Source organism: Trichomycterus rosablanca, chromosome 27, assembly GCF_030014385.1.
Source record: "Trichomycterus rosablanca isolate fTriRos1 chromosome 27, fTriRos1.hap1, whole genome shotgun sequence".
NCBI lineage: Eukaryota > Metazoa > Chordata > Actinopteri > Siluriformes > Trichomycteridae > Trichomycterus > Trichomycterus rosablanca.
In genome coordinates, this window is record NC_086014.1 from 3818987 (window position 1) to 3891075 (window position 72089).

The 72089-nt window shown below is 43.1% G+C and overlaps 1 protein-coding gene across 1 annotated transcript; it reads right to left on the reverse strand.

The window, feature by feature from the left end:
- Nucleotides 1-271: 271 nt before the first annotated feature.
- On the reverse strand, nucleotides 272-59735 carry lgr4 (leucine-rich repeat containing G protein-coupled receptor 4). The gene is made up of 18 exons (XM_062989953.1): nucleotides 59100-59735; nucleotides 28895-28966; nucleotides 23697-23768; nucleotides 22610-22681; nucleotides 15104-15319; nucleotides 13739-13810; nucleotides 11392-11460; nucleotides 10377-10448; nucleotides 10088-10159; nucleotides 9291-9359; nucleotides 8926-8997; nucleotides 7567-7632; nucleotides 7367-7438; nucleotides 5881-5952; nucleotides 5594-5719; nucleotides 5333-5430; nucleotides 5092-5148; nucleotides 272-3390 (listed from the first exon to the last, which is right to left on the reverse strand). Exons 1-18 carry the CDS (start codon nucleotides 59306-59308, stop codon nucleotides 2072-2074), a joined length of 2877 nt encoding a protein of 958 aa, XP_062846023.1. The 5' UTR covers nucleotides 59309-59735; the 3' UTR covers nucleotides 272-2071.
- Nucleotides 59736-72089: the final 12354 nt, after the last annotated feature.

Here is a 72089-nt window from a genome sequence, read left to right on the forward strand (position 1 = left end):
CTGCTACCAACCGCAAAGGTTACAACTGCACAAAGGCAGTGAAACCCCCGTCAACCGATCTCAAGCATAATCGAGTGTTTGGGCACCCAGCCAGGTTATTAGCACTGTCTGGGATTCAATCTCAAGAGCTCAAGATCTCACTGGTGGTGAACTTGTGCATTAAACCAATACATTACCTGAGCCCCTGAGCTTGGAATATAGTTTAAACACATTTCATAACAGAAATAAAATGTAGGTATGACATGAACAAGAAAAACAACTGGAATCAGGATCAGAAATGAGAAAATTCATTTATATAGTTTGCTTTACAAAAATTACTATATCTCATACACAATTTCCTCCCACAATATGTATAAACTAAAACGTGACTTTCATTAAGTGACACAAATCAAGCTAGATGTATTTACAGCATGAGCAATCATACAGACATGAAACATGAATAATTAACCACGACGCTTTCACACTGTGTTCACACTACTGGCAGCCACTACAGGTAAAGAGGTAGCTTCCACGTTTAATCGATGCATCCCATTTCTGATTAGATGTATCTTGTACAAATAATTTACAACATAAAGCAACACAAAAAATGTATCACGAGCACACACACACACACACTTGGAATTTGTTAGTTACATTAAATGCTACCTCGGAGACTTATTTATCCATCAGCTGTTGGAGGAGCTTATTTGACTAACATGAGGACATAAATATTCAGCTTGGCTGCAGCTACGCTTTAAAAAGCCTGAGGAAAGGCAGTCGTTCTGCATCAGAGCAGCGTGAAAAAGATTTAGAATGTTTTAATGAAATTCCTCAACATACACACAGATGCTGTGTGGGATTCGGAGGAGCACTGTGTGATATTTAATGCATCTGATAGCTTAATAGACTCTTAAAGATCAATACCTCATATAGATAACTGTGGATATACTGTACATGTTCCATCTTTGGGCCTGGTCATTCTTATCAAAAGAGGTTATTTATAAGAATAATTATAAAATTTCCGTAACTATAAAAATAATTGATATAAATTCTTTGGGAGATCTGTTGGAAGAAAAAGTCATTTCATTAACATCAGTCAAAACAATGTTGCTGAAACATTTTGTGTGTCGCGACCAGAGTATTTTCAAATCAGACTGAATAAAAGCTGGTGATTTTATTTTAAAAGCATTAGACGTTTTGCTTGATCGACTTCTTTCTAGCAATTCAGATTAAATCAAATGAATTCGGTAATAACAAGCAAAAACATCTCTGAGATCTGTGTAGTGTGGAGTCCAAAACTTTAAAATGACCCGACATTTAACTTTAAAGATGAATGGAAAGTTTGTATGAGGAGCTTTAATTCTTGAAAATGCTGAGTAAATAGAATTGCTCAGTAGAGTAGAATTTAACTTTACTAAACAGCAACAGCAACAATCTATAATGTGGACTTCACCCCAAGCTGTACATAGCTCTACATTCAGCCTCAGAAAAACGCAGCTCTGTTTGAATACGCTCGGAACATAAAACAGACTGAACAGTGTGAGAAAGCGGCCGCTGGGCAATGCTAAATATTAGCATAATTGCCAAGAAAGAAGGCAAACTTCAACAGATAAAGATCCAAAGGTTCTGACACAATTTGAGTTCAATATAAAAGGGAATGGCACAGTGAACGATCAACATTATAACAGAAACAGGCTATTTAGAGATAGCATCGTCACCTCGGCTTAATTAGAAATATCAGCAAATTAAGATCAGGTCTGATACAATTGAGCGGTGGGCAGCAGCTGGAGGAGAGCTGGGTTTTTTTAAGAATGAACTGGAACAGACATAAAAATCAAAGCAAAAACAGTCCTGCTAACATTATTTGGCTCAGTGAGTCTTTGTCAGTTTCCCTTTTTTGTTTGCTGATGAGGGGTCAGCACGGTCGCACATGCAGATTAGTGTTTGCTTGCAAAAAGTGCTTCCTGACTGGCAGTGTGTCCCAAATCACTCTGCACAGTGTGCTCCTGTGTGCCCTTGCTGAGCTCCACTATAAGCACAGTTTAGTGCACGAGCGGAGGGTGCGAGTGTGCTAGAGTACAGCGTGTCCAGGTCAGTCTTTGATACGCGGTGCATTGTAGGAGTAATGCACTAAGGGCAGGCCGCGACTCTGGCAGAAACACGCCCGCCCGCACGCCTGCGCCTGCTCCGAACTGTCCGACACGAACGAGTCGCCCTCGTCTGCGTACTCTGAGTGCACAGAAAGGGTGGCGCAGTCGGCCCAGTCCCCCTCTGATCGCTGGCATCCACCCTCGCCAGCTGTCAGTGCCGGGCAGCTGTGCCACTTCACTAAATGTCTGCAGGTGCAGGAAGAGGATGAGGAGGATACAGATGATGATGTTCTGGCTAGAAGTGCCGCCTCGCAGCGCTCACACAACCCACATTTGTAGCTTAGTTCACTCGAGACTCCGCCCTCTACGTTCCTAGCCACGCCCATCGCACCCGTACTCAAAGATTTCCCAGCTCGGATGCGGCTTTTAAGTCGGTGCCAGTCGTGCCTGAAGGCTGGGCTAAAGCACACATACAGCACCGGGTTCAAGCAAGCCGACAAAGGAAAGAAGATCAGCGTGACTGATTTTGCCATATCGGGACTGCCAGCTGTGCCCGTTCCCGCCAGGAGTGGGGCAAAGGAAAACGCTGCTACGGGGCAGAAGAAGATGCAGTTTGTAAAAATAAGCCATGCTACATGACGCACAGATCCTGCCTGCTCAGGGTCGGCCAACTGTGCCCGCCCCAGTCCGCAGTACAGCTGTGTATACACCACAGCACTCAGCAGGAAAGCCAGGGTGTTCAGGAGCACCAATGCCACCGTCATACCCAATCCAGGTGCCAACCCTCCTGAAAACGGCAGGCAGATTGGATTCCCCTCAGCTGCTTCTTGATACAAGCTGAGAAACGCCACCGCGGCCGCCAAGATCCCCAGCAAAGCTGCGGCTAGACCAAACCTCTTCCTCTGTTCCCGCCGGTCGCAGCTCCTTAGTGCGCCCGCCTTGCCCATCAGTGCCCGCACAGCCAGGCTGCGCTCCACAGAAGCCAGCGGCAGCAACAAGACAGCCCACTCGGTTGAAAACACGGCCAGCATGCCCAGTGTCTTGCACCAAGCGCCGGTCTCCCACCACACGCCGTAGGATGAGAACGAGCCCCAGGTAGCGGCATCCAGGACTACCAGTGCTGCCACGTAAAGCCCTGTGAGCAGGTTGGAGGATGCCAGGAGGGCCATGAGTAAAGAGGCGGGTGAGAGGGGGCAGCTGCGTGAAGAAAGAGTGCCCGCCAGGACGAGACTGTTAAACAGCAGGGCAACCAGGCAGATGAACCACACGGTCAGTCGGATCATCCAGCTGCCAAGCAGGTGGGCACATGGTTTAAACGCTCCTGTGAGAGAAAACAGTACAGATCCACATTAACAAACACAGTTGAACATTTTTTATACTAAATACACAGTAAACATGTATAGGTTTTGAGAGTGAGTGTGTGTGTGTGTGTTAGTGTGTTGTATTTGATGTATTGTAAGCGATACCAAATATAGAACATGTGATCAAAAGTATGAACACTAGTCATATCCATTTACTCGATTGTATTACGCTTTCTCTCTACTGATGCTGATCTCCACTTCTGATTGAGGAGAGCGAGACTAACACACGCCCCCTCCGACACGTGTGCAGTACCGAATGCATCTTTTCACCTGCATGAGTTCACCGGCGAGTTCATATGCGCATTAGCTTTGTGTATGAAGAGCCACACCCTGATCAACACATTATTCCTCGACTCTGTGCAGTCACCATCAATCAGCCAGCAGAGGTCGTAATTGCACCAGTTATGAGGTCCCTATCCAGCTCCCCACCCTGTATGGCCAAAACAGCCAGTTGTGGTTCATGTAGCCGCCCAGCCCACCCGGATGGCAGAGCCGAGTTTCGGACGAGTTCGAAATGTCAGCTCTGGTGTGCTAGCGTGATTTACTGCTGCGCCACCTGGGCGGTCCCCTTATTATTACTGAGTTGTGTATTTCAGCCACACACATAGGATACATGTGCTTAAAATTAAATATAGTAAATAAATCATAAGCTACAACTTTCCTTCCTTTCTTGCTCCATCATGCCCTTAGATTTGTGCACAAAGCAACATCTATAAAGACTTAGTTTGCTGTGGAGGAACTCTAGTCGTCTGCACACACCTTAACCCAACCCCAACACCTCTGAGTACGAATTCCCATAGACACATTCCAAAATCTTGTGTAAAGCTTTCTCAGCAGAGTGATGCCCATGAATTTATAATGTCCAACTAACTCATGAACATGTGTAAATATGAATTATTAACAAACCAAGTATTTAAATGTACAACATATCTGGTTCTATTATGTGTGTAGTGCCTGACAGCCTTTCATTCCCCTGCTTTACCGGTAGATGTTGCCAGACCACTGAAGTACCGTATAAACAGTGACATCTGGTGGTGAACTGGTAACACTGCATCACCATTTATGACCACGCATGACACTGCAACTAGTGAAGTTATTCTGGACAGATTAAAATGCTATAATAAACATAACGGAACACACATGACTCAACACCATATGCAGCAATGCTTAAAGTATTCATAAGATTTGGAATCTGAGCCAAAATCATTCCTAACGACTGTGCAGCATTTCAGTTTTGGGAGGAAAATGACTTTGCTGTAGTTCCAGCCCATTTAATGTCTGAAAAATGGCCTCATCAGTGTTGAGTTGTGGCCGTGGTTTAGAAGAGTTTATTACCATCATTACATGGTGGGACGTGGGACTAATGACTGTGAAAATTGTGGGTCAGCACTAGAACACTACTCATTTGCTATATTGATATAAATATGAAGCAGGCATCCTGCTCTACCACTAATTTGAAAATGCTACCATAACATCAGCCTTTCTGTACTATAGATAGTTGGCCACATTACACTAGTGGTATATAAATACAGAACATACTCCTGTACAGAACATAGTGGTGCCACTCACTTTTTTCTAGGTATCACTCATATCACTTGCAAATTCTTCTCCCCTCCATGTACCTTGTAAATAAAGCACTGGTGTTTAGGTGATTCACCTACCTGGAGAAGGAGAACAATGCATAACCAAGGGAAGCCTTTCCATCTCCTCATCTGTACCTATAAACATGAGCGCGCACACACACACACACACACACACACACACAGGGAGAGGAGGAGAGAGTTTATGAACTACCTACCATCATTCAATAGCACAAACCTGTCCACTGCACACAAACAATGTGATGTATTTACTCCCAGATAAAAGAGAAAGGGTTCAGATTTAATATGACGGGTCTCGTACCGATAGATTTTCTCCTGTCTTCTCTGTCTAGGGAACTCGTTGTGCCATCACAGGCTATAAAGGCACAGCACTGATAGGCATATGGCACTGATATAGACCTGAACACACACAAAAACAAAAAGAAAATAAGACCTGACCCGGGCAGAGTCGGGACTAAAATGGTATTTGGTGGCTCTATAAGCACTAGATCAGTGTAATAAAAGCTGAGGAGACGAGACGTGGATGAACTGTAATCAGTTGTGCCTGCCTGGCTCATCTCACCTGAGTTTGGGCAGACCTGCAGCACTCAGACTGCTCTTCAAGTTCGTATTGCCTGTCAGTTTGAGCTGGTTCAACGAGTTCAGTCCAGCTGTGGGAAGACTGGATAAAAGATTTCCACTCAGATCCCTGGGAAGAGGAAAAAATAATCGGTACTTTTTATGTGAAGTGTCAGAAGATTTAGATCAGCATGTATTGAGTGATCAGGTGGCCAGTGGTAAAACAAGCTCTCAATTCAACATACAGTCAGTACAAAGTGAGAGAAAGTTCAGATCTGATAAGAGACTCACAGATTTGTTAAGGTGCTGAGAGTCAGAAAGGCGTCTCGATGAATAAACGTCAGCTGATTTCTGCTCAGGTCCCTAAATTCAGTAAAAAACACAAAGAGTGAATGATTTAACACATAAACACAACCCTATACACATACTACACACACTGTCTATTTTATCGACTTCATTTATCCTATAGAAGCACTTTGTAGTTCTACAATTACTGACTGTAGTCCATCTGTTTCTCTACATACCTTTTTAGCCCGCTTTCACCCTGTTCTTCAATGGTCAGGACCCCCACAGGACCACTACAGAGCAGGTATTATTTAGGTGGTGGATCATTCTCAGTACTGCAGTGACACTGACATGGTGGTGGTGTGTTAGTGTGTGTTGTGCTGGTATGAGTGGATCAGACACAGCAGCGCTGATGGAGTTTTTAAACACCTCACTGTCACTGCTGGACTGAGAATAGTCCACCAACCAAAAATATCCAGCCAACAGCGCCCTGTGGGCAGCGTCCTGTGACCACTGATGAAGATCTCAAAGATGACCGACTCAAACAGCAGCAATAGATGAGCGATCGTCTCTGACTTTACATCTACAAGGTGGACCAACTAGGTAGGAGTGTCTAATAGAGTGGACAGTGAGTGGACACGGTATTTAAGAACTCCAGCAGCGCTGCTGTGTCTGATCCACTCATACCAGCACAACACACACTAACACACCAGCACCATGTCAGTGCAGTGCTGAGAATCATCCACCACCTAAATAATACCTGCTCTGTGGGGGTCCTGACCATTGAAGAACCGGGTGAAAGGGGGCTAACAAAGCATGCAGAGAAACAGATGGACTACAGTCAGTAATTGTAGAACTACAAAGTGCTTCTATATGGTAAGTGGAGCTGATAACATGGACAGTGAGTGTAGAAACAAGGAGGTGGTTTTAATATATAAACATCATTTGATTGGGTACAAATAAAAGATTTCGCTTTATTACATTTCGTATTTTGTTGAAGCACAGAATTTACAAAACCAGCAGACTGTCATTGTTTATCCCTGAAGTCATTTCACTGCTGCCATCTGTATTTAAATACTTAATAAGGTTAAAGAATGTGATTCCAGAGGCTGGCATACGTAGTTAACCCAAACCATTATACCCATCATGTTTCACTGAATGGAAAAGCAACTTACAGATTTACAAAACGCTCTAAAGGTTTTCACTATATTTGTGATGGCAAAGCATGAGCTTGTTTCCCCAGCCGGGCGGCCAGGGTCCTTTCTGTGTGGGATTTGCATGTTCTTCAATAACTTCCACCAACAAGTCCAAAGGTAAGCAGTCAGGCTAATTGAAGCTACTACAATTGCTCTAACTGTCTGTGTGTGTGTGTGTGTGTGTGTGTGTGTCTGCTCTGTGATGGACCGGTGAACTGTCCGAGGTGTTTCACTCTGAGAGACATTCATACTGAGACACACAGAGAGATATTCATTTAAAACGACTCTGCACTTACAGCACTCTGAGGTTGGTCAGGCCCTGGAAAGTATCTCGCTCAATCTGCTGGAGATGATTGTGCTGCAGGATTCTACAGAATGAAAAAGAGCAACAAATAAAGAACAAAAAGATTACGACCATGTTTTATCTGTAACCCCCCGACTGACAGAGAGGATAAAAATAAGGAGGTAGCCTACAGAGAGAATAAAAGATGCTTACATATCCTGGAGATTCACACAGCCCTGAAAGGAAGGCAGCTCTTCTATTTGATTGTAGGACAAATCTCTGTCGGGACAAACATCAGCTCAATATTATTCATCGCTTCAGATTTAGTACCTCACATTATACACAATTACACAAATTCAGTCTGGATTAGAATGAACGCTTATTTAAATTAAATATCCAGCATGCAGGATCCACACAGCTCTATAATACAATTATGTGTGAGTGTGTGTGTGTGTGTGTGGAGCTTTGTCTCTAGCTCCTCTGGGAGGTCATTAGTGTTTAACTCTTCTTGCCGGTCTCGTTGTGCTGAAGCCCTGCTGTAAAACACCATGCACGTTAGACGCCGCGCGAGTGATGTTCAATAACGCTGGATGTGTGTAGGCAGGTGTGTATGATATTTATGACTGAAATAAAATCAGAGGGTTTTAAGTACAACAAGCACAGATGGGTCGAACATTGCCAGTGCAAGTGCCACCGTGGGCACTAAAGCAAGGTTCTTACCTCCCACCAAGTGCTGGAATTAAATTCTTTCACAAATGAATGTCCAAACCGATGCATTACGTCCTGGTTACACTAGGTTTTTGAATGTGAGTGCTCTGATCTGTAATACACATTTAGAACTAATAGGAGGCTTAGCTATGTTAGCCTGTTTTGCTATGTTGACCATTAAAATATGGTATACTGTCTAAATTTAGTCCACTAATCCCCAACTAAATGCAGAAAATATATAATCAGTATACAATCAGTCAGTAGTATAAATTACATGGCGTAAATTTGAATACATTTGATGTATTTTCTGACTGTTTACATGATCTGTGGTAGAATAATGACCACACTTGTATAAAGGTTTGTGTACACACAGAGTTAATTGTGTCCACTATGTAATTTAAGGACCATTAATTCCTAAATTAATCCAAATGCTAAGTCAAACCCTATACCCCACATTTTACATGCAGCTTACATGCATTAATGGCTGAAACTATCCAGGTATTTTACCTCTTAGAAATGAGAGTACTTTTCCTGTTGCTAGGACCTCAGCGCAGAGGTGACCTCAACATATTGTTTGTACCAACTGAGACATAGACAGTGTCATGTGCCCTTACACGTGTAATACACATGTAATAAGCATTGGGTCTGTGTGCATTGTTACTGTCAAAGTGTGTGTGTGTGTGTGTGTGTGTGAGAGTGTGTGTGTTCACGTAAGTGTGCGCAATTCTGCTTGTTTAACATTAAAGTGTGTAGATTCTAAATAGAAGACGACTGTCAAGAGCTGAGGCCTATAAAATCTGAAACATTCACGAATAAACACACACATTAACACCTTCACACACTAAAGGGTCGGAGGTTACTTACAGTGTCCGGAGCAGGGCCAGGTCCTCACAGAGATCTGCAGGTACAGCTCTGATTTTAGTACCTGTCAACGTGCTGGATAACAAACACACACACACACACACACACACACACACACAAACACACACGATTAAATTTTTTTACATGATTGTAAAAATCTCAATTTCAAATTCAAATAAGTTGGGACAGTATCATATAACAACAGTACAAAGCAGAAACGTGTTTATTTTTTAATACACACTGTCACTTATTTCCTGAAACAATCTGTGAGATAAGTATCAGTTCATCAGAGACGCTGGCAGTGTTTCTGATTGTTGTTGACGCGCAGAAGCGTATCAGTGTTTAATGACGTGTGAATAGAAACTCACAGGCTCTCTAGATTTCCTGTTCCAGTCAGGCTGGGAAAATCCTGGACCATACTGGCTCCACGCAGCATCCTAACATTCACAAAAAGATCCACACAAAAGCATATGAAACACTATTATTACACTTTCCTTTACTTTTTCTACCTACATGGGTTTGTGATCAGATTTAAGCATTTAGGATAAAATGATCAGAGAATGTGCAGAAACATTATCTTAGATTTACATTGATGGACATACAGATGTACTTCTGTATGGGGTTTACATGTTCTCCCCGTGTCTGTGTGGGTTTCCTCCCACAGTCCAAATGTCAATGACTGTGTTTTTTAATATTAAACTTTTGAACTGATGCATCTTGTGTAAGCAGTAACTACCTGTTCTGTCAAGAATGTAACCAAAGTGTGTAAAACATGGTGTTAAAATCCTCCTAATAAATAAATAAATACTACCCTATATAGCACATCCATACAGGAGGTGCAACCTCAACAATAAATACAAATAAATACAAATATAAATCATTTATTTGAAACGCTCTAATTTAGTAATTACACTAAAATGGGCTATTTGCCAATTTTCCAAAAAAAAAACCTTGTTTGTTGTGCACAAAGCCACTCTGATTACTGAAATTCTATCCGACTGTACTGACGTGTACATCCTTTGTAGGTGGAAATTGGTCTCCAAGTTCAAAACTGAGACGAGAACAAAAGCGGCTGCTGGAAATCTCTAATAAGCCCTGAAGTTAAGCTTCAATCCTAAAAGCAGGCCGTCGTGAATAGAAAACCGTGATTAATAGGCAAACTCACAGAGAGTGAAGGTCTGATAGGTTCTGGAAGGCTGACCTTCCCACGAAGGAGAGAGGGTTGTCATAGAGATGGCTGCACACACACACACACACACACACACACATTGAAAAACAGTCAAAGGCTTGGACGTTATAGAGCATTCATGAATAACAAAGTCATCTGAATAAAATATATGTTTCCAGTGTGTGAGTGTGTGTGTGTGTGTGTGTGTGTGTGTGTGTGTGTGTGTGTGTGTGTGTGTGTGTGTGTGTGTGTACGCACTGTGGAAGCTGTGTGTGAATGTACTCACATTGTGCGCAATAATGGATTCTTATGAAAAGCTGCTTCAGGTATGACAGTTATATTGTTGCTGTGAAAGCCACTGTAAAGTAAAAAAGGTCATTTATTAAAGTAAATGTAGCTGAAGTTATATTTTCTTTACATTAGTGATGAGTCATCCAGTAATACCAGTAAGTACCACTAGATGGCAGCCTGACTCAACTGGTAAAGCTGGAGATTAATGGCGGGAACATGTTAGCATGCATAATGATGGAAGTCAAGTCAGTGTGTTTAAAACGTAATAAACCTACATTAACAAATATATTGCTATAGTGGTATTTTAATACTAAACTATGTATAATAAAAGTAAATTAAACAAGCTAGAATAGCTTAAACGGTGCCTATGGGTGATCTATAGTCCTCCAGATAAGATATAAGATAAGATATCCTTTATTTGTCATATGTACATATACAGGTGTACAGTACAATGAAATTCTTTCTTCACATATCCCAGCTTGTTTGGAAGCACATTATACTTCATACTTGTTCTCAGCAGGGCTGCAGTACGCACCCATGTTTTTATTAGTGTACTACTTCATGTTTTAAGCACCCTGTGAACCCTGATGTACTTTCTTATGCTTGTAGCTGCAGGGCAAAAAACTGATGAACTCGTACTCGTACATAAATAAAGCAAAATACAATAACGACATTCGTTTCCATACTCTGTAAATGTTATAAACCGGCGGTGCGAAACGCCTCATTTCCTGCTTCCTTTCTTTCCGCGTGATTGACAGCTTGTGAAAGAATGGGAGGTAGACCTGCACCTGGCCTGGGTAAAAAAATCACACCTGGTACACCCTTCGTTTTAGTTTCTTTTGTCTCTCATCAGGAGGAGTGGGAGAAAAAATCTACTTTCTTTTGATCTGTAATTTATGGATCCAGCCCCTCGCACCCATAACGTCCTTCAAAATCAAAATGACAGAGAGACAGAGAGCGGAAAAAACAAAGTTTTACATGGAGTAAAAAAAAGAACTGCAGTTACTTACAGCTCTTTCAGTTTGGGGAGAGCCTGGATGGCCTCGGGGAAGCTCTTCAGGTTGTTGTAGTTCAGATCTCTGAGAACAGAAGTATAAAACATTAGCAAAGCCAACAACTTCAGCCAATAATGTCCACTTTACAATGGTTTTATATCCAGTCAGAAAGCAGCATCATGTCCGCTTAGTGCTCTCTTGTTATATACTGCTCCTGAGACATGAAATCTGTAAACAACACTTTCAGGCTGACGAATGAGTTAATAAAACACTGTGATAAAGACATATTAGATGAATAGAAACTTCATTTTCTGTAAACCTTTATGAAAGGTAAAAAGCCTGCTCACTAAGCACACTGAAGAGTGCAAGCTTGGACTAAATTGGACTTCTGAATCCTACTGATCTTTCACAATGCTGTGCCTCGCGTTCTAACCAGGAAAATAAAGTTAGATTATTTTACCCCATTTATTTTAAACTGCCTCCTGATTTTCATTTTTATTATTTAAGCAGATGTGTTTATCCAAAAAGACTTAAAATTGGGATGAATACAACACTCAATTCTACAATCAAGCAGTTAAAGTTTAAGGACGAAGGTTAAGGGCCTTGCTCATGGGCCCAACAGTGGCAACTTGGCAGATGTCAGACTTAAACCAGAGACCTTCCGATTACTAGTCCAGTACCTTAACCACTGAGCTAGCACTGCCCTAATCCTGCTCTTGCAGATATCTTGCAGATGTGATGCATGTGAGTCAAAATCAATGTATAAGTAACTACTGATTATGAAATAATGGATTAATAAGAATAATAAATCATTTAATGAGTGATTACAGGTTAACATCCGGAGTACTGTGAGCTCTAGTTACACCTGAGAAGGATGACTTTCTTCTGCTGATGTACACCCAGGTTTAATACACCACACATTTCTGCCTGTTGATGTTCTACAGAAAGCAGGTGGACCCATTGCTTGCGCAATTTGCCGTGTCATTGTTTACCCTAGTTACCACACGATACTTTGGCATTTTGCCCCTTACTCTATTAATGCCCCCATTTTGTGTCTTGGTGCCCCCAAAGGGACGAAGGATGTTGGCGTGCCCTCTTCCTGTTCTGACTGCAGCCAGAGTAAATAAAGCCTAGTCAGCGATGGATATCTGCCTTCCCCTTCCCTTCTTCCTCCAGGGCAAGACAGGAAGGAGAGAGAAGGAGATGGGGAAGGAGGCCCAGCATAAACTTCCTGCACTCTTCGTTAGCATTCTTCACTTCTCCAGTTAATGAATAAAGGTTAAACTGGGCTTTCTCCTTATTGAACCTGAGCCAAGAACCTTGGTAAAGAGATAAAAGCCTTGCTATAGTTTCTACACTAAAAACACCACCACTAAGTAGCTCACAGCTGTACACTACACTACATTAGCGTAAGCACACTTTCCAAGTCCTGTACACAAAACAAGTAGCACGAGGAGGAACATATACAAACGACAGTCTGCTGGCTGGTCTCACGTAAACACAATGTCACCGCACAGCTTTTAAACATGATCATTCACAGTCCAGACCAATAAATGTCTGCTGGAGTGAAATAGTCCTCTTACAAAGCAGGGTTTCCCAAGTCACTCCTAAAATACCATCAGATGGTCCAAATTCCCCCCTTTCCTATTTCCAGCACACCTACATCAGCTATCCAGCTAACAATTAATGATTTAGAAATGATCCTAAACATCTAAACTGTACATGATACCACAGTGTACCATATTTGTATGTTTTCGACTTATAGAGACTTTCTAAAATGACTTATATTGATTAATATCTAGTATTGCAGCTTCTTTTCTCAGGATAATCTAATAATCTCTTATTAAACTGGGTTCCTCTCATAAATAAATAAATGAATGTGAAGATTTTTTGGATTCATTTTAATATTTGCAAAATGTCTAACAGCAACCCAGCAAACTTTTGTTTGTTACTAACATTGTACACATAACCTATGATTAAAGAACCTTACTAGGATGCTTATATAATAAAAAACAATCAATTCATTAAGCAATTAAATAAATAAATGCTTCCAACACTGAGGTAACAGTTTGTTGAAGGTTCTTCCCAGTACCAGCATAACTCTGCCCAGTTACACAAAGTTTGATAAGTCTGGTGTGGAGAAATTTAAATGGCCTGCACACAGAGCCCGAACCTCAATCCCACCAAACAACAAAATGGAACGTAAATGGCAAGCCAGGCCTTCTCATTCAGTGTCAGTGTCTGACCTTACGAATGCTTATTTGACTAAGCGGTCACAGACAAACTCGAAATCTTGTGGAAAGTTTGGTGTCAACATAATTTTGGCTATACAGTCTGTATGATTTATGATTTGTGAACTCACAGGGTCTCTAGATTGTCCAGGCCGCTGAAACAGTTTTTCCCGATCTCTTCAATCCTGTTGTTGTGCAGGTGTCTGAAACGAGATAAAAAAAATGATATAAGATTACTGACGTACAGTCATACAAACAACACTGTTAGCAATGCATTTAAGTCCCCATAAACAGGATGGGTTGATTATTTCAATGACTTCAAATTGACTTTAAGGGGGAATCTACTTTCTGCTTTGCCAAATATGCAGTTTCTATTATTTTGTCCGCCCCTGTAGATGTGCAGACTTGACAACAACCAAACAACAAACCTCTCCACAAAAATCTGATCTCATTTCTCCTATTTGACATAAATGAGTTATTTTGTCCTGCAATTATCCAGTCACGGTTTATCAGAACAATCCAAACACTGCTGCACTCGGACAGCATCTGAACGGAGAACTCATCAAACCTCAAGCACGTCTGCCTGTTTGTTCAACCTACTTAACGGATTAATTGGCCTCCACTCCTTAGACAAATATTTTCCAGCAGCAGGAATGTAATTGGTAAATCAGACCCACACAGAACCCTCCAGATAGGGAGACAGAGCTAGAGAGAGAAACAGATGCAAACAGATGTCTCTGCTGGCTTTCTGAAATTGCAGGACGCTCGGGTACATTCTGGATTCCATCTTTAGCCTCTCTTAAAGTCTCTGTCAACACAACATTTCCCAGTGTGTGGATGTACAGGTTCCTGAGGCTGTAAAATTCATTAAAAGCATACTTACTAGGTGAAGTATATGGTGGGAAATATGTGGACACCCTTCCTAATTCCAGAGTAAAGATATGTGTCTAACATACATAGGATTATTTATATTAATTTGTGCTAATAAAGACGTTTGATGAGTCTGATGTTTTGGAACTTATGCACTTATGATGGTATGTACAGAGCTCTACAACCAACCACACTGGGATGAATAGGAATGCTGATTGTATGTCAGGCTTCTCATCCTACATGAATTCTCACACAAGTCTTACACCTGGCTCGGTGGGTAGCACTGTCGCCTCACAGCAAGAAGGTCCTGGGTTCGATCCCCAGCCGGGGCGGTCCGGGTCCCTTCTGTGCTGTGTTTCCTCCCACAGTCCAAAAACATGCAGTCAGGTTAATTGAAGACACTGAATTGCTTTAAAGGTGAATGGGTGTGTGTATGTGGCGCCCCGTCCAGGGGGTTACTGTGTGCCTTGTGCCCATTGAAAAGCTGGGATAGGCTCCAGCGACCCTAATGTCGAGTGTATATATCAGTTATAAACTAAACTACCGCTTCTATTACATATTCATACCTACATCTAATCAGGGCTTTCATCATGGGTGTCAGGAAAGGCTTAGAGACTTGGACTTACAGCACTACGAGGCTGGACAGGTTGGCGAAGGCGTTGTCGGGGATGTGCCCGATGCGGTTGAGCGCCAGAGTGAGCGCCTGCAGGTTTCCCTGATGCTGCAGTGGCCCGACGGGCACGTCGGTCAGACTGTTATCGTCCAGCCAGAGGTGTCGGAGCTGCTGCAGGCCCTGGAAACTGTCCTCTGGTACCACTGTGATGTGATTGGCATCTAGGCGTCTGGAGAGGGAAAGAGAAGATGAGCATGAGGTCAGGAAAGAGATGGATTTTTGGCCGTATAGACATACACTAAATGGTCAGAAGTAATTGGACATCCCATTTAAAAGAGAAAACAAATGGTATGTATCTTTTCAGCACAAATTCTCACAGACATACCTCAAAGTCTTGTGAGAAGCCTTCTCAGAAAAGTGCCTGCTTCTCACAAGACTTTGAGGTATGTCTGTGGGAATTTGTGTCTATTCAGTCAAAATAGCATTTTTATGGCTATGGCCAAAATGGCCTTGGGAGATTTTGACTATGAAAGCAAAATCAGACCGACTTTAGTGTGAATGCAGGGCTGTTCTTCCACCCCAATAATATTTGCTCAGTAGGGGTCCTATGGGCTCCCCGTTTCACCGACGGTGGCAAAATATTCAGAGTAAATAGGCTAGTCAGTAACTGTATACACACAATGTGTGTCTGTGTGATGGTGTAGCTCATAAAATGTCCCATGAATGTTAAGTACCTAATAAAAAGGGTCGGTGTGTGTATATTTTCAGCCTTTAAATGGTGGTTTCATGCTGTTACGTATACATCGGGGTAGTAACAGGGTCTCTATAATGTAAAGAAATCATAGCATAGCACCTCTAGCTAATGGGTGGGTTTATTTTTTTATCTTTATTACCATACACGCCTTGTGCAAAGAACTATGGTGTAAAACGACAGTACAGTGGTACCTTGTAACTCAACGTCCCCTAAACTCAAAATTTTTAGAACGAGAAATTTGTATTCCTGAACTCAACGTGTCCATTTAAAAAAAATAGTTATGTATGTAATTTCAAATTAACAATGAACAGCTGCTTTGTTCAGCGTTCGGCTTGAGCGGTGCTGTAAAACGTCATCATCAAAGTGCGAACATGAGACGAATCTGCATTTGTGTGGAGCTCCACATGTATCTGTGTTTATCTGGATTTTCCTCACTGTTTCACTTTTAAACTTGTGTTACAGCTCGGGGCTCTGAGAAATTGTAAGAATCAGCTTTTTATTTCAGTGTTTTTGGATTATATTTGTGTTATTTTTAGAGTATAAATGTCAAAAACAATACCATTATTGTACAAGCCCTAAATATATACAGTTCCACGGGACCATGGAAGGCATTAACAGGTTTTCCATATATCCTTATGGGCAAAAATACCTTGAAACTCAGCGCCACTCCCAGAACCAATTGACGTTGAGTTTCAAGGTACCGCTGTGTAAGGGTCGATACGAAGAGCATGCAAACTGAATCAAAACATAAGGAAAAAAAATTCATCTTCAAAAAAAGGTGATTTTGATCAGTGTTTTGATCTGTGATGCTAAATTCCCCGTGTTGCACGCGAAAGATTATCAGTCTCAAATCCTTTTACATCTGATGAGTTAAATATCTGATGGATGTGTTAGCTGTGTGGGTAAGTGAGCTGCAGATGCTCAGACACGACATTAAGTTCATACAGCGCACACACACACACAAACGTCCCCCGGACCTCCTGTATAACACATCAGACATCGTTTAATAGCCGCTGTTGATGCCGTTAATAAAACTTACACCTTTCTTATGATCTCACAGCTCAGGTCAGGGGTCAGAGGCCACCTGCATACCCGACGAGGACCACACTATACAGGGCAGGGCGCAGGGCCAAAACCAACCAAGCCGTGCCAAATACTGCAAGCACTTAACAGAGCTGAGTCAGGGTTTGTGCATTTGCTGGCACATGAAGGTTTTGAGCTCAGGCATAAAGAATGTATTCAGAAGAAGGGAGTAAATATGAAACATCAGCTATAGGGGCAAACACGTCGTTTCTCTGTGCTGATTATACTGCATACAGAGAACTCTCACTAATGTACAGTGTAATAGAAGGTTCTGGACTTTTCAAATGCAAAAAAAAGGTTTAGCTGGAATAACCTGTAGCCAGTTGTAGCCTAGTGGTTAAAGTACTGGACTAGTAATCAAAAGGTTGCCATGTTGTCACTGTTGGGCCCTTGACCCTCAATCGCTTAGACAGTATACTGTCTGAAGTATACTATCCAAAGCAAGTTACAGTTATAACTGAAAACAATTTGAGCAATTGACAGTTAAGGGCCTCCCTAGGGGCCCAAAAGTCTATCAGTTCCATTTTACATTTCTGATTACATGGGTGAAGAAAAGCAGCAGTACTTTGTAAAGTAGAGACCCTATCTGGGTCTGTGTTTACATTATCTATACACCTATCAGCCATAACATTAAAACCACCTCAGCTCCACTTACCATATAGAAACACTTTGTAGTTCTACAATTACTGACTGTAGTCCATCTGTTTCTGCATGCTTTGTTAGCCCCCTTTCATGCTGTTCTTCAATGGTCAGGACCCCCACAGGACCACCACAGAGCAGCTATTATTTAGGTGGTGGATCATTCTCAGTACTGCAGTGACACTGACATGGTGGTGGTGTGTTAGTGTGTGTTGTGCTGGTATGAGTGGATCAGACACAGCAGCGCTGCTGGAGTTTTTAAACACCTCACTGTCACTGCTGGACTGAGAATAGTCTACCAACCAAAATATCCAGCCAACAGTGCCCGTGGGCAGCGTCCTGTGACCTCTGATGAAGGTCTAGAAGATGACCGACTCAAACAGCAGCAATACCTCTGTGGTGGTCCTGTGGTGGTCCTGACCATTGAAGAACAGGGTGAAAGCAGGTTAAAAAGGTATGTAGAGAAACAAATGGACTATAGTCAGTAATTGTAGAACTACAAAGTGCGTCTATATGGTAAGTGGAGCTGATAAAATGGACAGTGAGTGTAGAAACAAGGAGGCGGTTTTAATGTTATGGCTGATCGGTGTATGTAATGTGTATCCACTGTTAAGTGCTCAAGTCAGCACAGGCTCTGCTACTGGGTCCTACATGTCTCTATCCCACTGACCCCTAAAGACCATTAAAGATCATTTATATTACAGAACTTTTCAAAAATGCGATCGACTTGATCTGACGTGTTGAGTGTTGACCCATGTGTTTAGACAGAAAGGAAAGATGGGTAAGAATGGAGGGGTGGGGACTTCCTGTTTATGAATGGTATGCTGGGCTTGAGAAGCGGAAGGAGTAGCGTGGCAGGCATGAGCTCAGATCTCTGTTCAGACAAGATCTGGCTGTAATAGTGTCGGGGGCTAAACACGTACGTCATCGCCTGTGCACACAAAGCTATACATTCATGCTTTCAGTATATACACTCACTGTCCATTTGATCAGCTCCACTTACCATATAGAAGCACCTTGTAGTTCTACAATTACTGACTGTAGTCCATCTGTTTCTGCATGCTTTGTTAGCCCCCTTTCATGCTGTTCTTTAATGGTCAGGACCACCACAGAGCAGGTATCATTTAGGTGGTGGGTCATTCTCAGCACTGCAGTGACACTGACATGGTGGTGGTGTGTTAGTGTGTGTTGTGCTGGTATGAGTGGATAAACACAGCAGCGCTGCTGGAGTTTTTAAACACCTCACTGTCACTGCTGGACTGAGAATAGTCCACCAACCAAAAATATATCCATCCAACAGCGCCCCGTCGGCAGCGTCCTGTAACCACTGATGAAGGTCTAGAAGATGCCCAAATCAAACAGCAGCAATAGATGAGCGATCGTCTCTGACTTAACATCTACATGGTGAACTAACTAGGTAGGAGTGTCTAATAGAGTGGACAGTGAGTGGACACGGTATTTAAAATGTTATGGCTGATCAGTGCATATATATAATTATTGTGTTTATTTTTGACAGATTGATTGCAACATAATTTAAAGCTGATTGCAAAATTCTGATTGTGCAACCCCGTTACACACACACAACCCCACACAGGTTCACACACTTTGTGACTGATTAGTAAACCGTACAGTGTTAAACTCTCTCGACTTAAGCAAACACTAATGCAACTGCAGGTTCCTCACACATCCTTCTGTAGCACACTGCAGAGGTTAAACATTGCGTAATGGACAGACTAACAGCCTCTCCCACTCTACACTACCTCACTACTTTGGAAAAAGGGCTAAAAACAACACGCGCACAGAGGAAATATGCATGTGCAGGTGACTAGTGTGGGTGTTTGACAAATGTGTTTCTACAGTCCGGCTTTAAGATATTTATCTTACGTGATTGATCACCTTGGTGACACGTGAATTGGTCATGACCTGTGCTTCACTTGCTTTCTAAAGCCACACTTAAACACACTTCATTCTCTGTTCTAAAGGTATGCACACAGCTGGGGTCAAAAGTTTAAATACAGCTGTATGGAGCATGCATGTCATGGTAGTGTCCAGATCTCAGTGATTTCTGTAACTGAGGGTTAAGGGCCTTGCTCAGGCACCCAACAGTGACAACTTGGTGGGGTATGATTACTAGTCCTTAACCACCGAGCTACCCTAGATTCCCTAGATTCACATTTGTTGGTGTAGTGCTTTATAACGGTATTTAATTACATGGCAGGACCAACTATAAACATTACAAAGGTGAAGTCTAGCAAGCCCTGTAGAGATCGATCATAGGAACATGAGGAATATCACTTGGAGCCATTTCTTGGCAACTGTGGGCCACAAAATAATTTGTACAAACAGCTGTGTGTAAATACCAAGTACGTGGAACAGTGGTCACCCTATAATGAAAGGATATATACCTAAATGTAGGCTAAGCAATATGAGTTCAAGTGTTGATTTGGCCTCCAGATTTCTCTGATCTCAATCAAGTCGAGCATCTGCGGGATGTGCTACACAAACCATCCATGAAGACCCCACCTCACCCCAACTTACAGGACTTATTAAGCAGGGTTTCTCAAACTTATGGCACATCCAAATATTCTCCAGGCCACCCATGGAGGATGGAAAACCCTGTAGAGTCTGGTTCTAGTTAAGGGTTTTCCTTGCCACAGTCGCCACTGTAAAGCCCCCACAAGCGGGTGTTTGTGTACACGTTCATTTCATGTTTATGTGCTTGTTAAAATCCGTTCATTGAATTATTATTATTTTTCTCTGCGACCCATTTTTCATGACCCACCCAGGGGGCGCGACCCAGGTCATAAGGGACGGCTGCTAACGTCTTGGTGCCAGATACCACAGGACAACTTCAGATGTCTTGTAGAGTCGATGCCTTGACAGACGAGCAGGGCCGACATGATATTATGTGGTGGTTTTAATGTTATGGCTGATCAGTGTATGTATGTAATATACAGGTTATTGTTTGAGCACCCATGTGACAGTAACATAAAATAACAACAGGCACTTTCTGTTCCATCTGCACATACGCTTTACATTCTCATTCAGGACGTAACTTTTACACCTAACACCTTTATTACATTTCTTTATGAGCCACCAACAACAGAGGCGATTAACAGTAATGACACAGCACAACTGGTCTCTTAAGATTTTAAGGCTACAAATTGTTATTTCATGGTTTCGTGACACACAACGATTTCACACTACAGAGGGCTGGTTAATTAGGCCCGGGCTTTAACAGGGCTGTCATAGTCTGGAACGGCAGCCATCTTCAAACAGCCTGCAAATCGTTCCCCGCGGCCATGAGCAACCCCCCTCGGCCTGCTCGCGGTGGCCCGGGCGCGAGCTTTGAAGTGTGCTAGACTCTTGCGCGCTGATTCGAGCAGAAGAGATTGAATGAAAGAAGGACTGGCAGGAAGAGGTGAAGCGAGCTGGGGTTTCGGGGTGTGCTTCAATGCTGAGGGCCGCACCCCAGGCACTGTAATTAGGAAGCGGCCTGATTAGAGCAGCTAAACTGCAGGGCCAAAGGCATTCCTCACATTACCTCTCTCAATCTCTCGAATTCTACCTGCCTTTTAGAAGAAATCTGTCCGTCTATCAGTTTATTCATCGACCCGAGTAAAACACTGATTCATACATGCAGCTTCCTGTCTGTCTCTAAATCTTTTCTGTAGCACTTCGAAATATTCACAACCATACTTAGACTATAAGGCTAAAAAAATATGAACACCCCTACTAGTTATACTATAGGAAATGTACACCGATCAGGCATATCAGTTCCACTTACCATATGGAAGCACTTTGTAGTTCTACAATTACTGACTGTAGTCAATCTGTCATACTTTTTTAGCCTGCTTTCACCCTGTTCTTCAATGGTCAGGACCCCCCACAGAACCACCACAGAGCAGGTATTATTTACGTGGTGGATCATTCTCAGCACTGCAGTGACACTGACATGGTGGTGGTGTGTTAGTGTGTGTTGTGCTGGTATGAGTGGATCAGACACAGCAGCGCTGCTGGAGTTTCCACTCACTGTCCACTCTATTAGACACTCCTACCTAGTCGGTCCACCTTGTAGATGTAAAGTCAGAGACGATCGCCCATCTATTGCTGCTGTTTGAGTCGGTCATCTTTGAGACCTTCATCAGAGGTCACAGGACGCTGCCCACGGGGCGCTGTTGGCTGGATATTTTTGGTTGGTGGACTATTCTCAGTCCAGCAGTGACAGTGAGGTGTTTAAAAACTCCAGCAGCGCTGCTGTGTCTGATCCACTCATACCAGCACAACACACACTAACACACCACCACCATGTCAGTGTCACTGCAGTGCTGAGAATGATCCACCACCTAAATAATACCTGCTCTGTATGGGGTCCTGTGGGGGTCCTGACTATTGAAGAACAGGGTGAAAGCAGGCTAAAAAAGTATGTAAAGAAAGTGCTTCTATATGGTAAGTGGAGCTGATAAAATGGACAGTGAGTGTAGAAACAAGGAGGTGGTTTTAATGTTATGCCTGATCGGTGTATGTAGCATTTCTTAGAAATAAATCGGGACAGCGTGTACAATTATTGTGATATGTCTACATATCTGTCTGTCCGTCAAACTTTCTGTCTTCTGCCTGTCTTTCTTAGGGAGTGCTAGAGGGCAAAAGGTGTGTTGACGTAAAGCTTAGAAGAATCCTAAATGAAAAAAAACCAGACCGAGTGTTTGTGCCAGAACACATTACTTCAGGTCCTGAGCACGGTCCCCAGCCCTGCGGGGACACACAGCTGCCAAAAAAAAAACTAAAGGGGGGTGGGGATGGGATTTGGCAAAGTGATAACAACACTAAAATGTTTTTCTCCAAAATACACAGCTGGATCAGCTCTCACCGTCCCACACACAAACCCCCACCTGAATGACTTACCATGCTTACCTGCTGATAAAGAGATCTCGCATTCAAAAACACACAAATGTACTGATGAAAGCATGAGCACAGACACACACAGGTGTGTGTGTGTGTGTGTGTGTGTGTGTATACAAAGAGCATGTGTGCATTACATACAGAGACTGCAGAGCATGAAGGTTCTTCAGTGCAGCACTGGGAACAGTTTTCAGCTGGTTATTCTGTAGCATGCTAGAAAAAAGAACAACAAAAACAAACTTAGTCCAAAAAATGCCACTCGCTCAGCTCTGTTCTGTTAAAATATAGTAATGAGTGATAGAAGAACTTTGTAGTTCTACAATTACTGACTGTAGTCCGTCTGTTTATCTGCATGCTTTGTTAGCCCCCTTTCACCCTGTTCTTCAATGGTCAGGACCCCCACAGGACCCCCACAGAGCAGGTATTATTCAGGTGGTGGATCATTCTCAGTACTGCAGTGACACTGACATGGTGGTGGTGTGTTAGTGTGTGTTGTGCTGGTATGAGTGGATCAGACACAGCAGCGCTGAGCAGAGACAACTCCAGGAAATCGTTTAAAGTCTTTCAGTTAAGAGAGACTAATTAGTCAAAACCACTCTGTATTTAGAAGCCACAGTGGGACTCGTGTCGAGGTCACCTGACCCGAGTACATCTGAGGTGAGTACACAGATGTAAGCGAGAGCCGGGAGCATCGGCAGGTCAGCAGGTAAAGAGCAAGTGAGGAGAGGAAGGAGAAAAAGACAATTTTATGCAAAGCAGAGTCGGGGTGACGCAGAGCCACGATAAGCTCTAACCGAACTGGCTCACAGAACAGATGAAGGACAAATCGGTTACATCACTGCAGGCACATACCAGAGCAAAGAGCCGGGATAGGAAAGAAGAAGATAAAGATAGAAACAGATAGAGAGACGGAGCGTGTCCTGCAACCTAGCCTTAATCAGCACTTAGGCATGCTGGGAAACCCTTCATCATGGCAGTGACAGACCTGCAACCTGCAGATCTTATAGCTGTGAGATTCCTGTTAGTCACTCAGCCTTTACACAACTCTCCACTCTACCCACACCCTGTGATCGGCGTGTGATGATACAGAGCAGGGAAACACGGCTCAGACACTGTGGTTAGGTGTTCAGTCTCGTATAGTAATAGTACGTACCCAGTCCAGGCTCTGTGTGTGTGTGTGTGTGTGTGTGTGTGTGTGTGTGTGTGTGTGTGTTTAAAGAGTACTCACAGGACTTTGAGCTGGTGGAGGCCAGACAGAGCATCAGGGTGGATGAAAGTAAGGTCATTACCTGCCAATCGCCTAAAGAGAGAGATAAAGAAACAGACTATTACAATCTAACCTTAAATATATAATAATCGATAATTCTAAAAGCTTCATAATTGACTAATAAACCAATAATCGTTAATTTATTAACAGCTAACACTAGGTACAAGATATTTACAAGATATTCAATGATATTATAAACACACATCAAACAAACCAAAGCTAAACACTGTATCAAACGCCGGCCTGGCTACACACACCGAGTTAACCTGCAGTAACAATCTGTGCTGCGCCAAGCCCCCGTGGTGGTTATCAGTTCTCGACTGTCAGCGCCCGTGTGTGTGTGTGTGTGTGTGTCTGGAGCCCAGAATTGGACGCTAAGTTTTCACCCTCCTGCAGTCTGAATAACTCCTCTATTATCAGGCTGCGTCTGATTGGGCGATCACTTGGCGAGGTGGCAGAATGTTGCGGATCAGTTTAAGCAGACGAGTCTATGGCCAAAAAACTGCCAGCTAATCAAATCCTTCACACACACACACACACACACAGATACGTGTGCTCACATGCAGCCACCCTAACACCTGCTTTTCAAACACTAAGAGTGACAAGAGGAATTTGCTTGTCCATCACTACTTCTATACAAGCATTTTTAAATACACACCTGGTTCTATGATTTTATATAATTTATATTGATAAAATGTTGGTCAAATTTGCATCCATATTTTCAGTTATTTCAATTTATTACCAGACATTGTATGAAAATAAAACTTTAGTTTTTTATTTACTATTGGACATGATTTGCTCTTAATAGAACTAAGTTTTATTATAAAATTATTATTATTGTTACAGATTTTATAAAAAAAAAATACAAAATATATACATGGACACAGGTTATGTACACTTGGACCTGCTGCGACTGTTTAAACATTCCTTCTCTGCTTTATTAAACAGTTTCTGTAAAGACATTAAAGAAAAGTGTTGTAGTACTTTTAAATGGAGTAATGATGTTTTGCGAAGCTACATAATCTGACATTTATGTCGTATCATCATAAAGACTTTGGTTATAATATTTTGGCCACACTACACACCCTTAGTTTGTAACCCATACATGTTTGTGCTGTTACCAGGGTCAGGTAAATAATCCACACTCCAAAACCGACTGTTTATACACATAAATGTAGTTAATTGAGCAAAGTCCATATAAACACGTCCCTTTCACCCCCCTGCTCTACTCCCTCTCGTTCCCTTTCGTTCTGACTTGCTCTGTGTGATAGAAACAGGTCTTAGAGCTATAGACTGGAAGTCTCCATATTACAGCGACATGTTATGCTGTACATGCTTCCTGGCCTGAAGGTCTCAGAATACTTAGCAAGACAGTGGTAACAAACTGCTTCTGAATACTCACCGCTTTACAGTCCTAACGGCAGTGTAATAATCATGATTTGGTGTGTTAGTGTGTGTTGTGCTGGTATGAGCAGCGCTGCTGGAGTTTTTAAATACCGTGTCCACTCACCGTCCACTCTATTAGACACTCCTAACTAGTTGGTCCACCTTGTAGATGTAAAGTCAGAGACGATCGCTCATCTATTGCTGCTGTTTGAGTCGGTCATCTTCTAGACCTTCATCAGTGGTCACAAAACGCTGCCCACATAGCGCTGTTGGCTGGATATTTTTGGTTGGTGGACTATTCTCAGTCCAGCAGTGACAGTGAGGTGTTTAATATCCACCACCTAAATAATACCTGCTCTGTGGTGGTCCTGTGGGGGTCCTGACCATTGAAGAACAGCATGTAAGGGGGCTAACAAAGCATGCAGAGAAACAGATGGACTACAGTCAGTAATTGTAGAACTACAAAGTGCTTCTATATGGTAAGTGGAGCTGATAAAATGGACTGTGAGTAGAAACAAGTATTTCTCGTGCACTTAACAGACAGAACTGATGCAGATTCCCTTCTGGGCCTCATTTACAGCTAGAGAGACCGAGTATGAAGAGAAAAGGCTGAAATAAAAATATAACCACACCTCAGTCAAAGGGTGAAGAAATGACAGCAGCATCTCATCAGACCGGATGGATGAATGAAAATAGTTTCCTTGAGGGCATAATCCACAAAGCAAAACTACATTCAGTTTTCATAAGCAGCCCTGAAAGCATGAGCGCTTTTGTTTACGTGTGTGGGTGAGAATGTGAAGACAGCGCTAACACATCTGATCGTTCTGTATATCCTGTTCTAACACAGACTACACGACAGCTTATGGCTTTTCCCTCTTATTCTGGTTTGGCTGAGGCTCAAAGCCACCGCTATGTGTCGTGCAAACACACACACACACTCGCACACACGCCTCGGCGTACGGCGGTAAGACTCGCTGGGCTCTGGAGACGGCATCCCTGATCTTTATTTTCCCGGAGCAGAAGTAATCTGTGTTTTGTGGTTGCTGGGCTCAACCGGTGTGGGATTCTTCTAGAACAGCTGCACAGCAAGGGAGTGAGGAAACGGCCTGCTGTCCAGAAACTTCTGCACCGGATTACGAAGAGACAGATGTTCAAATACAGCAAGCTAGATTAACCAGTGCTTGTTTTCCACCTGTTGTACCCAATGAGTTAAATCTTATTCCTGAAGTTGCCAGCCAACTCCAAGCCTGCTGACTTATGCTACTTAGCCAACAGAACCTTGTCTTGTTATTCTACCATGTAGGCCTAATTTATGGGATACTGTACAGCTGGTTATACATCCAACCCGTGCTCTTGTCTCTGTACAAGACTTTTGTAGCCACTGGATTATTGGATTAACTCTCGTCCGGACGTCCAATTTGGCCAGAAAGAGTTCAAGGTTGTGCCAACATTCTTTCATTTTAAAATGATTGAACTGTGGTCCTGGGAACACGTAATTATTCTAAGTCTTAATTATTGTTTATTATCCAGGTCAGGTCTGAATACTTTGTAGTTCTACAATTACTGACTGTAGTCCATCTGTTTCTCTGCATGCTTGTTACCCGCCTTTCACGCTGTTCTTCAATGGTCAGGACTTTCCCAGGACCACCACAGAGCAGGTATTATTTAGGTGGTGGATGATTCTCAGCACTGCAGTGACACTGACATGGTGGTGGTGTGTTAGTGTGTGTTGTGCTGGTATGAGTGAATCAGACACAGCAGCGCTGCTGGAGTTTTTAAATACGGTGTCCACTCACTGTCCACTCTATTAGACACTCCTACCTAGTCGGTCCACCTTGTAGATGTAAAGTCGGAGACGATCGCTCATCTATTGCTGCTGTTTGAGTCGGTCATCTTCTAGACCTTCGTCAGTGGTCACAGGACGATGCCCACGGGGCGCTGTTGGCTGGATATTTTTGGTTGGTGGAATATTCTTAGTCCAGCAGTGACAGTGAGGTGTTTAAAAACTCCAGCAGCGCTGCTGTGTCTGATCCACTCATACCTGCACAACACACACTAACACACCACCACCATGTCAGTGTCAGTGCAGTACTGAGAATGATCCACCACCTAAATAATACCTGCTCTGTGGTGGTCCTGTGGGGGTCCTGACCATTGAAGAACAGCATGAAAGGGGGCTAACAAAGCATGCAGAGAAACAGACGGACTACAGTCAGTAATTGTAGAACTACAAAGTGCTTCTATATGGTAAGTGGAGCTGATAAAATGGACAGTGAGTGTAGAAACAGGGAGGTGGTTTTAATGTATGAAATTACATAACGGTATTGGGAAGAACTACAAGAATGTAAGTGTAGTGGAGTGGAGTATGCACGTGTGTGTGTGTGTGTGTGTTGCGTGACTGTACGTCTCTGTGCAGTGGGTTTTGTCCCTTGTACTTGCTAAGTCTATAACACACACTGCTGCCACACGCTGCCAATGACAAATAACTTGTTTCCTCTCTAAAAGCTCTTTTCTTTTTTTTAACACCGGATCAAAGGGCAGCATGTTAGAGTGGGTGCTGCATAACAACATGTTTTCAGGGACCTTGGTTTGATCCTAGCTTCTGCTCACTGTCTGCTGTAAATTTCCCTGAGATCATGGGGTGCCCTGTCCAGTATTGGTGCCCCATGTGTTCCTCTCCTGCGCCCCCTGTGATTCCTGGAGTCACCGGCTCAATGCGTCTGTAACTAAGAATAAATGCATAAAAGAATCCCTGATCACTGAGCCCTTAAAAACCAAGGACAAGCGAACACATACAGATAAGAATCACACGTGAAAATCAAATCAATGCAACCCATCCTCCTAACTCTCGTCGTCATGGGAACCATTGTTTTGCCCTCTTCCCTCCTGCCTCGCATTCCTAAGCACAAAGCGCTGAAAAGTAAATTGCCCTCTGACAAAGCCCTGCAAGGCCCCGTGTTTGGGAAAGAAGGCACGGAGATTGGGGCGGCTGAAAGACGTGAAGGGGGTAAGAAAACACGGCCTCGTCCTGAAAAGAAAGGGGAGGGAGGAGAATAATAGCGAGGGGCAACAATGGGCCGGCTTTAAGGAGCTGGTCATCAGAGCCGTCTGGAAAGTGGCGCTACCTGTTATCAGGTAGACAGATGCTATCTGCACTTCCCACATGGCCGGCGCAGACGGACAGACGCGGAGCGATTTAGAGAGTGAGGAAGAGCTGAAAGGTTACATCTCGCTCTGCACTGTGCACAGGATGTGATTGTAACAATAGTATTGCAGTCCTGCTGCACTTGTTCCTGTCACAAACCCGACTTTAGTATGCGCCACTCAGCAACCCGATATCACTAATTGCTGATTAATTATCGAGGTTCTGATGTTCAGCGATCAGTCATGTAGCATGTACAGCCCAGCATCTGGTTGTGAGATCATTTCAAATAGCTGATAAACACGGTTACTGGTTACGCAAGATTCAACAGTGACATCAACGCCCCCTCCGACACGTGTGCAGTACCGACTGCATCTTTTCACCTGCACGAGGCGAGTTCATCCGCAATCAATCAGCCAGCAGAGGTCGTAACTGCATCAGTTATTAGGAGCCGGGTCCGGCTCATCCCACACTGTGAACAACAGTTATCGCTGTCCAATACGATGTATTCAAAATCCCAGCTCTGGTGTGCTAGCGTGTTTTACTGCTGCGCCAATAGTGAGTGCCCACTATTACTAATTTTAATTGCTGAATGTGTATTTTTGTGCAAACAAATGAGTGCAGGACTTACAGTTCCTCCAGGTACGACAGGTTCTTGAATGCATTCGCAGGAAGCTCTGTGATGTTGTTCATGCTCAGGTCACTACAGAAAGAAAACAAAAACAAGGCGAGGAACGTTTATTTGTGTAGCAACTTTGATTTAGAGAAATGCAGAGTTCCTAAAATATATTAAAATAAAAGAAATAAATAAAAAAGTCATAAAACTTTGGATTAAATAAGGATAAAAGTATTTTTCCCACTTTAGTGCATCCAATTTCTGCCAGTCAATCATCCTCTCACTAATGTCGGTCCCTGCTCCTGATTGGGGAGGACGAGGCTGCTCCACGCCCCCTCCGACACATGCACAGAAATCGAACATCTTATCACCTACACTTGACGAGTGCAGTGCGGTACAGTACAGCGCTGTGTACGGAGAGCCACACCCTCTACCGCACTCCTCTCTCATCTCCGTGCGGGCGCCACCAACCAGCCAGCAGAGGTCGTAATCGCACTAGTCTGAGAGAGAGTCCCCATCCGGCTTAATCCCGCCCCTTATCTGAACAACAGGCCAATCGTTGTTCATGTGGCCGCTCGGCCTCAGCCGGCAAGGCAGAGCCGAGATTCGATACGATGTATTCGAGATCGCCGCTCTGGTGAACAGCGTGTGTTTTACCGCTGCGCCACCTGGCAGGGTGCCAGCTCATTGTAGGGCATCACATATTCAACAATCTGCACTAAATGTTTGTTTATTAGGATTTTCTACACTCCTCGGTTACATTCATGACAGGAACGGTAGTCAGTCGTTACACAAGATTCATCCGTTTACAAGTTTAACGTCAGTCATGGACGATCTCCAGTTCACCTCACTTGCACATCTTTGTACTATGGGAGGAAACCCACGCAGACACGGGGAGAACATGCAAACTCCACACAGAAAGGACCCGGACCGCCCCGCCTGGGGATCGAACCCCAGTCGACAGTGCTACCCACTTCGCCACCGTGCCGCCCATCCGCACTAAATCAGTCACACCGTGAGGTCATTCGTACCCAGTCCACCTACTGTGACGTTTTGGCGAGGCTGGAGGAAACTACAGGACCCAGAAAAGTGCACACATGGGGAAAACATTTAGACAAACTTAGGTAAGAAGGTGTGTGAATTTTTGGGGCTGTGCTTGATCAGGGCAGGCGTAGTGCCAGCAGCAAAGATAAATCAATCAGGGGAATTAGAAACATCTCAATAACAAATACCATTAAAAACTTCATGGAATTTAATTACCTGACTGGAATAAAATGAAGATCATCGTGTTCTGACTTGACAAGCTGTTTTACTACATATTTGATTCTGTGCTGATTGGCAGCCGTACTGTATTTTTATTTAGCATTTAGATCCATCTGAGCAACTGAATTCAAGCATGATTAAAGCAATACAGGTGTAAAAAGAAACAAAATTATGTAAAAATACGCCGCTCAGGTGGTGCAGCGGTAAAGTCACGCTAGCTCACCAGAGTTGGGGTTTTGAATACATCGTATCGAACCTCAGCTCTGCCTCTCCGACCGGGCTGGGCGGCTGTATGAACAACGATTGGCTGTTGTTCAGGGTTAGGGAGTAAAAAGTCGGATCATAGGTCCTCATAACTGGTGCGACCGCGGCCCCTGCTGGCCGACTGATGGCGCCTGCACAGGGCTGAGGAATAATGCTGATGGGGGTGTGGCCCACCGTACACAGTGCCCGTGTCAAGTGTATGAACTCGACTCGTGCAGGTGAAAAATGCAGTCTGTACTGACTGTACGTGCCGGAGGGGGCGTGTGTCAGTTGAGAGGCGTCCTCAGTCAGCGGTGAAGGGTCGAATCAGTATAGAGGACGCATTCAGGGTAATTGGACACGACTAGACTGGGGGATAAAAATTGGGGGGGAAAAAAGAGGGGAAAAATATATTAAAAAAAAAAAACAATCAGGGGAATTAGAAACATCTAAATTTAAAATAACAAATAACATTAAAAACTTCATGGAATTTAATTACCTGACTGGAATAAAATGAAGATCATCGTGTTCTGACTTAAGCTGTTTTACTACATATTTGATTCTGTGCTGATTGGCAGCCGTACTGTGTTTCTATTTAGCATTTACAGTAGATCCATTCAAGCATGATTAAAGCAATACAGGTGTAAAAAGAAAAAAAATTATGTAAAAAAAACAATAAAAAAGGAAAAACCACCTTGTTCTGTCATAACTGGATAACTGTAATGAGTAATAATTATAATACTGAGTCTAATATGACATAAACTTTTTTTTACACGACTTTGAACTAATCCTCATTAGCAGTGAGTCAGTAAATTACGGGTGTGACGCGTGCGAGCCATAAATCACTCTGTCTGCTTTCCACCACTCTTAATCACCACGCTAATCAATTAAAGCACTTAAACCATACACATGCACGAGCGACTGAGGTGTGTGTGTGTGTGTGTGCTGTAACCAATTCCATCTGATCTATCTGTATCAGATCCAGCCCAGCTCGCCTGCCGATGTCGAAGCGTTTTAAGTTCGAGAGCGCTACGCTCGGGAGCACAGATAGAGCCTCCCAGATCAGCCGTCCAGATGAAGAGCGCTGCTACAAGATCGGAGAGGAATCCGAAAGCAGTGATTATCAGGGTGGTGATGTGTGGATGAGATAACGCGCCACCATCACCGACTGCTCTTGTCATGCGAGTATGACATCAGGAGTGTTTATGCGGCGCAGATGCCGCTCGGTTCCCTCCGCTCATTACAAATACGGGTCACGTGTTCCAGGTCTCGACGATCCAAAAATACACCCCCGAACAAAGGCGTCGGGTGCGAACCCTCCCTCGGTCGATCTGTTTGAGGCTAGACACACCGCATGTGGAGGGTAGAGCATGTAGCGACACGCCAAAAATGTAGTCTAGTCCTCTTTTTATCTCTATTACTACTACAAAGTTCTCTTTCCTTCTATCTCTCTTATCTACGCTATAGTGCCAAAAGTATATGGACACGCTGCCTGAAAGCACTTCAAGTTCCAGCATGACTGGGACGGACCTTCTCGTTTAACATCAGTGCTTTCACCCATTATGACCACCTCGTTGTTTCTACACTTACTGTCCATTTTATCAGCTCCACCTACCATATAGGAGCACTTTGTACTTCTACAATTACTGACTGTAGTCCTTTTTAAACTGCTTTCACCCTGTTCTTCAATGGTCAGGACCCCCACAGGACCACTACAGAGTAGGTATTATTTGGGTGGTGGATCATTCTCAGCACTGCAGTGACACTGACATGGTGGTGGTGTGTTAGTGTGTGTTGTGCTGGTACGAGACACAGGATCAGACACAGCAGCGCTGCTGGAGTTTTTAAATACCGTGTCCACACACTGTCCACTCTATTAGACACTCCTACCTAATGGGCAATGGTCTGCTGGGAAACCTTGGGTCCTGCCATCCATGTGGATGTAACTTTGACACGTACCACCTACCTAAGCATTGTTACAGACCATGTTCACCCTTTCATGGAGACGGTATTCCCTGATGGCTGTGGTGCCCTGCCACAAAGCAAAGATGCTTCAGGAACCAGTTTGAGGTGTTGACTTGGCCTCCAAATTCCCCAGATCTCAATCCAATCGAGTGTCTGTGGGACTTGCTGGACAAACAAGTTCGATCCATGGAGGCCCCACCTCACAACTTACAGGAGTTAAATCTACAGGATCTGCTGGTAACATCTTGGTGCCAGAAACCACAGCACACGTTTAGGGGTCTAGTGTCTAGAGTCCATGCTTCGACGGGTCAGGGCTGTTTTGGCAGGAAAACGGGGACCAACACAATATTAGAAAGGTGGTCATAATGTTATGCCTATTATATTTTGTAGCAGCTCTCAAACAACACATGACATCACGCACCGACAGCGTCCTGCACCCGTCCTCACGATGTGGGCGCATTCAGGAGCAGCGGCGCTGTGCACTAGCGGGAACTAGATCTTGATTAGAAATCCATTCTGCCTCTTCAAAAGCAAGAGAACACAGCACGGCACGGCACGGCGGCGTGGGCCTGGAAACGGGGCACAACAGACCTGAACAAACATCCTACGATCGCTAATGAGCCGGATCCAGAGGGAAAGGGAGACGGAGGGAGCGGGACAAGTCGCCATGTTGGATCTCACTGACAGGCCTGTCTTCGGTCTTGAAAGTGTATATGTGTCTGAGGGCCTCTGGACCCCTCTAAGGATCGGATTACCCCCTACCCCCAACACACACACTAGACACGAAAAGTGGCTGCTGAAAAAGGGGCCTCTTCATCCCCCCTGGAGCTCTGAGCCATTCTGTCTCCCTGGCCTTTTTTCTTTCGTCCGCAGGTTCACAATCGCCCTCCAGGCTGCTCTCACAGTGAGCTGTGGTGCACCGGGCCCTTTCCTTCTGCTTAATCTTTTTCTTTTTTATCTTTGTCTCTTATGGTGCTGCTCCTGAGCCCCTATTCGTGCTGAGCTCCTGGTGGTCCACTGGATACATTATGTATTGAACACAGTCCTCACACGCCCGCAGACCCTGGCCTGGCTGCTATCTCTCCCACTTTGTTGGCTGAGACGCCCAGGGCTAGATGAGAAGACGTGTTGTGTTGTGGTATCTGTGTGTGTGTGTGTGTGTGTGTGTGTGTGTGTGTGTGTGTGTGTGTGTGTGTGTGTGCTGCTGCTGGGCAGTTTTCCTCATCAGGGGTTTTGCGCCACAGTCTTACACTGGAGGACAGATGTGGAGGCCACGCAACGGTCATTAATGGATTCAGCCGATTACTTCAACTGATTTTCTAACTGGAGCAAACAGCATTAGGGGCCTCGCTCAAGGGCCCAACAGTGCCTGCATGGCAGAGCTGGGATTCAAACTCTCACTCACTACCACCCTTACTCAGTCACTACATATCTCACCTATCCACTCACTTATTCCCTCACTTAGTCACTTGACCACCCACTCATTCCTTCACTCAGTCACTAGACCACCCCCTCATTCCCTCACTCAGTCACTAGACCACCCCCTCATTCCCTCACTCAGTCACTAGACCACCCACCCACTCACCCACTCATTCCTTCACTCAGTCACTACATATCTCACTCACTGACCCACTCATTCCCTCACTCAGTCACTAAACCACCCACTCACCCACTCATTCCTTCACTCAGTCACTACATATCTCACTCACTGACCCACTTATTCCCTCACTCAGTCACTAAACCACCCACTCACCCACTCATTCCCTCACTCAGTCACTAAACCACCCACTCACCCACTCATTCCTTCACTCAGTCACTACATATCTCACTCACTCACCCACTCATTCCCTCACTCAGTCACTAAACCACCCACTCACCCACTCATTCCTTCACTCAGTCACTACATATCTCACTCACTGACCCACTTATTCCCTCACTCAGTCACTAAACCACCCACTCACCCACTCATTCCCTCACTCAGTCACTAGATCACCCACTCATTCCCTCACTCAGTCACTAAACCACCCACTCACCCCCTCATTCCCTCACTCAGTCACTAAACCACCCACTCACCCACTCATTCCCTCACTCAGTCACTAGACCACCCACTCATTCCCTCACTCAGTCACTAAACCACCCACTCACCCCCTCATTCCCTCACTCAGTCACTAGACCACCCACTCACCCACTTATTCCCTCACTCAGTCACTAGTCCACCCACTCACCCCCTCATTCCCTCACTCAGTCACTAGTCCACCCACTCACCCCCTCATTCCCTCACTCAGTCACTAGACCACCCACCCTCTCACCCCCTCATTTCCTCACTTAGTCACTACACCACCCACTCACTCCCTCACTCAGTCACCCACTTAACCATTCATTCACTCAATCCTTTAATCTCTTACTCACTAACTCAGTCCCAAACTTCCACACCCCCTCCCTTGTTCCCTCACTCCCTCACTCACTGTAACTGAACAACAATACAATGTTGACCTTTAGCTGCACTCGAAACTCTTATGTTAACATTTTAACAACAGTTTAAACACACATGGTTGATCGGTACGATCTCGTTTATCCACTGTTTTACTCAGGGTTAGACACATGAAGTCAATTCTAACATTACGTAGATGGGATGAAGGGACAGTGCAACACCCCCCCCCCCCCCAAAAGGAAACGTCAGCAGCAAATTCCTTTGAGCTGAAATCTCCAGTGTTGGACAGTTATCAAATATTATCTAAAAAGAACTGTCACATTTTTAAACATTTATTGTACATTTGAATACGATGTTTGTAGTTTTGTCTTCTGTAATCGCCTATACTTTGCAGATGTGGTGAATAAAAATGTAGCTAAACATGTTTATTTCTGCGCCCCAGTGACGGTTCGCAGTATGAGGAGACGGTTAGGAGTTACACACGATCATGAAATTCTACTCCTGGGTAATGATCGTGGGCTTGGTCCAAATACATTCCAGATGAAGCTGCATGCACAAGTCATTTATCTGATGGAAAAGGTGAAAAATGACACGTCTGGAGAAATCGGATGAACCCAAAACAGTCCTGAAAAGCACTGATTACAGATGTAAACAGATGACTCCAGTGTTCATTTGTCAGTCTGGAAACAAACGCAATCAAGAAGTTAAGACCCCTGAACGAACCGAGATAATGAGAAAAGCGCTCCGAGCTGTCAGAGCTCATCAGACGGATGATCGTTCGAAAACTGCACCTCCTTATGAAAAGCACACGGAACGACGCACAAGAGAGGACACAGCTGTACGCTGGCAGCGTCCCTGACCTTTCTGGATCTCTAGTTTAAACTGGACACTGCTCCTGCCAACAGTCTTTCAATTCATAACAAATAACGTCCGGCGTGAGCGGCACGTCTAAGTGCCGCCTGCGCCGAACGGAATGACACCGTGTCATGACTTTATCTTTAAATGAGTACCTTTGCGAAATAACAGGGACCACCCTAAGTGTTAGACAGTCTGTCTCTGAGCGAAAAAAAAACACGTGGTGCTGACACACAGACAGAGAGAAAATCCCTGTTAGTCTAAGCGCAAGGACACATCAAGTCTGAACAGAGCCGGCGTACACCACCGCCAGTCTTCTAGCCCGAGATAAGAGGTAGTGGAGTTTCCAGACAACCTTTATTCAAACTGAATTTGCACATTGCATTAGGAAAACTAAAAGGGAAACTCCAGAAATTGGCTAAATACTGACAAAACAATTAGGGATCAATTAAAATGATAAAGATAATGAAAAGATTTTCCAACAAAACAATTTATTATTTATTTATTAGGATTCTAACGTCATGTTTTACACTTTGGTTACATTCATGACAGAAACGACACTTTATTATGGCAAGGCCAATACATCTGGGACAGGATTGTTTCTACACTCACTGTCCATTTTATCAGCTCCACTTACCATATAGGAGCACTTTGTAGTTCTACAATTACTGACTGTAGTCCATCTGTTTCTCTACACACTTTTTTAGCCTGCTTTCACCCTGTTCTTCAATGGTCAGGACCCCCACAGAGCAGGTATTATTTGGGTGGTGGATCATTCTCAGCACTGCAGTGACACTGACATGGTGCTGGTGTGTTAGTGTGTGTTGTGCTGGTATGAGTGCATCAGACACTCACTGTCCACTCTATTAGACACTCCTACCTAGTTGGTCCACCTTGCAGATGTAAAGTCAGAGACGATCGCTCATCTATTGCTGCTGTTTGAGTCGGTCATCTTCTAGACCTTCATCAGTGGTCACATGACGCTGCCCACGGGGTGCTGTTGGCTGGATATTTTTGGTTGGTGGACTATTCTCAGTCCAGCAGTGACAGTGAGGTGTTTAAAAACTCCAGCAGCGCTGCTGTGTCTGATCCACTCATACCAACACAACACACACTAACACACCACCACCATGTCAGTGTCACTGCAGTGCTGAGAATGATCCACCACCTAAATAATACCTGCTCTGTAGTGGTCCTGTGGGGGTCCTGACCATTGAAGAACAGCATGAAAGGGAGAAATTTTGTTATTTATTTATTTATTTGGATTTTAACGCCATGTTTAACACGTGTGTCATTTTATGGCAATATAGGTATTATGTTTCTGTCTGTTTTATCTTGTCTTTATGATTTGGGCTATTTTATATCTTTATGGCTGTGAGGTAGGGTAAAACCTGTGTAGGACTTTCTCACTTAATAAGAATAACGGTGTACATCATCATTTGGGATCTGAGTTGACCGATTTTGCCACATAGTCTAACAGACTGGTATAAAAAGCATTATGACACTGCATAACACTGTCAAAACAATGCCACAGTGAATGCACGCCATAATGAAACATTAAAGGGTGCAACTTTATTTCTTTGGACCAGACAGTTTAATATCACACCACAAATCACACCAGTCTAGCAAAATACGATTCTGTATATCTGAGCTCATAAATTCAGCCTGACGTTTATGTTTCCTCCCGCCGTGTGCCTGAGGACAGCAGGCCAGCCATACACCGCTGCCCACAAAGAGCGGATCGATCCCCTGCCAGAGCCCCGGGTCATTCCGTGCCAACAGCTGGACGATTAAGTGGGCGTCTATAAATCCACACTGAGGTACTGACAGACGGGAAGAAAAAAAAAAGCAGGAAACAATGAAAGATGGTGTTGATGTTTTTCTAAGCCGGAGCTCCGCCCATGATTCAGAGGCCCATTAGTGTTCACCGGCATGAAGAGATGCGTGATATCTCCATTTCATCACGTCTGGTGTAGTGAGTGCACCAATCAACACTTCATACAAAGCAAATCGCAAATCTACAGACATCCATCAGGATCCATCAGAGAAGAACAAATGAAGTCATTTCAGTCCCCACACACATTTTTACAGATTTAGAGCAGAATAGAAGAAGTGTTGTAAAATTTATCCTGCATTTACTGAATTACAAGATACACCGATAAGCCATAACATTAAAACCACCTCCTGGTTTCTATCAGCTCCACTTACCATATAGAAGCACTTTGTAGTTCTACAATTACTGACTGTAGTCCATCTGTTTCTCTACATATTTTTTTTAGCCTACTTTCACCCTGTTCTTCAATGGTCAGGACCCCCACAGGACAGAGCAGGTATTATTCAGGTGGTGGATGATTCTCAGCACTGCAGTGACACTGACATGGTGGTGGTGTGTTAGTGTGTGTTGTGCTGGTATGAGTAAATCAGATACAGCAGCGCTGCTGGAGTTTTTAAATACCGTGTTCACTCACTGTCCACTCTATTAGACGCTCCTACCTAGTTGGTCCACCTTGTAGATGTAAAGTCAGAGACGATCGCTCATCTATTGCTGCTGTTTGAGTCTAGACCTTCATTAGTGGTCACAGGACTGCGCTGTTGGCTGGATCTATTTTTGGTTGGTGGACTATTCTCAGTCCAGCAGTGACACCGAGGTGTTTAAAAACTCCATCAGCACAACACACACTAACACACCACCACCAGGTCAGTGTCACTGCAGTGCTGAGAATGATCCACCACCTAAATAATACCTGCTCTGTGGTGGTCCTGTGAGAGTCCTGACAGGTGGACTACAGTCAGTAATTGAACTACAACTGCTTTCTTTAAATCCCACCAGGTTTTTACTCTAGGATTTAAATCTGGAGACTGAGAAGGTCAGTCCAGGATATTCCAGGACTGATTTTCATTTACCAAGCTTTGGCAGACGTGGAATTGGGCTGCCTTGGTATTTCTGTCAACCCTCACAAACAAGGTTCAAGTGTAGAATATGGACGTACCAACGATCAACAGTGCAGGTCTATTAGTCAAGTAAGCAAAGGCAGTAAGGCAGGCATAAAGGTACTAGTTCACACTATTCATTGTATCTCACATTTAAAACTCATTCAAGTGACATGGTTTCATCTTACGGTTAACTTATTAACACTGTTTATCCGGAGTGGTAACTTATTTCTGGCAGCGTACATGTACAAACACAGGCAGCCTAATTCCACGAGCAGGGCGAAGAGTCTTTTAGGGGTGAAGTAATGCAAATGCACAAACACACAGGTTACAGAGCTAATACAACGTCCTGGAATAAAATGAATCACAGAGAGAGAGAGAGAGAGAGAGAGAGAGAGAGAGACGGCTGGGTACTTTGACCTCCACTGCCCATGAACAAAAGTGTCATTGAGAGTGGTGACCAGGGAGGCCATAAAGAAAAGAAATATGAAAGATGGAGAAACAGAGCGAGAGAGAGAGAGAGAGAGAGAGAGAGAGAGAGAGAGAGAGAGAGAGAGAGCTGGCCATGCACAGCCTGGGCGACACTCTTCCGCACACACTCGTGCACACACACCCACACATGGAACAAACACACACCGTGTTCAGGCTGTACAGATACTGTATCTTAATTGAGATAACAGACAAGGCCAGACATACTGCCACCTGACACAAGTACCATAAACACTCGTTTACACGCACAAACACCCACTTCATATCACCGCCCTGCTACCACACTTCTTATGTGGATACAATTCAGCCCTCACACTATTCATGAAGTTACACTTAAGTGAAAATAACAACAGTTTAAGGAAGGCCCTTTCCCGCTTGAGTCTGTACCTGTGTGCACAAAGCAAGGTTAATAAAGACCTGCTTTAATAAGTCTGGTGTAAAGAAACTTCTGCTGCTTCGATACCCTGGGAAGAGTCAGAACATTTTCGCCCAGCATCAACACCCGACCTCACTGATGCTCTTAGCTCATGGGTACAAATTCCTCCAGACACACTAGAACAGAGTAAGCAGTGACATTCACCGACTGGGGCCCAACACTATATTTAAGCTCAGGGTTTGGTAATGGCATGTCCAACTACAGTAGTTGATGGTTATGAGTCCAAATACTATTGGCCATTGTCAGTCCTTGAGTAATATATGTTAATGTTTGATTTTTAGACACAGTGATCTAGATCTAGATTTTTAGATCACAGTGAACAGATGTTCCAGACAGTAAGAAATAAAATACAACTGGTAAAACAAGGTGATTTATGCACCAGAGATGCCATGACAGATCTACAGACGCTTCTCAAGCAGTGTTACAATACATTTAAAATGTTATTTAATTATTTATTACGATTTCAACATCATGTTTTACACTTTGGTTACACTCATGACAGGTTACTGGTAACACAAGATTTGTGTCACAGTCACAGTCATGGACCATTTAGTGTCTCCAATTCACCTCACTTGCACGTCTTTGGACTGTGAGAGGAAACAGGAGCTCCCGGAGGAAACCCACAGGGATCGAACCCAGGACCTCCTTGCTGTGAGGCGACAGTACTACCCACTGAGCCACCGTGCCGCCCTAAACGTTATAAAAACGTGCACTAGTAGTGCTAACAGCTTAAACGGAAAAACAGCTTTAGTGTTGTTTACAGGACTTCACAGCCTGCATGGTGTGTAAGCTAGCTGTAGAAATCAACAGTGGTTTTACATTCAATTGACTCAGTGACACTATACTATAACCAATACCTTTCTACTCTACTATACTTTAGGGGCCTGTGGTAGCCTAGTGGGTAGGGCTTTGGGCTATCAACCGGAAGATTGGCGGTTCAAATCCAGGCTCTGCTATGTAGCCACTGTTGGGTCCTTGAGCAAGGCCCTTAACCCTGTCTGCTCCAGGGGCGCCGTAAGTTGGCTGACCCTGCGCTCTGACCCCAGCTTCCAACACCAGCTGGGATATGCGAAGAAAGAATTTCATTGTACTGTACATTTGTATATGTATATATGACAAATAAAGGATATCTTATCTTATCTTATGTCTATGTGTCTCATTATGCTGTAAATACAGAATAAAAATATACAGAGATGGACAAATCCATAGTGAATCCCTGCAGCGCTTCCAAATTCCTTTCTCTATGTACAAATATGTTCATTTATCTCAGCTGTATTTTTAAATAGATTGGTTTTTAATACTACTAATAATAACGTGTTTGTTAAATGGTCAGTATGGAAAAATCATGTTTATTAAAATTTACCAACAAGTGTGAAAGAGTAAATGAACTTAAGTGACTTGGGTGAATCGGTGGCTGTTTTAATAAGGCATAGTATGCGTAAAGTATGCATTTGCATATCAGAGTAGACTAACTGCGTGTTTCTTTCCTAAACGGAATGAACTGTCTATTTGATGGGTGTCAGCACGTTCTGAACTGACACATTTCAGAACAGGTTCTCAGCTCTGAGTTAATAAATATAATTATTACCACGCTGGTATTGCTAATTGGCTTGTTTTCAGAACGTTACTATAGGCTAAAACTCAATAATTACTCTCTAATTTAGACAAACTCTTTTTCTAGTCTCGAGTATTAACTGTAACTAAATGTGCTATAAATAGGGTGAGATTATACAGAAAGTGCTCTGTATGATAATACTTGTATGGTTCAGAGCTCCTGAGTGACGTTTGTGCTGCCAATTGAGTTTCATCTGTAGAGCATGACTGGTGGGAGAAACAACCAACACATTTCCAGGCATATTTTTATAATGGGGTCGTTAGGCGCCATCTAGGTGTGTTTGTTTGTGTGTTTGTTTGTTTGTTTATTAGGATTTTAACGTCATGTTTTACACTTTGGTTACATTCATGACGGGAACGGTAGTTACTCAATACACAAGGTTCATCAGTTCACAAGTTTATATCAAACACAGTCATGAACAATTTAGTATCTCCAATTCACCTCACTTGCATGTCTTTGGACTGTGGGAGGAAACCCACGCGGACACGGGGAGAACATGCAAACTCCACACAGAATGGACCCAAACCACTCCACCTGGGGATCGAACCCAGGACCTTCTTGCTGTGAGGCGACAGTGCTACCCGTCTAGGTGTGTTCAGCTCCGGCTGAGCATGTTTTGGAGGAAGCATGTGTTAACCCCTGCTCTCCTGACTGGAAGCTGTAATGTAACAGTGGAAGGACAACATTAAATGAGTTATTACCAAATCACTACAACATATAACAGCAGACACACTGTTATCTACTGATATCAGCTTCTTCTCACAGATGAGCGCCTAGCTAATAGCCGACCGCTTTCTTGTTCGATTGTTGCACATGTTTGTATTTCGTTCTTGTTGTGTGTTGTGCATTTGTGTCCTGTTTTAAAGCCGTGAGCTAACACTAAGAACATTTTAGTGAAAAAAGAACCCAAACAAATGTGCTCTTCTGGGAAGTCTTTTCACATTCCGGTGTGAGTCTCTCCACCTTCCAGTAAGTGTGTGTGTGACCTGTCACTGGCCACTGGCACACATTTGTACAGACGTAAATACAGTCTCCTGCAAAAGGGCTGCGCACCCTCGCATTCATCTGCAAATTCTGTTATTTTCACATCTGCATTCATAGATTTAGATAACATACGAACAACTGCTAATCTACGTCCCCACAATAATGAAATCATCTAAACGTTCCCGTTTATAACGTACATTAATTATATAAAATCCAGTCCGATGAGATGTTTAATTAGTTCCTGACCCGTCCACACACACACACAAGCTCTTTTTATCTATCGATCTCAGTCTTTTTAAAGAGACTCAGGAAGGATGATGTGAAATGAGGCATACAGGTCTGAAATAAACCATGACACACACTAAACAATCCTGAAATAAATGAGTGCAAAAGAAAATGATGAACCAGAAGCGACCGCACTATTAATGTGACGTGTCAATATGTTTAGTTTAAATTAATGAATTTTTTTCTGCTGCTACATTACAAAACACACGATGTGTGAGAGACTGAGCTGCAATATCAACTTCATAGACAAAATCGGCAGGGGTCACGCACAGCGTCCAAACAGGAAATGCCAGCCAAGTGGCACCACATGACCGTACACATACGACCTTATACGCTTGTTCAGTGTCTTAAAGCTCAACATGTGTATTGTAATTAAGGTATTCTCACTCACTTTCCTAACCGCTTATCCAATCAGGGTCACGCGGGGGGTGCTGGAAACTATCCCAGCTTTTCAATGGATGCAAGGCACACAGTAACACCCTGGACGGGGCGCCAGTCCATCGCAGGGCACACACCCACACACACACACACCCATTCACCCATAGGGCAATTCAGTGTCTCCGATTAACCTGACTGCATGTTTTTGGACTGTGGGAGGAAACCCACGCAGACACGGGAAGAACATGCAAACTCCGCACAGAAAGAACCCGGACCGCTCCACCTGGGAATCGAACCCAGGACCTTCTTTATAAGGTATTCTGAATAAGTACATTTCATTCTTTGGTTAAACTGTAATCTATTTTATAAACTTCAGCACACAAACACACACACAAGTTTGGAGTTAAAATGAATCCCTGACCACTACTGGACACACAGCAGACACAGGTTCTGGTTTAAGAACGACCTCCTCCGGGACTGTTTGGATTGCGGGGATTCTCTGTGTCTCCGTCCCCAGCAGGCCACTCAGTTAAACACTAATGACTGGTCCGTGCTCACTAAAGACACATTTCTGTCTCAAATCACTGTAATTCTGCACTTGAATGAAACACTGTAATAGAAAAAGAGAAACAAGGCTGTTTAAAGGCAGTGTTTTGGGCAGACTATATTTAACCCTACACCTTTCCTACTTCTCAAATGTTTAACTGTGGGTAACAGGTACATAAGGTACAAATAAGCAGCAGTTCCTTTATCAGATGTTTAGCTCGCACAATTGCTAAATCACAGTTAAAACTTCACACAACAGTATACAATTATTAATACAGTACACAATTCTTTATTATTTTGAACTATATTTGCAGCTATATCACTCCTAACATACACCAATCAGCCATAACATTAAAACCACCTCCTTGTTTCTACACTCACTGCCCATTTGATCAGCTCTACTTACCATATAGAAGCACTTTGTAGTTCTACAATTACAGACTGTAGTCCATTTGTTAGCCCCCTTTCATGCTGTTCTTCAATGGTCAGAACCCCCCCCCCCCCCCCCACAGAGCAGGTATTATTTGGGTGGTGGATCATTCTCAGCACTGCAGTCACACTGACATGGTGGTGGTGTGTTAGTGTGTGTTGTGCTGGTATGAGTGGATCAGACACAGCAGCGCTGCTGGAGTTTTTAAACACCTCACTGTCACTGCTAGACTGAGAATAGTCCACCAACCAAAAATATATCCAGATGAGCGATCGTCTCTGACTTTACATCTACAAGGTGGACCAACTAGGTAGGAGTGTCTAATAGAGTGGACGGTGAGTGGACACGGTATTTAAACACTCCAGCAGAACTGCTGTGTCTGATCCACTCATACCAGCACAACACACACTAACACACCACCACCATGATAGTGTCACTGCAGTGCTGAGAATGATCCACCACCTAAATGATACCTGCTCTGTGGTGGTCCTGTGGGGGTCCTGACCATTGAAGAACAGGGACAGTGGACAGTGAGTGTAGAAACAAGGAGGTGATTTTAATGTTATGGCTGATCGGTGTAAAATTCAGCTTAAATTACTGGTTAAAACTTGTAACGAGACCAAACTACGAAGCACATTGAGTCGATTGATGACATTTTGTGTCCTGTATATTAAATGAATCTGTTGTTATTGTCCTTTTAAAAAGTAAAAGTAAACAATCTATTAAAAACATGACTTTTTACAAAGAACAGTAACAGTAAGAACTTTTTACAGTAACTGGCGGATCACTTACTCTCTTTTGGCTGATTCACAACATTTGAAATTAATGCAATAATGTCCATTTTATTTAAAACTAATTTAGCCTTTATTCCAGCTTTAAGAAAAATGTCCCTAATTAGATTCAGAACTCATGGTGAAACTCACTACATAAAGTCTTGCTGGCAACGGAATCACTGTGATTTGCGGTTTAGACTTAAAATCTTGGGAACTGTCAAGACCAGACCGATGATTATACTCAAAGCATGTTGGGGCATTAGAAGTGCCTACAGGCTCACTCAAATAAGAAAAGTCTATTAATCCTCTAAATACCCAGCACAGAACATACGCTCAATTTGTATGGTGTTTTTATGATGCACATATTTGGCTGAAAAGAACACTTAAATCTCACACAAAGAAGTTTCTATATTCACAGACGAGCCACAACATTAGGACCACCCACCTATTACGCTTTTAAAAGAGCTCATCTGAAGGAGTCCGGTGGTATGTGGTACCAGGATAGTACCAGCATGTCTCTTCCACTGGTAAACAATGCACATATGCCTGACAGTCTGTGTGAGCTTTTATTGCCCCTGCTTGCCCATTGTTGGGACTTGGGCACTTTGACTGGTCTGTGACTACACAGCCCAATAGACACAAGGTTCGATGCACTGTGTTGTGATACATTCACCTCATCACTAGTATTAAAATGATTTGCAGTTTGAGTACCGTACCAGACCGTATAGCCTTCCTCTGACATCAATGAGTCTAGGCTGCCCAACAACCTGTCCCTTCTCTGACCGGTCAGTGGGTCCTCACCACAACGTTCTGTAAAATATGCTTGTTGTTTAGGAGATAATTTAACCCATAATAATTTGACCCTGATCAAAATCACTTAGTATCTGATATATTCGACACATGTAATATGAGCAACTACCATCAGTCCGACATTTAATACATCCCTGATGGTGATGTGCACAACTGTTATGAAATAGGACATTTTGTGGGGTGATTCTAAGGTTCTGGCTCATCCAAGTAGACGTTGCATAAGCCTGACACAAATATATGTTACTAAATGTGGGAATTTGTCCCCAGGCTGATTTTTTTCTTAAAGATAGTGAAGTATTTGCATTTCATCATTGCTAAGAGTGCTTCAGGTGTGTGTGTGTGTGTGTGTGTGTGTGTGTGTGTGTGTGTGAGAAAGTAATCTTTTTAAGTCTTTTTATCAACATAGTAACTGCAGTCACTGTCCGAACGGCACAACAAATAAACACCAACACCTTAGTTCTATTTAATTAATCATATAAAAGACACTTTAAGGTGGAACTGATGTTTTTAGGTTTGGACTGCTTGGGCTACATGAATCTGCACTGAGTCCAGTGTGTATTTTGTAGCCTACTTTGTATATTGCACATGTCTTCTGACACTTTCATAATAGGTTATTATATTAATATTACATAACTATATTCTATTTATCTGATGTATTCTATTCTATACATCTACATAGTTTTGGTACAGTAATACTTATTTACTTTTAATACTTCTGTTTTACTTAAACATACCATGTGCTGCTGTAATACTGTAATACTCTATCTATCCATACATCCATCCATCTATATATCCATCCATCCATCCATCCAGATATCTATCTATATATCCATTTATCTATATATCCATCCATCTATATATCCATCCATCCATCCATCCAGATATCTATCTATATATCCATTTATCTATATATCCATCCATCTATCCATCTATCCATCCATCCATCCATCCATCCATCCATCTATCTATCTATCCATCTATCCAGCTACCTATCTATCTATCCATCTATCCATCTATCTATCTATCTATCTATCTATCTATCTATCTATCTATCTATCTATCTATCTATATATAATCAAATACTGTTCTTTTAAAAAAGGCTGTCCATCATAATCTGTATATAAAATATTGCTTGGTAATAGGGGGCAAGTTATGGGGCTCTTGGGGCAGTATGAGATAAAATAAGAAGGTAATATTTAAGGTCAGAATCTGATGTAGAACGAGAAGGCCTGACTGGCAATCAACAAACAAATTTCATAGTTCATTAATGTTTGTATTTAAAGGGATTACTTCTTCTGTTATAGAATCAAACTGGTACCAACAATTGCATAATGCTACCCTACCACTGTGGAGAGTTCTCATCACAGTGTACTGAGGGGTCCGGTTATCTAGTCGAGACACAGACACAAACAGTGCAAAGCATGACCCTCCATACATGATATGTATTTTTATGAGAATCCACTGCTGGCTGGTGTAAAGAAGCAGCCACACACTGACTACACACTTCAAAAGGGACAGGCGCTAGTCTGCACCACTTTGAATTGGTGTATGACAACACTGTCCATTTTCATATTGACCATAACCAGAGAAAGTACTTAAGAATCTGAAAACGTCACTAAAGACTCACAGCTGTTAGTGATCACAAAAGTCGTTCCAACAAGTAATAACACGAGCAGTTGAATAATTATGAAATTTAATTTCACTTTTATTAACTCTAATGTTCCTGGCGCTTTGTGGGATTTGGTTTGTCTTCATATGAGGAAAACATTAGCTCATATTTAAACACGGCGCTCCAGACACTAACACAGCGTGGACGGGCGTGAGAAGGCCGTGCCAATGTAAAATGAGGTTCTGGCAACACGAACGAGCTCAGCAATTACATTCCATAAACAATTACGATAATCTCAACAGACCTGGATTTACTGGGTAAAAATGAAGTCAAGGTGAAAAGTGCAGTTGTAATTACTGTGGGGAAACACGGCACAATAACTGGCAACCAATTCCAGGCTCGAATATCAGACTCGAATATTAGCAAGGTTCTTGTCTCGATCGTTGAGAACGTCCTGTATGGTTCCTCGAGTCCTCAAGCCTGATGCTGTCACCACAAAGAGAGGAAGAGGAGGAGAGTACAAGCGGCTGGGAGGGAAGCACTACACAGCTGGGGTGTATCCACATTTTAAATATCTGAGGGCTTTAAATTGGCTGTGTGACACAGTTATGTAGTAAAATGCGGCTATGAATACACACAGGACGTTCTACAGTCAACATGTGCCGGAATGTATGTAAGTAAATACATTACAGGGTCAAAAGTATGTAGAAATCCCTCCTATTTATTATTTAATATGTATATATTTATTTTTAAAAAATCTTAAGCAAGGTCCACAAAGAGTGAAGGAATTCCACTGTCCTGGACACAGCCCTGACTTCAACCCAATTGAGCACCTTGGGATGAATCAGAATGCTGATTGCCAGCCAGTATCAGTGTCTAATCCAAGCACATTGGTGAAGTATGCTAGCACAATACTCCTGAAATCATGGAAATAATGGACATTATTGGCTTAAGTCCGAGGGGGATGGCTCAGACAGCCTGGATACTGGGAGGTGTACCTGTCAGTGAGATCTCAGTGCTGGTCCCAAGCCCGGAAAAAATAGAAGAGTCGAGTCAGAAAGGGCATCCAGTGGTTAACTGCGGGATCCGCTGTGGCAACCCCTACACACGTGAGCCGTGCCCAATCCTAAAAATCCTAAAAATGTTCTTTTGACTGAATGGGGACGAATTCTCAGAGATTGTGTGGCATTGCTTTGCCAGAACAGCTGATGTAGCCACAAAGATGGGCTTTACATGGTGTTTAGAAAGGATGTCTAACAAGATTGTAGTCAGGTGTAAACATACTGGGTAGCATGTTCTCCCCGTGTCTGCGTGGGTTTCCTCCAGGTACTCCGGTTTCCTCCCTGTACAAAGACATGCAAGTTAGGTGAACTAGAGATACAAATAGTCCATGACCGTGTTTGATATTAAACTTGAACTGATGAATCTTGTGTAAGCAGTAATTATCTGTCCTGTCATGAATGTAGCCAAAGGGTGTAAAACAGGTCAATAAAGCATAACGTTCTAACAATCCATCCTAAATTCTAATCTGTAGATAAAGGCTCTCTACATCCTAAATCGCTTCCTGCAGAAATGAAAGGTCCACAAAAGTGAAGGTGTGTGTTCCGGCTGACTGGAGACGCCCGTCTCGTCCTTGAGCCTTCAAGGATCACTGCAACATGGCGCCACTGTTTTCTTAATGGATACGAAGGCGCATTCCTTACTCTCGATTATTCAACCGAGCCTGAGACAAGGACCTGCTAACGGATCACGGACAGATCATGTTCGATTCATGCGTGCTAGCTGGGTAGTACGAGAGAGGATCAAAATCTACATAGATTTACTTTTAAACACTTATTGTTGTATAAAATGATCCATCGTTTCAGACCTTATTTCTTTTTACAGCGTCTCTAGCTTACTGGGGATGTTAATGATTAATCTGCTAAACGATAACCGACGTAGTCACTGTTTGATTAAAGCCGTCGGTTAAACAGGTCGTTTATTCTTTTAATTATTTAATTCATTTCCGAGAGCTGAAGGTTGATTTGAACTGAGAGGGAGAAGCTACAGATCTCGCACACACGAGCGGTACCGAGTTCTGAATGCTGATTTGACACTCGCCCTCACCCACCCTCAGTACACTCGCGCCAGCTGACTGTTTACAAACACTTATCATATATACACTGATCAGCCATAACATTAAAACCACCTCCTTGTTTCTACACTCGCAGGATGCTGCCCACGGGGGCGCTGCTGGTTCATACAGGGATCCGTATTGCACACGGAGAGTCACACAGCAATCTCCATTATCCCCTATCCCCTAACTCAGAAGTTGTAATAGCAGCAGTTAGGAGGAGTCCCTTATGACCCTTGCTCCCTCAGACAAGCCAATCACTGTCCGTGTAAGTTCCCAGCCGGCTGTTAGCAGAGCTGAGATTCAAACAACCAAAATTAAAAGGTGCACCAGATATGACGAGCAGAAAATTATACCCACTGTGGTTTACAAAATGTAATGTGAAGCCTCCGCAAGGGGGCATTCGTGTACAAGTTAATTTTGTGTTTATGTGGCAATTTGCTTAGTAAATTATTCGATTCTGAACTACTCGGTTCGACTTTCATACTCGGCGTTGCCACCGGTCGACTGGGCGCCATCTAGCGGGCATAATTGGCAGTGCCTGCAGCAGACACGGTTCTGCTAGTGCGGGTTGACCGGACTATGTGGGTGGGGTTTTTAAAACGCTGTGTAAGGACCCTGATCGGCAGATAGAGCGGTGCCTGTGCAGAGTGCATGGGTGAGAAGGGTTCCGCAAAGGGCTGCGCACGGGTCGGAGGAGGCGTGAGCCGCAATATACCCACTACGACTGCAATCAGGGATCCACCAGCAGCGGAAGACACATTGACTACACTAATTTGGGAGATAATGGGAGAAAATGCAGAAATAAAATAGAAAATAATTGTATATTTTTCTCTCGTACTATATTGTGGAACGTTATGATAATTTTTTATTACATTTACAGTGACTATCTCCCACCATTAATCTTTACTATCATTTTATCTTTATGTATAATGTACAATAGCTGCTTTGTGCAAGTTCTCTGCAAAGATCACATCTACACACTCAAGCGGTAACAAACTATGCACAATTTTTATTGGCTGCTTCTTTCTTGCCAGGTTCAAGGTCAAGATCTCAACAGTGTGAAGCCGACTGCAGAGCGTATTTGCTCCTTAAGCCAGGTTCTGCGTCAGAGAGCCGGCGCTCCAACCCCAGCGGCGCGGTGGATCATTAACCTGAGGCGTTGCGCAATGACCTGTTGCAGAGAACTGCACAAACTTTATTAACCATACAAACCTCAGGACTGCTATCTGTAGGAAAAGATAATCATCAACCAGTTTCATCAACCACACACACACACACTCCCATATTTCTCTTCCTACAGCCTGTTTCTTAACTCTCACACTTTCGCAGCGTGTTAAACACCTCTCTCTTTTGTCTTTCCAACATTTTTCTCCTCAGTTCTTTCTGCATGGGTAGACACGGCGGCGGCGGCAGCGGCAGGCAATTCAGGGCAGACACACAGAGAGGTGCCCTACTATTATCAATTACATAAATAAATACCAGGAATGCAATAAGGCGTGCAGCGCAGCCAGCCTCAGAGGAACCCGGGCGGCTGTGTGCCAGGGCATTTCTCAGATCGTGACAAACCCTGCCATTCATGCCATGACTGGTTTTCTACCGACTGACTGACAGTTAAGCAACGGCGTCAGAGCCAACACGCTGTAGTTTGGAATGAGTTCTACCTTAAAACACGTCCCATTAATCTTTAATGTAAGAAACCTGGGCTGTTTTTTTATCTAATAGCAAGAAATACACAGTCGGTTGGGCAGCAGCCAGGCATAAACGTATTAACGTATTTTATAGTCTGATGGGCAAAACTGAGAGGGTTAGGAGGAGCTTCTCCTCCAGGCCATTAGACCCCTTAACTGACACAGGCATGCCCACCACACCAAACAAACACATGCCGACCATGAGACTACACTGATGCTGTTCTTCAATGGTCAGGACCCCCACAGGACCACTACGGAGCAGGTATTATTTAGGTGGTGGATCATTCTCGGCACTGCAGTGACACTGACATGGTGGTGGTGTGTTAGTGTGTGTTGTGCTGGTATGAGGGGATCAGACACAGCAGCCTCACTGCTCCTCACTGTCACTGCTGGACTGAGAATACTCCACCAACCAAAAATATCCAGCCAACAGCGCCCCGTGGGCAGTGTCCTGTATCCACTGATGAAGGTCTAGTAGATGTTGTAGAGTAGACTCAAAGAGCAGCAATAGATGAGAGATCGTCTCTGACTTTACATCTACAAGGTGGACCAACTAGGTAGGAGTGTCTAACAGAGTGGACATGGTATTGAAAAACTCCAGCAGCGCTGCTGTGTCCGATCCACTCATACCAGCACAACACACACTAACACACCACCACCATGTCAGTGTCACTGCAGTGCTGAGAATGATCCACCACCCAAACAATACCTGCTCTGTGGTGGTCCTGACCATTGAAGATGTACAGTATGTATATAAAATGTATGTAGAGAAACAGATGGACTACAGTCAGTAATTGTAGAACTACAAAGTGCTCCTATATGGTAAGTGGAGCTGATAAAATGGACAGTTAAAAACCTTCTATTGCTCTGATGATTTTCAGAATATGACTCCTTTTTCCAGTGTTCGAATCCCCAGAGGTGCTATCAGCCGGTCAGGTGTCTACCTGTTAAGCAGGGAGTGGATGGTTGTGGCTGATGGATTGGCGACCGGTCCACTGTGTGTTAGTGCACTGTGCTTAGTGGTTACAGGAATTTACACTAATCCTGAGCAGGATAAAGCAGTAAAACATGAAAATGAAATGGATATTTTAAATAAATGATACTGATGAAAATGAACTACAGTAACGCTAGGCTTGGTCTGATCTGTTGTCATCATTAACAAGGTTTGATATTTTGCCAGGTACACGTGTTCTCACTGTCTATTGATACCGCTCTGAACCTACAAGTGCCCAGATTTGTGTATCAAACATCCAACGCCATATCAAGTGTTAAGTACTCCGGCTTATTTTTGGCCTTATCACTTCCACAAACCTGACTTGGCCCTAGCGTTGGGTTACACGCTGCTGCTTAGCAAAGATATTTCTAGATCTCCATCAAGAGTTTCAAAATCGACGTGCTGTGAAAGACACACAGCAGGGAATCTGCTCATGGCACCTGATTACGACTGTAGTTGGGAGGGAAATGAATCAAGTGCTGTTTATTAGGAACGGACTTCTGTGATTTACAGCGATTAGGTTTATATAAATAAAAAAAAGTAAATCCAGAGGAATGCAGTGACTCAGAAAACATATCTGAAGGTGGCGTTCCATTGTAAGATGATTCACTAAATAGAACTTTACTGCTGCTATTGACACACTGTTAATCATTTTATGAAGCGAAATAAAAGCTGAACTGGTCTGTGTTTACTGTGGAACACAAGAGATCAGCCATAACATTAAAACCACCTCCTTGTTTCTACACTCACTGTCCATTTTATCAGCTCCACTTACCATATGGAAGCACATTGTAGTTCTACAATTACTGACTGTAGTCCATCTGTTTCTCTGCATACCTTTTTATCCTGCTTTCACCCTGTTCTTCAGTGGTCAAGACCCCCACAGGACCACCACAGAGCAGGTATTATTTAGGTGGTGGGTCATTCTTAGAACTGCAGTGTGTTGTGCTGGTATGAGTGGATCAGACACAGCAGCGCTGATGGAGTTTTTAAACACCTCAGTGTCACTGCTGGACTGAGAATAGTCCACCAACCAAAAATATCCAGCCAACAGCGCCCCGTGGGAAGCGTCATGTGACCACTGCTGAAGGTCTAGATGATGACCGACTCAAACAGCAGCGATAGATGAGCGATCGTCTCTGACTTTACATCTACAAGGTGGACCAACTAGGTAGGAGTGTCTAATAGAGTGGACGGTGAGTGGACACGGTATTTAAAAACTCCAGCAGCGCTGCTGTGTCTGATCCACTCATACCGGCACCATGTCAGTGTCAGTGCAGTGCTGAGAACGATCCACCACCTAAATAAAATTTTGAATTTACGGCATTCAGCAGACGTTTTTGTTCAAAGCAGTTGTGTACAGTGAAGTACAATGCAAGCAATTAAGGGTTGAGGGCCTTGCTCAAGGGCCAAACAGTAAAAACCTAGCAGTGGTGGGGCTTCATCCAGGAACATTCTGATCACTAGTTCAGTAACTTCCACTGAGCACACCACTACCCTTTTGACACGTGCAGGTCTAAGACGGGTGGTGATAGGTGATAGGGAATTATTAATAGGGGAAAATGATGTTTTGGGGTGTGAAAAGGGGGGAGGGGCTGTAAACAAACAACAATAAACTAATGAAAGACAAACTCCATTCTTCTGTCCCGCCTTGAATCCTCTGTCAACATCACTGGTACTGCCCTTTTGTGGTTAAGGTCATATCTCATAAACAGACAACAGTTTGTTAATATCAACAATTGTAGTTCTGCCATTGCTCCACTGTCCCAAGGCGTTCCCCAAGGCTCAGTGTTAGGTCCCCTTTTGTTTATTCTTTATATGCTCCCCCTTGGTGACATCATACGTCGGCATGGTTTACATTTCCACTGCTATGCTGATGATATTCAGCTTTACATCTCCTCCAAATCCATTAATACTGAACTTCACTCCACTCTGACAAATTGCATCACTGAAATGAAATTGTGGATGAAAGCTAATTTCCTCAAATTAAACTGTGAAAAATCAGATATGATCATCGTAGGTCCTACAACCCTGGCAAAAACCACAAAAAATTTTCAAATTACCATTGATAATGACACTTTGTCTCCGTCTTCTAACATCCGAAATCTTGGTGTAATTTTTGATAGCAACCTCTCTTTTGACCGCCATGTAAATCACATCACCAAAACTGCTTTCTTTCATCTAAAAAACATAGCACGTCTACGTCCATCACTCTCCTTTTCTGCCGCCGAAACTTTGATTCATGCTTTTATTACATCCAGAATTGATTATTGCAATAGCATCCTTTATGGTACATCTAACAAAATCCTAAAAAAACTTCAGTATATCCAGAATTCAGCTGCTCGCCTCCTTACTCATACTCGCTCCCGTGATCATATTACACCTGTTCTACAAAAACTTCATTGGCTTCCCGTTGCTCAACGCATTCAATTCAAAATTCTTCTATTCACTCACAAAGCTCTCCATAATCAGGCCCCATCCTACCTCACCGACCTGCTCCATCAGCACATTCCCTCCCGTAGCCTTCGCTCTTCTGAGGCTAACCTACTGTCCATACCCTCTAGGACCAAGCACCGGACCTGGGGTGACAGGGCCTTTTCCATAGCTGCTCCATCTTTATGGAATGCTCTCCCCAAACACCTACGAGATTGTCCTGACCTGTCCAAATTCAAGTCACTTCTCAAAACTCATCTATTCAGAGTGGCATTTAACTTGTAACAACACAAAATAAATGCTTTTATTTTTGCTATTCTTTTTAATAGTTTTTATACTTAGATCACGACAGAAATGTGAAGTCCTAGATCCTAAAACTTGTAAAGTTTTCAGTTTCCTGATTGCATGTAAATCTGTCCTGTTTCTGTCTAATTTTAAGAAATTGTTCTATATTTGTTGTTCTCTCTCATAATTTAGCTAATTTTTAATGAACTGTCTTATGCTGCTCTCTTTGTTTTTATCTTAATTATTCTTGATGTTGATGTACTATTTTGATTTTGTACTATGATTTGTATGGTGTATGTACGTATTTGTTTTGATTATTTGTCTTATGTAAAGCGTCTTTGAGTATCTTGAAAAGCGCTATATAAATAAAATGTATTATTATTTATTATTATTAAACATTTAGCCACTGAAAAAACAGCTAATCCCAAAGCTGCCATGAAACGTGTATCATGAAACGTGTATAAACGTGTATCTAACAAGTGTTTCCTCTCTCCAGTAGTCTTGTATGAGCTGGACACCCTACAGCGCAAATCAGAACAAGCCACTCTTGTCTGAGTGTGAGGAATTCACAAAAAAACCTACGAATCAGATCCGGGACCCACAGAAAGTCCCATCTCAAAGTGCAGAAGAGAACCAGCCAATCTGAGGCGTGTTTAATAAAGCGTGAACAGTGCTGAGCACTTCACTCCCCCTCACCCCCCCCATGCTCCATTTAGTAAAATGGCTGTTGCACTGATTATTCTGGCTTAAAAAAAACACAATGGCCCTGTCACAAAAACATGATGAAGTGAATGCAGCACGGTATAAAAGGTGTTGAGTTTAGAAGAAGCAGCAGTAATTATTAACATTGTGTTTGGAGAATGGAACTTTCTGGTCTTTCTGGTCTGAAGATAAGTCTACACAATGCTGGACTAAAGAGGGAACATGCTAAATAAAACTGAACACGGCTTTTGTACAAGTTGTACTTGTAAAGTCAAGAGAAATCCATCTTCAAGAGATGTTTCAGCTCTGACAGTGACAATAAAACAGTTGGTGTTGAGGTGTTGATTAAATGCTTTAATGGTTCGAACTGTAGCCTTTTAACACTAAGCCTTGCATTTTACAAAGCTGGGATCTTGTCAGTGGGGGGAAAATCGAGAGTCTTTTGCATACTGAGATGAATGAATACAACTGTAAAGGAGTTATAGTATAATTATACTGCTTTTTCATTATGCAGGACGCATCTAAATCCAGAACCATCTCTGCCGTACCTAATACTGTATAACAATGTTAATTTACAATTGCACAAGAGTACACGTGAATGTGGGACATTCACATTTTTGGCATTTAGCAGACGCATTTATATAAAGCGATAAGCAATCTAAGCAATTGAGGGTTAAGGGACTTGCTCAAGGGTCCAACAGTGGCAACCTGGCAATGGTGAGTCTTGAACCGGCAACCTTTTGATTACTGGACCAGTACCTTAACCACTAAGGTACAGCTGCCCTACAGGAGATGTCTGTTGAGAGCAAATACACCATGGTGGCTGTAAACAGGGGTGATATTCTGTTTGCTTTTTCATGCCAGTGCCAATTAAATGCTAATTTAATCAATACCAATTTTCCATGCTGGGTTTTAAATATGACATTTTTATTATCTTTGCACTGTTCTTCGCTCCACCCGTACGGCCTTCTTCAGTACACTTAATCACTAGTCAACAATGGTAACCAAATTTAGAACAGGTACTTGGGTACAGTACAGGTCACTTGGCAATGAAAACAACCACTAGATGTGGGATCACAGATTTAAAAAGTAAAAAGGGGCACACCCAGGACCCAGGACTGATTCTGGGCTGATTTTAGACAGTCAATCTGAACCCTGGCTTGTTTCTGCAACTCACCGAGTTCATATTTAATGTGCTTGTAAAAGCGTTCAGTAACAAAGGTGTTAATAAATGACTTGAGGAGTTGAAACATTACTGGGGACCTGTGGTTTCCAAGCGATGGCCTTTGACACATTGGGGTGTGGCTGACACACCTGAAATACTTGACTGTTACTATGATAAATTGTATATGGAGCACAAGCCACGGCAGTGTTGTAGTGTTAATAAAAAAGACTGAGAATCACTTGTGTTGGACTGGAAGTGTCATTTAACACACATAAAAGTTGTCTAGCTCTACTTAACAGCTTTTGTGTGTGCACAACTTTAACTAGCTCATTACTTTGGGAGGCACAACACATGAATCAGGGCTGTATGCCCTGCTAGGTGTTAATTACTACCACACTTTGGTGCTGATAAATCACGGTACGAGGGATAAACTCAACACTAAGAGCTTGCTGTTTGTTTGCCCAATTGTGGCCCCATAGCCTACAACTTAACCTGACCTGCCATGTGTTAAGCAATTACTCTAAAAGTTAATACAATACAGGACCATGCTATTCTGGTTGTGGGGCTATCATGTTGGAGTGTGGCTCACATTTTTACACTAAAGATCTATTATTACTATATATAGTGTATATAGTGTGAACCTGCTAATAAAACAACAAAGAGCCTCTGATTTAAAGCATTACTTTGGCTGATCAGTTTGAGGTCTTGATTAATTACTTCAGGGAGCTGCTGTAATACCGTAGGTCACTGAAATGTAATTCAATTTTAGCAGTAGACTTTTGAGTTTGTCCAACTTTTGGTTCCCAAACTGTGGCTGACTGAACATGTGGACACAAGAAAACATCCCACTTTTACACAACACATCTATAATTACCATCATGGTTAGTAGAAATAGATTCTCAGATAAGACTCAGTTTACTCCTAAATGATTTTGCTTGGACGCACAGATATCAGACTGGCACGACCAATCAGAATGGCTGAACAATAGATTTGATGCAACACACTTTGATTTAATTGTTATTACATGTTATTACATACTAAATTGATTTTAAAAAAGCTAATTGGCGTGCTCTAAACATTACCTGAATTAGTAACTACCTTAGCGCTGATAAATATGATTTAGTAAGATCTAAAAGTCCAACAAATGTTCCCATAAGCAAAACCCCCATATAACATTTGCCCCAAACATAATCACTTCATTTGAGAGTTGAATGATCCTTGTGGGTTATTTGAATGGTTCATAGATCTAGGCAGACACATTAGACATTTGAGTACCCACAAATTTACAGCATTCTACCAGCATTCTATTATTTACTGAAAAATGTTCATCCCAGAATCCTGTTACTAAAAACTACATTAAGACTTTTCACAAGAGTACACAAATAACCAAAGAAAATAAAATATTGGGAGTCGTAGTGTAGTAGAGAATAAGTGCTCTCTGAATATTACACAACATACAGAAGGGACCCAGGGCTAAAAATGCACAGAAGCCATCTGACAATATTGTTCTTGGACCATTTTGTTATTACTAGCTAGCTACTAGTTATAACAATCAGATTTTACTTTCCTACAGCTATAAAGCAGAATTTGCATACAACGACAAGGTGTGTTACAAGCAGTCTTGTTTTAGAGTTTAGAATTTTCAGCCATGTGTTTTGGTGTTGTGTTTTGGTTAGTACTGTAAAACAGACCGACCTGAAACTGAAGCAGGATAGGTCATGGGAACCTGAGACTGCTTCTAACCTGCAGTCGGTGTTTGTGAGGAATTTCACATGTTCTCTCCATATTCCATGTTTCCTCCTTGCACCTCCATGTGTGAATAAATACAACTTAACTTGACCTGCCATGTGTTAAGTAATTACTCTAACAGTTAATACAATACAGGACCATGCTATTCTGGTTGTGGTGCTATCATGTTGGAGTGTGGCTCATATTTTTACATTAAAGATCTATTATTACTATATATAGTGTATATAGTGTATATAGTGTGAACCTGCTAATAAAACAACAAAGAGCCTCTGATTTAAAGCATTACTTTTGCTGATCAGTGTGTGCATATCCTGATCAAGTCTAGGTCTTGATTAATTACTTCAGGGAGCTGCTTCAATACTGTAGGTCTTCACTGAAATGTAATTCAACTTTAGCAGTAGACTTTTGAATAAATATGTGAATATCTATTGCCCTGTGATGGATCGGTACCCCGTTCAGATTGTATTCCTGCCTTGTGAACAGTGTTTCATGGTTTCACTGGATCCACGACTACACCACGACCCTGAATAGAATAATTAAGTCATGTAAAATAAGGAATACAGTGCTAAAACTGTTAAAATATACTGTGGTATCTAATAATACTAACACTATGCACCTTAAATGACTTTTTCTATTTTTTTATTTTACTTTCAGGGCCACTTTGTGCAGATAATAACCCAATAAACAACAATAATAATGATTAATGAGATTGAGGTCCCTCAGAAGGGGGTTCAATAATTAGGTACCATGCCAATTAAAGGTTCCAAAGGGGGTTTCCACATTTTTGGAAGACACTACTGTTATGATTAGCCCTCAGGGCTTCCCCTAAATATCTGGGGTCTGAAACAGCCTACATTGACTGTCTTGTAGCAGGCAGTGTGCAGTGTTTATTAATAATATTTCCTAAAATTCAAGACTTTAATACAGCATTGTTTGTTTGTTTGTTTGTTTTTGAACTCTTTTAGTTGCTACACGAACAGCTTCTTTCTAGGAACGTTAATAAAGTGAAATAAACTGTTAATAAAAGGTTAAAAGTGCGACTTACAGGTAATATGTGAATGCACTGAGGCCTCTTGGCACTGAGCTTAGTCCTCTCCCGGAACAGTCGGCTCCACCGTCTCCGTCACAGCGGCAGGAGGGAGCGCACACAGCCGGGGTGGAGGCTGCCTGAGCCGCGGTGCTCTGCGCGCACGAACCCGCGACCGCAAACACACACAGGAGCCGCACAAGCAGCGCCAGTGCGGGCATCATCATGGCCTTTCGCTCGATAAACTGTAGAAGCTGTACAGAACCGCGGTGTTTCCTGCTGCCTGCGCTTGTTTTAGTCCCTGGAGCAACTTGAAGCTTGCAGAACCGGAGCGTCTCTTTGTTTACGGCTGCATGTCGGGGTTCCGGTCAGCGCACTGTGAGCAGTCCCGGTGTGAGGAGCTGGAGAGCGGCCGCTCATACCGCGCTCAGTCCGGTCCAACCGTCCGACCTCACGAACACCTTCCCGTTCTCCCTCCAAAACAGCACCGCAACACCCCGCTGTGACTTTTAACTGTCCGCTGGATCACGGAATAACACCCCGGAGAGTGAAGGCGGCCGGTTGAGGGTGTTTTTGTTGTTTCTGGTGGTAAAAACACGGTGGTGTGAAGCCCCGGTTCTCTCTGCTGCTGCAGGCTGTGAGCGCGGTCTGCTCCGGTCGAGACACTCAGTCCAACATGAGCTGCTCAATATGCTAATGGTCCATTAATATTCATGAGATCTCTGGCCGCCTAGAGACCGTACAGCAGGAGAATTTAACCCGTTTAATGCCACACTTGTGACCACAAATTTCATTTTTAAGAGTTTCTTGTTGGTGTGTGTGTGTGTGTGTGTGTGTGTGACTGACTGAACCTTCTGAAGTATTTTTTTCATGTACATTTTCCAAAGAAGAGCAGTGAAAATCTTCTTGCACAACTCTGGCTGGACTTTTGACTTTTGAGTTCAACTAAATTTGTTGTTTTTATTGGGACACACACTTGCCTATTTATCAATGTCCATATATCTTTAATAGGGTACATTCCAAAATCATTATTTTAATCTCATTTAGCTATTTTATGGGCACTCAGTTGTAACCCTTTTTCACTGATGTCAGTAACGCGTTACTCTAATCTGACCACATTTTTCAGTAACAAGTAATCTAACACGTTACTATTTCCAATCCAGTAATCAGATTAAAGTTACTTATCCAAGTTACTGTGCGTTACTATTTGGGGAGTGACGTCTGGCCTATCCGACAATTAAGTCACGAGCTGCGTCCGAAATCGCATACTTACAGAGTATGCACTAGATTGGAGGAAGTACGCACTACTCGGCCGGTAAAGAAGTACATACTTTCAGTACAGAAGTGTGCAGTATGCACACAACACCGCTACGTACTACACGTGGGGACGTGATGACGAAATATCACCATAGTTACAGACTCATTACAAACCCCACTCGCCAAAATTTTGGATATTTATCGATTTTTTGTTATTTATTTGTCTCTAAAAATTTTATTTTATTTATCTTACTTACACTTGTGAACAGAGGACTTAGTTTTCCGCGTCTTTCTTGTTTCTTATTCCGCTTCAATCGCCTACGCAGCTCCAGTTGCATTACGGCAGCTGCTGAATGTAACTAATAAAGTAACTTGTAATCTAACTTAGTTACTTTTAAAATCAAGTAATCAATAAAGTAACTAAGTTACTTTTTAAAAGTAACTATGCCATCACAGTGCCACTGCCTAAAACTTTTGCCTGAAAAAATTAAGTTACAATATATACATTTCCATGGTTTTGAGTACAAACCCCATTTCAACATTTTGTAAAATGCTTTTGATAGTGAAATAGCGGGACTCCTAATTTGGATGAGATGAGCAAAAGCCTAAATCCCAAATCACACCGTGTACACTACATAGTAAAATGGTGTTATGCCTTTTCACTAAATGTAAATTGGTTGGGCTATCAGTAAAAAAAAAAATGCAAACATAGACCACTCGGGCGGCGCAGCAGTAAAAACACACACTAGCACACCAGAGCTGGGGTCTGGAATACATCACATCGTATCGAGTCTCAGCTCTGCCTGCTGGCTGGGCTGAGAAGCCACATGAACAACGATTGGCCTGTTGTTCATATAGGGGTGGGGTATTGAGGCAAATAGAGACTCTCTCATAACTAATGCAACTACGACCTCTGCTGGCTGATTGATGGCGCCTGCACAGAGACGGGGAGAGAGTGCGGATCAGGGTGTGTCTCTCCGTACACAGAGCTGATCCGCAGCTGATCTCGTCTGGTGTGGGTGACAAAATGCATACGGCTGCTGCCCACGTGTCAGAAGGGGCGTGGGTTAGCTTTGTTCTCCTCAAATCAAGGTGGGGGCCGGCATTAGTGGAGAGGAAGCATGATGCAATCGGGCTATTGGATGGGCTAAAAGTCGGGAGAAAAAGGGGGGGAAATGCATAAACAATATACTGTATATATATATATATATATATATATATATATATATACAGTATAATGCAAACATTACAGATACTGAAATTCTACATATAACGCTACATGAAAAAAATGCAAGCTAACAGCTAGCTCAGTATTAGAAATGACAAGGTTACTTGGGCGAGTTTAAAACGGTCAGGGCTGATTAATGTTTAGTGCAGCAGTTGGCGCGTTATTTGTGTGAAAACGTGTATTTTACATTTGCTTGATAAAACAGTCACATTGATCCTTTCTCCAGTATTCGCCTGTCAACACATGACTGTTATCCTCCAGATAAATTGCAGGCGATGTACTGGCTGAAACGATGGACTGGACATGTGGGACTCATTTCCAGCAGCAGCGGCAGCAGCAACAACATTAGTGTTTACTATTGAGGCCTCAGGCCGGTCTAAAGCCTCAGTGTTTGTAGCCTCATAAACTGCCAAGTGTTCCTCAGGACAGGAAGGGCCCACGAGGCAACGGGTTTTCATGCAAATGCGATTTGCATAAGCAGCAGTGGAGGGGTGCAGTGAAAGGGCATTTGTGCTACTTGTTATGATAGACGGCTGTAAGAGGAAAGGACCCGGACTGGGACAAATTTGAATGGAACATATCAAGATCCCTGTACAGACATCAGCTATTAGGACATTTATCAAAAAGAGAGGGAGAGAGTTCAAGAAGGGGTCACAAAAGAATACACGTTATTTAACTGCCGTCTTAGAACAAAAAAGCAACAAAAAGAACAAATGAGCTAAACAACGTCTGCCTTGATTTCATGGTTAAGAGTTAAATACTTAACTTTAAATGACCATAAATATACTTATTTTTAAAGAATGCTGAACATGTAAATATAATGTAAATTGATGTCCTATGTGCAGTCCCCTTTTATGCTGTTCTTCAAGGGTCAGGACCCCCACAGGACCACCACAGAGCAGGTATTATTTGGGTGGTGGATCATTCTCAGCACTGCAGTGACACTGACATGGTGGTGGTGCGTTAGTGTGTGTTGTGCTGGTGTGGTATGGTGGTAAACACCTCACTGTCACTGCTGGACTGAGAATAGTCCACCAACCAAAATTATCCAGCCAACAGCATCCTGTGACCACTGATGAATGTCTAGAAGATGACCAACTCAAACAGCAGTGATAGATGAGCGATCGTCTCTGACTTTACATCTACAAGGTGGATCAACTAGGTAGGAGTGTCTAATGGAGTGGACAGTGAGTGGACACGGTATATAAAAACTCCAGCAGCGCTGCTGTGTCTGATCCACTCATACCAGCACAACACACACTAACACACCACCACCATGTCAGTGTCACTGCAGTGCTGAGAATGATCCACCACCTAAATAATACCTGCTCTGTAGTGGTCCTGGTAGAGTCCTGACTACAGTCAGTAATTGTAGAACTATAAAGTGCTTCCATATAGTAAGTGGAGCTGATAAAATGGACAGTGAGTGTAGAAACAAGCAGGTGGTTTTAATGTTATGGCTGATCGGTGTATTTAGCCCACTCCATGGCAGGTACAACTGTAACAAAATAATCGAAGTTATTCCCTTCACCTGTCAGTAGTTTTGGTGTTGTGGCTGATCGTTACAAATGAACGAAATATAATTCTAGATCATTCTATTTCATTATAAGACACTCTCACCTTACGATTAGAAAAAAACAAAATAAAAAAAATGTACCAGAGCTTAGTGGGGGCGGTGCCACTTTCATAAGGGGTGTAATTATAGCCTCTTAAGCAAAACAAAGCCTCACCCTAACAATCCAGAACAAGTCTTTGCCAGTCTTATTAAAGATGTCGAACCAAAACAATTCACGCAGCTCACAATTTCTTCACTCGTCTGTAAATAAAAGTGTAAATAAGTAATAACTCATTCCAGCATCCTGTAATAAAAAAAATCGAACTGCCCTGGAATCAAACGCCAAGACCGCCCGAAGTGACACTGCTGGCCCGGTGCCAGTTCTCACTTTCCCAGAGCCTCCCTCCTCACCTCCACTATATACATACATCCTTTACTGCATTATCAGACATGTAGCGACATTTACCTCTCACAATGCACTGAGCTCTGTACCTGTCTGACTGTAAATAAGTGAACGGCAAGATTAGGAACTACAAAACCTCGTCTCATACGTACAAATGTGGAACAAAATAAAAAACTGCTTTTATTTATTTAGTGGTTTTCAAACAGACAGGAGCTAACTCAAGGCTGTAATCACAATATACTGTATATATCATCAGCAAATCTACCTGACCCCAAATAAAAGGAAACCCCAATCCTCCCAACACCCTTATGACTATGGCTCTGATCTACTTAACTTATGGAATGTTAAAGCTCATGATCTGTATCAGGTCGAATCTCTTCAGGGGTAGCAGGTCTTCAGAGCTAAATATAATCCTCCCTGAAATAGAGAGTGTAGAAATGAGCTTCTGAACACATGCTGACACTTCCATCTGCTGGAGATATGAAGTACTGTACACCCCACATGCTGAATACAGAGAGATCCAACTCGAGGTATTAGAAAACAGAGGAACGGAAACTGTGACATAGTGGAAAGTGAGGTTCATGACCAAAAGTTTGGAAGTGCTGTAGTACTGAAATGTGGGATGTAAATTGGCAAAGAAAAATGGCAGGTTTTCAAACACAGATGGATTTAGTTTTTTCACTTTGAAGAACATATACTCATGATCAGGACCCCCACAGGACCACCACAGGACCACCAAAAAGCAGGTATTATTTAGGTGGTGGATCATTCTCAGTACTGCAGTGACACTGACATGGTGGTGGTGTGTTAGTGTGTGTTGTGCTGGTATGAGTGGATCAGACACAGCAGCGCTGCTGGAGTTTTTAAATACCGTGTCCACTCCTACCTAGTTGGTCCACCTTGTAGATGTAAAGTCAGAGACAATCGCTCATCTATTGCTGCTGTTTGAGTCGGTCATCTTCTAGACCTTCATCAATGGTCACAGGACGCTGCCCACGAGGCGCTGTTGGCTGGATATTTTTGGTTGGTGGACTATTCTCAGTCCAGCAGTGACAGTGCATTGCTGTGTCTTATGTACTCATACCAATACATGACACACTAACACACCACCACCATGTCGGTGTCACTGCAGTGCTGAGAATGATCCACCACCTAATTAATACCTGCTCTGTGGGGGTCCTGACCATTGAAGAACAGCATGCAGAGAAACAGATGGACTACAGTCAGTAATCGTAGAACTACAAAGTGCTCCTATATGGTAAGTGGAGCTGATAAAATGGACAGTGAGTGTAGAAACAAATAGGTGGTTTTAATGTTATGGTTGATCGGTGTATAAGGTGACATTTTGCACATATTTAAATATTGGTGCCCTACCAGTGTATACTGAGATTATGTCTTTGCTCTTCATTAAAAAGTATTAATTATCATAATCCAACACTACAACACTAGTAGTCTAAGTGATCAGACCTCAAACCAAATAAAGACCTATTTTGGGTCAGATAGTGTTTTTCACCACCATTACAGTTGTTCTAGTGTCTCATGGTGGCGTGACCCTTTACCCTGACACTTCCTTTTGTTCCCTTTTGTCACCAGTCTGTTCGTACAGATTTTATTCAGTATGAAACACAATTGGTTGCGGTTTGAAAGCCAGCACACACTGAACCACAACGGCTACGTTAAAAGCAGCCACAGCGAGCAAGGCCGGCACCCAGCACTAATTGCCAAGCCCGTAGCTTTACTCATCTTAAAGTGGAGCAGGCCGCATCTGCACCCCACCGCTCTGGCGGAAAGCCTGGTCTAATCACACCAAACCACAAACCACTACACACGGCGCCTGCCACCGAAACACCAGCAATCATGACAAATTTGGGATCGGCCCAGGACCATTTCACATACTGGATGACACACAGAGAGAGGAGCTGCTGCCACGAGAGGCGGGTATGAAACAATTGTGAATGAGTGAATCTTCAACTGAGATTACAGAGAATCTCTGTCTCGTCTGTAACCCGGATTCGTCACGGTGTGCTCCAGGGCTGCATTTACGACATGTCAGAGGGTCAACGATGTCGGCTGCACTTTCATGACAACAAGCACTGACCAGTGGCTTTTATCAACTGGAAAAAGAAGAAAATATGGATCCTCTGTTCTTCTATCTGGACGAATCTGGACGAGATAAAGATGGTAGAGTGGCTACTGCACAGCCACATGGATACTGGGGATTCTGGTTTCATTTACTGTCCTTAAGGACTTTTTGTATGTTCTTCCAGTGTCAGCAAAGGTTTTCCACAGGGACTTTGGTCTGGGTTCACACAATCTTACTGGGCCAAAAACTATACACACAACTATACATTTGACCTTCCATTTAAAAGTACATGAAACTGTGGTCTCTTGCTAAGGTCAGGAGTAATAAAACCCAAACTTTTACCTATGCTATTGTTTTCTTTATGTTAAACCATACATGACACTATCCACGGTCAAGCAAGCTTTACATTTTATGCCATACCGACAAGTCAAAGTGTCTATTTCATCAAGGGGAAAACGGGAATGCAACCCAACCCCTCTTACCTCAACAGCCACTAAAATTGATGTCCATGTTATCATTGGATCAGTGCACACAACAAAAGACAACACAAGTGGTGTAAATCAACCTGCCATTGGACTCTATAGTCGTCATGATTTACAGTACAATGTGGCAGGCTGATAGACAAATCTGGCCAGGCAAATGCTACCAGCCTAAATGTATAGTGCCAGTTACTAAGTGCCAACAGAAAGTACTGGTGCCTGTACCGGGTTCCACAGTACCAGTGAAGGGAAGTTTTCAGGGCGCATTCACATGAGAAGCGACAAAACCGCGAGTCTCGGCGCAAACCGGTCTTTGCTAAGCGCTTGGCTTGAGCGGTGCGGTATCAAAACGGCATCAAAGTGACCAAGACACGAAGTCAAATCCACTCTGAAAGCGTCCACATGTACAGTGTATCACAAAAGTGAGTACACCCCTCACATTTCTGCAGATATTTAAGTATATCTTTTCATGGGACAACACTGACAAAATGACACTTTGACACAATGAAAAGTAGTCTGTGTGCAGCTTATATAACAGTGTAAATTTATTCTTCCCTCAAAATAACTCAATATACAGCCATTAATGTCTAAACCACCGGCAACAAAAGTGAGTACACCCCTTAGTGAAAGTTCCTGAAGTGTCAATATTTTGTGTGGCCACCATTATTTCCCAGAACTGCCTTAACTCTCCTGGGCATGGAGTTTACCAGAGCTTCACAGGTTGCCACTGGAATGCTTTTCCACTCCTCCATGACGACATCACGGAGCTGGCGGATATTCGAGACTTTGTGCTCCTCCACCTTCCGCTTGAGGATGCCCCAAAGATGTTCTATTGGGTTTAGGTCTGGAGACATGCTTGGCCAGTCCATCACCTTTACCCTCAGCCTCTTCAATAAAGCAGTGGTCGTCTTAGAGGTGTGTTTGGGGTCATTATCATGCTGGAACACTGCCCTGCGACCCAGTTTCCGGAGGGAGGGGATCATGCTCTGCTTCAGTATTTCACAGTACATATTGGAGTTCATGTGTCCCTCAATGAAATGTAACTCCCCAACACCTGCTGCACTCATGCAGCCCCAGACCATGGCATTCCCACCACCATGCTTGACTGTAGGCATGACACACTTATCTTTGTACTCCTCACCTGATTGCCGCCACACATGCTTGAGACCATCTGAACCAAACAAATTAATCTTGGTCTCATCAGACCATAGGACATGGTTCCAGTAATCCATGTCCTTTGTTGACATGTCTTCAGCAAACTGTTTGCGGGCTTTCTTGTGTAGAGACTTCAGAAGAGGCTTCCTTCTGGGGTGACAGCCATGCAGACCAATTTGATGTAGTGTGCGGCGTATGGTCTGAGCACTGACGGGCTGACCCCCCACCTTTTCAATCTCTGCAGCAATGCTGACAGCACTCCTGCGCCTATCTTTCAAAGACAGCAGTTGGATGTGACGCTGAGCACGTGCACTCAGCTTCTTTGGACGACCAACGCAAGGTCTGTTCTGAGTGGACCATGCTCTTTTAAAACGCTGGATAATCTTGGCAACTGTGCTGCAGCTCAGTTTCAGGGTGTTGGCAATCTTCTTGTAGCCTTGGCCATCTTCATGTAGCGCAACAATTCGTCTTTTAAGATCCTCAGAGAGTTCTTTGCCATGAGGTGCCATGTTGGAACTTTCAGTGACCAGTATGAGAGAGTGTGAGAGCTGTACTACTAAATTGAACACACCTGCTCCCTATGCACACCTGAGACCTAGTAACACTTACAAATCACATGACATTTTGGAGGGAAAATGACAAGCAGTGCTCAATTTGGACATTTAGGGGTGTAGTCTCTTAGGGGTGTACTCACTTTTGTTGCCGGTGGTTTAGACATTAATGGCTGTATATCGAGTTATTTTGAGGGAAGAATAAATTTACACTGTTATATAAGCTGCACACAGACTACTTTTCATTGTGTCAAAGTGTCATTTTGTCAGTGTTGTCCCATGAAAAGATATACTTAAATATCTGCAGAAATGTGAGGGGTGTACTCACTTTTGTGATACACTGTATATGTGTTTAGCTGGATTTTTCTCACTGTTTCACTTTTAAACTTGTGTTAACTCCAGATTAAACCTCCAATATTTTCTATGGCAGTGTAAGTGTTATGCAAGAACCATAAAGACAGTGTAAAAAAGACTGGACTTCACCGAGACAAGTGAATGGATGATTCTGAATGCTGACTGTTAGCAAGCTATATTGCACTAAATAAAATCTGGCTGAATAAAAACTAGTCCCTGCAGTGGTGTTCCAAAATGTAGTATCCCCAAACAAACTGTATAAGTGCTCCTGGTTTTGGACGTGATGTCCGGATGTCAGTTGTCTCACTAAGATCACGTAGCACTTTTATCTTCCCATCTCTCGCTCTGATTTTCTCTCTCTTAATTCACTATAACCCCCCCCCACACACACACACACACAAACCCACTCGCACCAGCAGCACACAGTAAAACACACTAATGACCCAGTCACCAATATGTTACCACTGATAATTGTGCACTCTCCATCCCTCCTCATTTCACCCCCTCGTTTACTCGCTCTCTCACTCTGCTGTATCTGTCTGGCCCTGATCGACTGTAATCAGATCGTGAAATAAAAGCCCTCCTAGCGCGTCACACCGTGCACGTCAGACCCCCCCCCCCCCATCTTCCTTCATCCAACCACCACCCTGCCATCATTTAATCCTCATTATCCAGCACTGGCACGGTTGACTCATCCCACTTTTCTCCACCTCATTCATCCGGAGCGTGCCATCTTTCTCTCAGCCCTGAACATGAGTCTGATAAGGCTGGACTCATTGTCCTCTCTGAGTGGATGATAAGTTAGGGGATTTTTTTAGTTGTTGGGGGTCTTAGGGACATTAGGATTGATTGTTAGACCACAATGACCCCTGGAGGGTTTAGAAATCAGATGAGTTCCTACAAAACAGTTGAATGCATGGGATGTACTGGACAAAATGCATATATAACTTCATACGACCAATCATTCTTTCATCTTTAGTAACTGTCAAGATCACAGTGTTTCTGTGATATTTCTTCATCAGCAGCATTATTCATTGATTGGATTTTATACGACTGCTTTATGTTGTATGTTTATGTTCACCTCACTTGCATGTCTTTGGACTGTGGGAGGAAACCAGAGCACACGGAGGAAACCCACGCAGACACGGGGAGAACATGCAAACTCCACACAGAAAGGACCCGGACCTTTCCACCTGGGGATCGAACCCAGGTCCTTCTTGCTGTGAGGCGACAGTGCTACCCACTTAGCCACCGTGCCGCCCTTCATTCATTCATATATATCTTTAACAACTAAACACTTCTCTGGCTATGTAATAGATATTCCCAGTAACTATAGTGTTTTATTATTGTGCAACTTTACAGATCCAGGACCGACAGACCAAAACCCCCTTGTTGAGCAAGCCAAGGACGACAGTGATTTAGCACTTCTCTGGCTAGGTCATAGATATTCCCAGTTGCTATTGTGTTTTTTATCAAGTCAAATTAAATTTATTTGTATAGTGCTTTTTACAATAGACATTGTCTCAAAGCACCTTTACAGAATCCAGGACTGACAGACCAAAACCCCCTGTTGAGCAAGCCAAGGGTGACAGTCATTTAGCAGCCTTATTCATTCATTCATATCTTAAATAACTAAACACTTCTCTGGCTAGGTAATAGATATTCCCAGTTACTATTGTGTTTTCATCAAGTCAAGTCTATTTATATAGCAATTTTTACAGTAGACATTGTCTCAAAGCAACTTTACAGCATCCAGGACTGACAGACCAAAACCCCCTGTTGAGCAAGCCAAGGGTGACAGTGGCAATCAAAAAACTTCCTTAAAATTAATAGAAACCTTGAGAGGAACTCAAGCAGGACTCAGCAGAAACCTCCATCCTCCCTGAGTGGCCTGGAGAATAATTTGAATGAATTAGACGTACACAAATCACACACGCACAAAATTAACTTAAAACTAGTGAAAAGAATAAACAAGCAATTGAAGTTCTTCATTATTTAGTCCAGTCTGTGATAAAGTCTGTAGTGAGTTCTGGACATTATAGATGTTATTTTTCTATTTGGGAGAATGTGCTGTTTCTGGATTAGCACTTTATGGACCAATTAAACACGTGCATTGCTATACGAAGGGTCACAGAGAAGGACCACACCATGGACTCACTGATGCCTAAGTGCTAAATGATCGAGTGACTCCACATATCGCCTCGTGTTAATGAGTGTGTTTTCTACAAGTGTACGACCCTACGGTTCGGTTCACTGGTGCTCTCTCTGGACCCACCCAGTGTGGTCCTGCTTACTGTAAAGTTCTTATAAAAGATGGATGGGTTAATCACTCGGACCTGTGCTATGGACCGTGTCTGTATGAGTGAATATAAATGGCTGAGTGTTTTAAGTCTACACTGTGATTAACTGGGTCCCAGGGTCAAGTTGAACACCTAGTATTCTTGGGATGAGGTCTGGACCCACCAAACCTGACATGACAGTGTGGTTATGGAAGAAGTGTGTGTGAGTGTTTATGTCTTATACAGTGTTCACAGGCTGGGCACGATCACACGTTTACTGATGATAACTAAGTGAAGAACTTACTGAATCCAAATATAATCAATCCTGGAATTTAATACTGCAGCCAGGCACTTGATGAGCACCGAGACCAGGTGAGTCACTAGGTGGCGCTGTTCATCCTCTCTGACTTGCATGAACGCTCAACAGATAAGATGCAAAAACAGTCCGTTTTTGACATAAATCCCCACAATGCTGTTATTGTGCTGTCAGACCATCATCAGAAAAGCAAGAAAGCGGGAGGGGAAAGAATTGAAAGAGAGACAGAGAAGGACAAGCAAGAAGAAGACAAGCGCATCTTTCAAATTCCTCAATTAATAGTTTCAAGGAAGAGAGAAACGGCCATGAAAGTAGAAAACCGCAGAGCACTTGACGCATTACTCAGTTAACATTGCATAAATATCCTTGAGGCGTTGTCACCGAGTTCTCCTCCGCTCTTCTCTTCTCTCGCCGGTTGAGGATCGGCTGAATGGAAGCATTGACGACTCGGCTGTCTTTTCTGAATGACAAACCGTTGTTGTTCACATGATGCGTGTCTCATTCAGCAATTATACGATTCTGGCCCCGATGTGAGCACTTTTTAGTCCTGTTTTCAGTCGTCAGGGAGGAAATCACTGATTGAAATATGGTGGAGGCCAGATGACGTCTGGAGGTCAGCTAGCTCCAGGCATTAACTGTCATAATCACACTAATGTCCGAACGATGAGGTCGTTTTTTAATCGGACATGAAAAAGACACCGTAGTCCTGTCACTGCCACTTATGTCTCGGTTGCTCGGGTGATGACTGGCTCGCACATCACAGCGCCCACAGTATTTAGAGCCGGTTACGTTTCAGTCAGAGGGGGAATTCGACTGCTGGTGTGCTTTCATGAACCATGATGGAAAATTGGCGGTCGGTAGATTATACAGATCACGACTTGTTCCAGAAATCGGCGTAAACAAGCAAGTAAACATCCCATGATCTTGTTTTCCAAGTGTAGCAGACTGGGTACGGGATTTTTGGTTCCGCAAACAGAGTGTGTATTATCTACAGTGGCTCGGTGGGTAGCACTGTCACTCGGTGGAGTGATCTGGGTTGCTGCTTCCTGTGTCCAGTAGGAAGTTGGTGAGACACCTGACCCTCCTGCCCCTCTGATGTCTGATCTAGGTGACCTTCCAAACCATTCCTGGTGACAGTAGGCTTTTCACAAAGCCATAAGTTGGCACAGACAGCAATGAACAGCACTAACCAGGGTGATCAGTAAGAAGACCAGAGCGGAACACATATTGCTCCTTACCAACATTGATGAGGTTGTAGAGCTTGAGCATTGATTACGTTGTAGAGCTTGAACCAATCGTTAAAGCCCAGTCCAGTCTCAGTGGCCATGTTGTTGTATTACCTGAGATC

Excerpts from the sequence above, each read along its gene's own strand:
- lgr4 (XM_062989953.1), bottom strand. The coding sequence starts at position 59,308 with ATGATGATGCCCGCACTGGCGCTGCTTGTGCGGCTCCTGTGTGTGTTT. Across the intron at positions 22,682-23,696 it reads CTCCACCAGCTCAAAGTCCT|CATGCTACAGAATAACCAGC; the intron begins GTGAGTACTCTT and ends TCTTTTTTCTAG. Across the intron at positions 5,149-5,332 it reads AGACAGGAGAAAATCTATCG|GTACAGATGAGGAGATGGAA; the intron begins GTACGAGACCCG and ends TCATGTTTATAG.